This window comes from Hyperolius riggenbachi, chromosome 4 (genome assembly GCF_040937935.1).
Source record: "Hyperolius riggenbachi isolate aHypRig1 chromosome 4, aHypRig1.pri, whole genome shotgun sequence".
Classification (NCBI taxonomy): Eukaryota; Metazoa; Chordata; class Amphibia; order Anura; family Hyperoliidae; genus Hyperolius; species Hyperolius riggenbachi.
Genome location: NC_090649.1, coordinates 12,759,714 through 12,831,802, shown reverse-complemented (window position 1 = coordinate 12,831,802; position 72,089 = coordinate 12,759,714). Strand labels below are relative to the sequence as shown.

The 72,089-nt window shown below is 47.3% G+C and overlaps 1 protein-coding gene and 1 non-coding gene across 2 annotated transcripts; one reads left to right on the top strand and one right to left on the bottom strand.

The window, feature by feature from the left end:
• The first annotated feature begins 34,579 nt into the window (after positions 1–34,579).
• Positions 34,580–34,651, top strand: TRNAG-ACC (transfer RNA glycine (anticodon ACC)). Its single transcript has one exon. It is a non-coding gene; the product is annotated as a tRNA-Gly (tRNA).
• Positions 34,652–40,755: 6,104 nt separating this feature from the next.
• Positions 40,756–58,068, bottom strand: LOC137571094 (vomeronasal type-2 receptor 26-like). Its single transcript, XM_068279775.1, has 3 exons — positions 57,844–58,068; positions 47,438–47,564; positions 40,756–41,675 (listed from the first exon to the last, which is right to left on the bottom strand). Exons 1-3 carry the CDS (start codon positions 58,066–58,068, stop codon positions 40,756–40,758), a joined length of 1,272 nt encoding a protein of 423 aa, XP_068135876.1.
• Positions 58,069–72,089: the final 14,021 nt, after the last annotated feature.

Here is a 72,089-nt window from a genome sequence, read left to right as displayed (position 1 = left end):
TGGTTTTTGCCACCTTCGGGAGAGACTGCTCAGAATGGAGTGTGTGCTGGTTTACTGCCACCCCCGCCCGACCTGCCTGATAACCTCAATTTGGCTGCAGACTCTAACTGCAGTGAAGTCTGCACACTGAAGCGTCAATCGTGAGTGACTGACCCGGTGAACAGTGCAGGCCAGCCCTGCCATGTGACGTGCTGCCTGCGGCCCACCCACCATGCCGGACTCCAAGTCCAAGCTCTGCCGCCTACTAGGCCTCTGTGAGGCTGCACCTGCACGCTTCCTCCGCCTGCTTAATGGTGGGTGCCAGGCAGAATACAGAACCGGAAGCCCGCCTTGATAGTAGTCACGGTCACTGCCCGTGACAATGAGCCAGCCTTTGCCCCCCAGCCCCGGCGAGATGGAGTAGCAAGCTCGCCGCCTGCAGCTGCCCGCCAGCGCAAGATGATGGATGCTGGGCCTGGATCATGCCCGACGCCTGCCCTCCGCTATCGCCGCCGCTGGACCCCACCATCGCCGGTGAGTCAGTTTGCTGCCCCAGGCTCAGGCCGCTCTGTCAGTGGCGGCGCTACACTGGGGCTTGCCGGAGCTCAAGCCCCAGCTGGCAAGTTGTAAGCCCCCCCCCCCCCCCCCAACCACCACAGAGGGCCCGGAGGCGCTGAGAGGACTTTTTTTTTTTAAAACCCTTATCCCCGTCCTGCGACTGCTGCCTGTAATGTGCATGTTTACAGCCCTCCCATGGGGGAGAAGGAGGGAGAACATTAGAGACATGGGGAGAAGGAGGAGGGGCATTAGAGACATGGGGGGGAAGGAGGAGGGGCATTAGAGACATGGGTAGAAGGAGGGGGGACATTAGAGGCATGGGGAGGAGGGAGGGGGGACATTAGTGACATGGAGGAGGGGGGACATTAGAGACATGGGGGAGGAGGGGGGCATTAGAGACATGGGTAGAAGGAGGGGGGACATTAGAGACATGGGGAGGAGGGAGGGGGGACATTAGCGACATGGAGGAGAAAGAGGGGGACATTAGCGACATGGGGGAGAAGGAGGGGATATTATTAGTGGCATGGGGGAGAAGGAGGGGGGACATTAATGGCATGGGAAGGAGAGGGGCATTAGTTTAATGGGGTGTGTGCAGTGTGCGCCGATCTTTGCTACCTCCAGTTAGTGTTGGGCGAACAGTGTTCGCCACTGTTCGGGTTCTGCAGAACATCACCCTGTTCAGGTGATGTTCGAGTTCGGCCGAACACCTGACGGTGCTCGGCCAAACCGTTCGGCCACATGGCCGAACTAAGAGCGCATGGCCGAACGTTCCCCGAACGTTCGGCTAGCGCTGTGATTGGCCGAACGGGTCACGTGGTTCGGACCCGAACGCGCTCTGATTGGCCGAACTGTCACGTGGTTCGGGTAAATAAATACCCGAACCACGTCATATCTCCGCCATTTGTCTGTGGGTTTAGCTTTGGGTAGGCAGGCAGGGAAGTTCGCGCTCCAGCCACGCTAGCCAGGGTCCCCCCAGTCATTGTGTCGCTGCTGGGAATAGTAGTACACCGCTCGCTCAGCATTCTGTTTACTGCCACTCTGTGTACCTCGCTCAGCCACACTATATAGCATTCTGTTTACTGTTCTGTGTCTGCTGGGAATAGTAGTACACCGCTCGCTCAGCCACACTATATAGCATTCTGTTTACTGTTCTGTGTCTGCTGGGAATAGTAGTACACCGCTCACCCGCCACTGTATAGCATTGTGCTCTGTGTCGCTGCTGGGAATAGTGGTACACCGCTCACCCGTCACTGTATAGCATTGTGCTCTGTGTCGCTGCTGGGAATAGTGGTACTGTATAGCATTTCTGTACTGCCACTGTACTGCTGCCAGTCAGCGTGTACTGTAAGGATAAGTGAAATGAGGAAGAAATCCGGTGAAAGAGGGAGGGGCAAGGGAAGAGGTGTTTCCCCTGACGGTTCACGTACAGGCCACAGGGGAGCACCCAAGAAAACCCACTCAATACCGCCCATGTTGTCCAGGACAACAACCCTCACAAATCCAAAAGAACAGGACCAGATAATTACTTGGATGACCTCTCAAGCGTCCAGCAGTGGGTTAAGCAGCACCAGCACATCACGCACGAGGTCCGAGTCCTCAGCCAGTTACAAGGAGCCAGTGGGCACAAAGCTGACACAACCGGCAGCGACACCACGCACACAACTGCCAGATAACCAGTCCGATGAATTACCTCAGGACACAATGGGGTATTCGCAGGAGCTATTCCCAGCCCAACAAACTTCCACCTTTCAAAGGTCAATGGAGGAACAGCCAGAAATGTTGTGCCTGGATTCACAACCGTTAACTGTGGGAAATGCACTGCGCACTGAAATACAAGGCGAGTCCGAGGAGGACTCGGAAACCCAAATCCCAGAGCAATTTGGGCAGGAGGGGTTGCAATTGCAGGAGGTCGGCCGACAAGATCTGGAAGACGACGTTGGAGTGTGCTGCGCAGAGGTTGTTGTGGGGAGCTCTACTCCACGGCGGCGGCCCACAATGACATATGACGAGTTTGAGGAGATGGAAGAGGAGGGTATGGACAATGTGGACAGAGACCCAGATTTTGTTTGTGAACGAGAACATCGCCGTCGTAGCAGCAGCACAGATGAGTCTGTTGAAGAACCCACTGCTGCACGAGTTCGCCTTGTGCCACAAGGTAGGCGGCGCGCAATTTCAGGCACCACAAGCGTGGAAGTTCAAGTGAGAGGCAAAAGAGGAGCAAACAGAAATCGCCAGCAAGGAGGCAGGTGCTCCAAAGTCTGGGCTTTCTTTGAAGACTGCACTGAGGATGTTACCATGGCGATTTGCAAGGTGTGCAAGACCCGCCTGAGCAGGGGGAAAAGTATTAACAACCTCTCCACCACCAGCATGAGCCGTCACATGCTATCCAAACATCCCACTCTGTGGGCAAACGCGTCAGGACAGGGTACCAGCAACAACACTGCCTCCCTTGGGTTCACCAGACTCACCACCAGACCCGCCTCAGCAGCAGCAGTAGCCCAGCCATTGCGTGGTTCACAACATTCACAAACATCAGACGACGCTGACACTGTCACTTTCCGGAGGAGTGCTCTTGAGGTCTCCCAGTGTTCATCAAACACAACAACCAACAGCCCTTCCGTGTGCAGCGCTACGGTTCAGTTGTCTGTGTCGGAGATGTTTGAGCGCAAGAGGAAATTGCCAGCAAATGACCCCCGGGCCGTGGCAGTAAAAGCCAGCATAGCCAAGCTTCTGGCCTGCGAAATGCTGCCATATCGAGTGGTGGAGACAAACAGCTTCAAGGGCATGATGTCAGTGGCCATCCCACGTTACGTGGTTCCCAGCCCCTACCACTTTGCGCGCTCTGCAGTGCCTGAGTTGCATGAGCACGTGGTCAGCAAAATAACCCGAAGCTTGAAGAATGCCGTTGCCTGCAAGGTTCACCTCACCACTGACACCTGGACGAGTGCGTTCGGCCAGGGTCGATACATCTCCCTTACCGCGCACTGGGTGAACCTTGTGGAGCCTGGCAGCGATTCCTCACCTGCTACGGCACGGGTGTTGCCCACGCCACAAACAGCTGCACCGCCGTCCCTCCCACTGGATAACAACAGCAGCATCTACCTCTCTGACTCCTTCTCCTCCAACGCATCTCAAAGCTGTACCTCATCCGGAAACGCTAACCCAGCAGCAGTAGGATCGTGGAAGCAGTGCAGCACAGCTGTTGGCATGCGTCAGCAAGCGTTGCTGAAGCTAATCTGCCTTGGGGATAAGCAGCACACAGGGGAGGAAATTTGGAGGGGAATAAAGGAACAGACGGATTTGTGGCTGGCACCGCTGGACCTGAAACCGGGCATGGTTGTGTGTGATAATGGGAGTAATCTCATTCGCGCTTTAAGGTTGGCTAAGCTGACACACATCCCTTGCCTGGCGCACGTGATGAACCTAGTAGTTCAGCGGTTCCTGAGGACATACCCAGGCGTGGCCGATCTTCTGTTGAAGGCGCGTCGAGTGGCCAAACATTGTAGAAATTCCAGTACTGCTTCGGGGGCACTCGCCAAGATGCAGGAGCGCTTCAATCTCCCACACCATCGCTTGCTGTGTGATGTCCCTACGCGCTGGAATTCTACGCTGCACATGCTAGCCCGCTTTTGCGAGCAGAAGAGTGCAGTGGTCCAGTACATGACGGCGCAGTACCGAGGCGCATCCGGCCAGCTGCCAAGCTTCTGTGGATCCGATTGGGCCAACATGTTGGACCTCTGCCAAGTCCTCCAAAATTTTGAGCAATCCACGTTGCTTGTGAGCAGTGACAACTCTTCAGTCAGCATTACCATACCACTGCTGTGTTTACTGAAGAGGTCGATGTTAAAAATCAAGGAAACAGCTGTCATGATGCAACTGGGGGAATCTGAAGGAGAAAACGATCAGCGTGATGGTACCAACATCAGGCCATCCGCCTCAGGGAACGCTGGCCCCAGCAGCTATGACGAAGAAGAGGAGGAGGAACAGCTGGAGTTGGAGCAGGAATTTCATGCCACCACTGACGAGGGCCAGAGCGGTGCACGTTGGACTTCCACAATTCAACGCGAATGGTCAGCAGAAGCAGACCAGGAGGAAGGTGACGACTATGATGCATCACAACAACTATCACAACACTCACAAGAGGATGATGAGGATTCTGGTAGGACTCTGGCACACATGGCTCAATTCATGCTAGACTGCATTGAACGTGACCCACGCATTGTGCGCATTCTGGACAACACCAATTACTGGGTTTATACCCTTCTGGATCCACGGTACAAACACAATGTTCCAAAACTGCTTGAAGAAAGAGTCAGACAGGTCAAAATGGAAGAATACCAGCAGGCCCTTGTGGAGACTTTAGAGAGGAGATTGACATCCTCCCCCTCCTCTAGCCAGTTGTACGCAGACAGACTGACTTCCGCAAACCCAGGACGACCAGGAGGGCAGCAAACAACGCAAGCCGCAGCTAGTACCCAAAAGGGAACGGTATCGGCAGTGTCCTTGGAGTGGGAAAATTTTCTGACACCCATGCAGCAGCAGCCCACTGAACAGGAAGCGTGCAGATCCACCTCCAACACCGATCGCCTGGAGAAGATGGTCAAGGACTACATGTCAGATGACGTAGCTGTGTCGAACAATCCATCTGCACCCTTCAACTATTGGGTATCGAAGCTAGATACCTGGCACGAACTGGCAATGTACGCAATAGAGGTGCTGGCTTGCCCGGCAGCCAGCGTTATGTCGGAACGCTGTTTCAGTGCTGCCGGAGGCATCGTCACAGATCGGCGTATCCGCCTCTCTACAGAAAATGCAGACCGTCTGACTCAAATTAAAATGAATCAATCCTGGATTGGAAATGACTATGCAACACTCCAGGACCCCAACCAAGTAACATGACCAATGAACATCTGGGATGGTGTAGCGTTTCCGGTCCCTGTTTATTGAACCTCTCATCTGTATTACATTTATGACTGCATGGCGGCAAAAAGCATTGCTGCTATATCCGCACGCTTTTTGTCCTCATGCAAGGCCTGGGTTGTTGTGTCTCAAAAACCGTGGCCTTCTCCTCCTGCGCCTGCTCCTGTTCCATCACGTCTGCTGCTGCTGGGTTAGCGTTGCCGCGTGGTCCCTGTTTATTGAACCACTTATCTTTATTACATTTATGACTGCATGGCGGTACAAAGCATGCTATCTGCACGCTTCTTGCCCTCATGCAAGGCCTGGGTTGTTGTGTCTCACAAAGCGTGGCCTTCTCCTCCTGCGCCTCCTCCTGTTCCATCACGTCTGCTGCTGCTGGGTTAGCGTTGCCGCGTGGTCCCTGTTTATTGAACCACTTATCTTTATTACATTTATGACTGCATGGCGGTACAAAGCATGCTATCCGCACGCTTCTTGCCCTCATGCAAGGCCTGGGTTGTTGTGTCTCACAAAGCGTGGCCTTCTCCTCCTGCGCCTCCTCCTGTTCCATCACGTCTGCTGCTGCTGGGTTAGCATTGCCGCGTGGTCCCTGTTTGTTGAACCACTTATCTTTATTACATTTATGACTGCATGGCGGTACAAAGCATGCTATCCGCACGCTTCTTGCCCTCATGCAAGGCCTGGGTTGTTGTGTCTCACAAAGCGTGGCCTTCTCCTCCTGCGCCTCCTCCTGTTCCATCACGTCTGCTGCTGCTGGGTTAGCGTTGCCGCGTGGTCCCTGTTTATTGAACCACTTATCTTTATTACATTTATGACTGCATGGCGGTAAAAAGCATGCTATCCGCACGCTTCTTGTCCTCATGCAAGGCCTGGGTTGTTGTGTCTCACAAAGCGTGGCCTTCTCCTCCTGCGCCTCCTCCTGTTCCATCACGTGTGCTGCTGCTGCTGCTGCTGGGTTAGCGTTGCCGGTCCCTGTTTATGGAACCTCTTATCTTTATTACATTTATGACTGCATGGCGGTACAAAGCATGCTATCCGCACGCTTCTTGCCCTCATGCAAGGCCGGGGTTGTTGTGTCTCACAAAGCGTGGCCTTCTCCTCCTGCGCCTCCTCCTGTTCCATCACGTGTGCTGCTGCTGGGTTAGCGTTACCGGTCCCTTTTCCTGGAACCTCTTATATGTATTACATTTATGACTGCATGCCGACAAAAAACATGTTACCTGTGCAAAGAAAACAGACATTTCCCGCATTTAAAAGACAGTTTTCCCTTTGAAACTTTAAAATCGATTTTCTCAAAAACTATAAGCTCTTTTTGCTAATTTTTTTTCCTCTTGTACCCACTCCCAAGGTGCACATACCCTGTAAATTTGGGGTATGTAGCATGTAAGGAGGCTTTACAAACCACAAAAGTTCGGGTCCCCATTGACTTCCATTATGTTCGGAGTTCGGGTCGAACACCCGAACATCGCGGCCATGTTCGGCCTGTTCGTCCCGAACCCGAACATCTAGATGTTCGCCCAACACTACCTCCAGTATAAGCTATTACTCTGTGTCTGTACTGATAGTAATCCAGCTGCAGTGTATGCTGATATCTGCTACCTCCAATATGTATAGTATAAGCTCTGACTCTTTGCCTGTACTGATAGTAAACCAGCTGCAGGGGTGTGCTGATCTCTGCTGCTACCAGTATGTACTGTATTAGCTGTTACTCTGTGCCTGAACGGATAGTAAACCAGCTGCAGTGTGTGCTGATATCTGCAACCTCCAATATGTACAGTATCAGCTGTGATTTTGTACCTGTACTGATAGTAATCCAGCTGCAGTGTATGCTGATATCTGCTACCTCCAATATGTATAGTATAAGCTCTGACACTGTGCCTGTACTGATAGTAAACCAGCTGCAGGGTGTGCTGATCTCTGCTGCTTCCAGTATGTACTGTATTAGCTATTACTCTGTGCCTGAACGGATAGTAATCCAGCTGCAGTGTGTGCTGATATCTGCTACCCTCAATATGTATAGTATAAGCTGTGACTCTGTGGCTGTACTGATAGTAAACCAGCTGCAGGGTGTGCTGATCTCTGCTGCTTCCAGTATGTACAGTATAAGCTATTACTCTGTGCCTGTACTGATAGTAAACCAGCTGCAGTGTGCGCCGATCTTTGCTACCTCCAATATGTACATTTTAAGCGGTTTGCCATATTATCTGTATTTTGGAGGAACCTCTGCCAAATTACGTGTATTTTTGGTGAAATGCTGTCATATTACATGTATTTTGGGGGTAAACACTAAGGCAGAGCTCAAACTCATGACCATGCCCACATTCTGTTGTGTGCCCATGCCCATTTTTGGGCGTGAGCCCTGCCTGCCAGCCATTGAGCCCCTCCAAAAATCGGAAGCTGGAACCGCCACTGCACTCTGCTCTGCCTTTCACGGTCCGTTGGATTCATTTTTTTGTATTTTGTAATGTGACGTCATCATAATGATGATATATAAATGTGGTAGTCAGACTTACTGGTATTTATTTTGGAATGTGTGTTAGACAGACTGGTAGTGTCTAGTGGGTGTGGTATTGGTATATGCAGGCCAGGCTGCATATACAGGCTGGGGCCCTGTCATCCTGGTTGGTACACCAGGCTGGTGTATATGTCATCCTGTTGTGTCTAGTGTGGTACTGTATTGGTATATGCAGCCAAGCACTACCCCCTGCAATGCAGGCCCTAGCCTGTATATGCAGGGCCTGCACATCACAATGTATGTGATAGTTCACTGTAGATCAGAAACTGAAGCTGTCTTCTTTAATCTTGTTTTAAGGAAAAGGGGGGGAGGGGAGAGGGGGTCGGCGGGGGCGGGGGGGGGGGGGGGGCGCCTTCATGATCTTTGCCTCAGGCAGCAGAAAGTCCAGGACTGGCCCTGGACGTGCACTGCGCACACAAAGACCCTAGCTGACGCTGACTGACAGTGTCCCTATACACAGGCCCGGCCCTAGACTTTTTGCCGCCTGAGGCGATCTTAAAAAAAAATGCCGCCCCTCCCCCCCCCCCCGGTGTGTGTGGGGGGCCGCCCGAGCTGGAGGGGATAGCGGGCAGGAAGGGGGTATTGGGCCTAGCGGCGGGGAGGGGGGTCGGACCCCCCCCTCCCTCGCCTGGGTCCCCCGTCCTCCGCTCCCCTCCAGCTTTAAAAGCGACGTCCCTGGCTGCAGCTAGCTACATTGTAAGAGGCAACGGGCGGGGATCACTCACCTCTTCCTCGTTCCAGCCCGAGCCTGCGCTCCACTGACGTCACTTCCTGCGGCGTAGCAGGAAGTGACGTCAATGGAGCGCAGGCTCGGGCTGGAACGAGAAAGAGGTGAGTGATCCCCGCCCGTTGCCTCTTACAATGTAGCTAGCTGCAGCCAGCGACGTCACTTTTAAAGCTGGAGGGGAGCAGAGGACGGGGGACCCAGGCGAGGGAGGGGGGGGTCCGACCCCCCTCCCCGCCGCTAGGCCCAATACCTTCTTCCTGCCCGCTATCCCCTCCAGCTCGGGCGGCCCCCCACACACACGGACGGGCGGGTGCCGCCCCCCCAGAAGTGCCGCCTGAGGCAAAAGTTTCACCCCGCCTCATGGGCGGGCCGGCCCTGTGCACGTCTGCGCTATCCGCACCCTCTCGTTAGTGCTACACCCGTCCTATTTTTTTATATTACTTCTATTGTGTATTTGCTGACTTGTACTGTAGTCTGTGTATAGGGACACCGTCAGTCAGCATTAGCTAGGGTCTTTGTGTGCGCAGTGCACGTCTGCGCTGTCCGCACCCTCTCGTTAGTGCTACACCCATTCGATTGTTTATATTACTTGTATTGTGTATTCGCTGAATTGTACTGTAGTCTGTGTATAGGGACATCGTCAGTCAGCGTCAGCTAGGGTCTTTGTGTGCGCAGTGCACGTCTGCGCTGTCCGCACCCTCTCGTTAGTGCTACACCCGTCCTATTTTTTTATATTACTTCTATTGTGTATTTGCTGACTTGTACTGTAGTCTGTGTATAGGGACACCGTCAGTCAGCGTTAGCTAGGGTCTTTGTGTGCGCAGTGCACGTCTGCGCTGTCCGCACCCTCTCGTTAGTGCTACACCCATCCTATTGTTTATATTACTTGTATTGTGTATTCGCTGAATTGTACTGTAGTCTGTGTATAGGGACATCATCAGTCAGCGTCAGCTAGGGTCTTTGTGTGTGCAGTGCACATCTGCGCTGTCCGCACCCTCTCGTTAGTGCTACACCCGTCCTATTGTTTATATTACTTGTATTGTGTATTCGCTGACTATACTGTACTGTAGTCTGTGTATAGGGACACTGTCAGTCAGCGTCAGCTAGGGTCTTTGTGTGCGCAGTGCACGTCTGCGCTGTCCGCACCCTCTCGTTAGTGCTACACCCGTCCTATTTTTTTATATTACTTCTATTGTGTATTTGCTGACTTGTACTGTAGTCTGTGTATAGGGACACCGTCAGTCAGCGTTAGCTAGGGTCTTTGTGTGCGCAGTGCACGTCTGCGCTGTCCGCACCCTCTCGTTAGTGCTACACCCATCCTATTGTTTATATTACTTGTATTGTGTATTCGCTGAATTGTACTGTAGTCTGTGTATAGGGACATCATCAGTCAGCGTCAGCTAGGGTCTTTGTGTGCGCAGTGCACATCTGCACTGTCCGCACCCTCTCGTTAGTGCTACACCCGTCCTATTGTTTATATTACTCGTATTGTGTATTCGCTGAATTGTACTGTAGTCTGTGTATAGGGACACTGTCAGTCAGCGTCAGCTAGGGTCTTTGTGTGCGCAGTGCACGTCTGCGCTGTCCGCACCCTCTCGTTAGTGCTACACCCGTCCTATTGTTTATATTACTTGTATTGTGTATTCGCTGACTATACTGTACTATAGTCTGTGTATAGGGACACCGTCAGTCAGCGTCAGCTAGGGTCTTTGTGTGCGCACTGCACGTCTGCGCTGTCCGCACCCTCTCGTTAGTGCTACACCCGTCCTATTGTTTATATTACTTGTATTGTGTATTCGCTGACTATACTGTACTATAGTCTGTGTATAGGGACACCGTCAGTCAGCGTCAGCTAGGGTCTTTGTGTGTGCAGTGCACGTCTGCGCTTTCCGTACCCTCTCGTTAGTGCTACACCCGTCCTATTGTTTATATTACTTGTATTGTGTATTCGCTGACTATACTGTACTATAGTCTGTGTATAGGGACACCGTCAGTCAGCGTCAGCTAGGGTCTTTGTGTGTGCAGTGCACGTCTGCGCTTTCCGCACCCTCTCGTTAGTGCTACACCCGTCCTATTGTTTATATTACTTGTATTGTGTATTCGCTGACTATACTGTACTGTAGTCTGTGTATAGGGACACCGTCAGTCAGCGTCAGCTAGGGTCTTTGTGTGCGCAGTGCACGTCTGCGCTGTCCGCACCCTCTCGTTAGTGCTACACCCGTCCTATTGTTTATATTATTATAGCACGGTGGCGTAGTGGTTAGCTCTCTCGCCTTGCAGTGCTGGGTCCCTGGTTCGAATCCCAGCCAGGGCACTATCTGCAAAGAGTTTGTATGGTTTCTCCGTGTCTGCGTGGGTTTCCTCCGGGCACTCCGGTTTCCTCCCACATTCCAAAAACATATGGATAAGTTAATTGGCTCCCCCTAAAAAAAAAATTGGCCCTAGACTACAGTACTTACACTACATAATATAGACATATGGCAATGGTAGGGATTAGATTGTGAGCTCCTTTGAGGGACAGGTAGTGACAAGATATATATATATATATACTGTACAGCGCTGCTTAATATGTCAGCGCTATATAAATACTAAATAATAATAATAATATAAAAATTACTTGTATTGTGTATTCGCTGAATTGTACTGTAGTCTGTGTATAGGGACATCGTCAGTCAGCGTCAGCTAGGGTCTTTGTGTGCGCACTGCACACTCTCTCGTTAGCGCTACACCGATCTCTGCTGTAGAGTACACCTGTCCGTCACCTCACACACCCACCACCACCAGTCTCACCCCATTAAAGTACCCCACTTGTCCCACCGGCCTTTACATACATATACGTTTTTTTTTTTCATTTGTATAATATTAAAAATATACGATGTCTGGCACTGGCAGCCGCGGTTTGGGCAGGGGCAGCAAGGGCATCGCCAAGAGAGGAGGTCCTGGGCGTGGCAGCCACGCCACCACCACCACCATGCACAGTTCTGCGTCTGCACCAGTGGCTATTCCGCCATTAGCCACTGGCCGTGGACGCCTTGGCCGCCCAACAGCTGGGAGTCACGCTGCAGGGACACAGCAGCAGCAGCGTGTGGCGCAGATGTTCCTCCCACCACCAGGTCGTAGCCGTACTATTGAGGAGAAGGACGCAGACTCTGTGGTGGAACTGATGGTGGATGAGCAGGTCACCATTAGCTCTGGAACCGAGTCCTCCACCCCCGCTACCACTCCTGTTCGCAAGAGCAGCAGCAGCCGACCAGCACTGCCTGGGGAGGAGGAGTGCAGTTTTCCAGCCCCAGCAGGCGACACCAGCACCCTGTCACTCAGCACCTTCTTATCCCCAAGCACAGTGGGGTTACAGAATGCTGTTGCGGCAGAATTGGAGGAGGAAGGAATGCTCATGGGCACTTTGGGGGATGATGCTTTGGACAGTCAGACAGTGGTGACTGTCCATCCGCCCATGCATGCAGAAGGGGAGTTTGTGGGATCCCAGCAGGACATGTTTGCGGAGGGGGAGGATGATGATGACAGGGTGAAGGACAGAGACTGGGTGCCAGGTCCTGGGAGTGGGGATGTCATCAGCTCTGAGGAGGAGGAGGAGGATGCATCTGTGGGCCTTGCTAGAAGGATCAGCATCGCAGGCATGGGCAGGATTACAAGTGGGCGTGGTATGCAGGCCACACAGCGTGCTGATCCGGAGACGAGTTCTACCAGTGCCACCACCAGCCGCACCAAGAACCCCCCCCCCCCCCCCCCAACCACGACAGGGAGACCAGCGGCAGCAGCACCTTCCAGCCTAAGAGGCAACTTCACCTCCCCAATATGGAATTTTTTCACCCTGCCATATGTGGAGTGCAAGTATGCCACCTGCAACCAGCGCTGCAAGCAGCTCAGCAGAGGGAAGGAGCCATCTGCGTTTGGCACCACCTCTCTGGTCAACCATCTTGCAGGGAAACACTTTCATGAGCATGAGGAGTTCGTGAAATTAAAGGAAGCTGGCAGTGGCAGTGGCAGACCCGCCACCACTGCGAAGCCGTCGGCAGCAGCCACCCGCCCTCCTCCACCTCCTTCAGCAGCACCAGCGGGAGTGCGTCAGCAACGCACTGCTCCTACTCCCTCTGCAACTCCTGCCACCGACACTGAGGCCTGTTCTGGCAGCCAGTCCTCAGTTGCCTCCTCTGCTCCCTCTAGTGATTCCCGAGCCGACAAAAGGCGTCGCCAGACCCTGCTCAGCGACACCTTCCAGGGGGTGGTCAGGGTTCTGCCTCCCAGCAGCCGTCGCGTTCGTCAGCTGAACGGCTTGCTGGCATGGGCCATGTGCTCCCAACTCCTGCCTTATTCCCTTGTGCAGGAGGGGAGCGACATGCGTGCGCTCCTGATGTGTGCAGCCCCCGATTAGCCAATCCCCAGCCCACATTATTTCGCACGCACGGCCATTAGGGATGCTCATTCGGATTCCACGGAAATGCAATTTTCGAAATTGCGATCGGAAATTGCATTTCCGCATCGGAATGCGGAAATCGGTAATGCAAGTGCGTTAGGCGGATTTCCGCCAGAAATCGCGGAAATTCCGCCCGAATTTAACATTGATTTTCTCAAAATCTATAAGGTCTTTTTGAAAACTTTTTTTTGCATCTTGTTCACAAGATTCAGTTTAATAACCCCTGAAAATTTGGTGTTTTTAGGACTTACGGGGGCTTTTCTATTAACCGCTAAAGTCGGCAGATTTTTACTGTAATGTAAAATGCAGAAAATCTGCTTCTGCCTATTTTCTGCATTTACATTACAGGAAAAATCCGCCGACTTTAACGGTTAATAGCAAAGCCCCCGTACGTCTTAGAAACACCAAATTTAGGGGTTATTAAACAGAATCTTCTGAACAAGATGCAAAAAAAAGTTTTCAAAAAGACCTTATAGTTTTTGAGAAAATCGATGTTAAAGTCGGGCGGAATTTCCGCGGTTTCCGACGGAAATTCCGCATTGGAATGCGGAAATTGGTAGCGGAAAGCGGAATCGGTATTTGGCAAAGGCGGAATGCGGAATTACCATGGAATCGGAAATTGGCATTTCTGACCATCCCTAATGGCCATCCCTGCACTTCACAGCTCTGTGATGGCCAATGTCGGGAGAGAGCTGGAGCACACGGTGGGTCAACGGGTCCACGTCACCATGGACTCGTGGAGCAGCCGGTTTGGGACAGGCCGCTATCTGTCCTTCACCGCGCATTGGGTCAGCTTGGTGGATGGGGGTGAGGAGGGGGGAGCAGCATCGGGCACTGTCAGAGCAGCAGCAGCAGCAACAATGCAGTGGGTGGTGCCACCATGCAGGGTCAGCGGAATTGCAGCAGGTCCCTCTGATCCGCTTCCATCCTCCAGCACACCAGCCCAAACCCCCCACCTCAGCAGCAGCGTGAAGCCCCGCCACTGCCAAGCGCTGCTGGAATTGGTCAGCCTGGGGAAGACCAAATTGACGGCGAACCATGTCCTGGCCAAACTCCGAGAGCAGGAGAGGAATTGGCTGACCCCCAGAGGCCTCAGAGTCGGAGAGGTGGTGTCCGACAATGGGGCAAACCTGGTTGCTGCAATCAGCAGGGGAGACCTGACCCACATCCCCTGCCTGGCGCACGTCCTGAACCTGGTAGTCCAAAAGTTCCTGCGGACCTACCAGGGGATGGACCGACTCCTTGAGGCAGCAAGGAAGGTTGTGCGTCATTTCTGGCACTCGGCTGCAGCCGTAGCGAGCCTGGAAGAGGTGCAGAAGGAGCTGCACCTGGCACAGCACCGGCTCACGATCGATGTTCCAACTCGCTGGAACTCCACCCTGGCGATGTTGGAGTGTCTGGTTGAACAGAGGCAGGCTGTCAGCCAGTACCTTGCACGAGCAACAGTTGCCTCCATCACTGCAACTGGGCGTGCTGCCACCAACCTCCCGTCCATCATCTCCACGGAGGACTGGGGGCACATGCAGCAGGTGTGCTCAGTCCTGGCACCCTTCCTGCAGGCCACCAACATGGTAAGCAGGGACCATGCAATGGTGTGCGAGTGGGTCCCCTTGGTGTGTGTGCTGGACAGGGCCCTGTATGCACTGCTGGAAGAGGGAGCAGCAGCCTTTGACCAGCAGGAGCTGCAGGCAGCTTCACAGGCCACCTCTGAGGAGGAGGGCTTGGAGTTGGTGGAGGTCCCTGACCTTGCTGCTGATGAGGGGGAGCAGCAGAGCACAGCTGGACTGGTGCGGGGGTGGAGAGAGGATGAGGTGGAGGAGGCAGAGGAAGAGGAGGACAGCACTGTCAGCTCTGGGGCTGCCGATGATGTGCCAGCAGACGTGGCCAGACTTCTCCCAATGGCAGCACACATGCTGAGGTGCCTGCGCAAGGACCCAAGGGTCATCCAGATGAAGCAGAGGGAGGACATCTGGATCTGCATGATGCTGGACCCACGTCTGAAGGGGAAGCTCAGCCAGTTCCTGCCTGCAGGAGGAGACCATGCGCAACAAATGAGGGATTTGCAGCTGTCCCTTGTTGAGCGCTTGGAGGAAGCCTTCCCTCAGCCATCCACCCCCACTGTCCAGCCAGCACAGAGGCAGCAGCAGGTGCCTGCATCCACCAGCAGCACGCGCACCACAGACCTGCTGTCTCTGGCTAATGAGCTCTACATGAGTGTAGAGCTGCCAGGGACTAGAGAGGAGGTGCCTGCAGCAGCATCCTATTCCAGTCACAGACAGCGCTTGACCCGCATGGTGGCTGACTACATGGGGTCCTTCAGCGGGCTTGACAGCGTTGCCCCTGTTGATCCCATGGAGTATTGGGTCAAGCACCTGTCCGTTTGGAGCGAGCTTGTGCAGTACGCCCTGGAAGTGCTCTCCTGCCCCCCTTCCAGCGTACTGTCAGAGCGTTGCTTCAGTGCAGCCGGTGGAGTCGTCACTGAGAAGCGATCTCGTCTGTCTCAAAAGTCTGTGGACAGACTGACGTTTCTCAAAATGAACCAGGCTTGGGTGGAAGGCGAATTCCTGGCCCCTGTTGTCGGCGAGAGGGGGACATGAAGTGGCACACACACACATTACACCTGCTGCTGCTGCTGTATTTCCTCCTGCTGTCTGTGTCTCCACTGCCAGGGAACACATTAAAAAGTGCTGCTGCCTATGCGTCACCAGCTATTTACGCTCAAAAATAGCTGCATTATTTTGAAAAAAAAAATTTAAATTATTTTAGAGGTGTCCGGGTTGAAAACTGTGCTGTCCCAATTGTGTATTGGACACAATGTGGGCTTCACGACCGCTATCTGGAACCTCATGGTGTTTATTTACGGCCCTGGAACCACCGCTAGGACCCAGGGCCTATTATGTCACGCTGCCTGCCCTCCTGCCTGCTGCCTGCTGCCAGTCTGCCACGCACTCAACCTCCTCACGCTGCCTGCTGCTGTATTTCCTCCTGCTGTCTGTATGTTTCCACTGCCAGGGAACACATTAAAAGGTGCTGCTGCCCATGCGCCACTAGCTATTTACGCTCACAAATAGCTGCATTATTTTGAAAAAAAAATGTAAATTATTTTAGAGGTGTCCGGGTTGAAAACTGTGCTGTCCCAATTGTGTATTGGACACAATGTGGGCTTCACGGCCGCTGTCTGGAACCTCATGATGTTCATTTGCGGCCCTGGTACCACCGCAGGAACCAGGGCCTATTATGTCAGTCACATCACACTGCCTGACACACACTACTCCTCCTCCTGTAGCTGCATTGAGCTTCTGCTGTCTGTGTGCTGCTACCACTGCCAGGGAGAACAGAAGAAGAACTATTTTCTGCTGCCACCCACTCTCCTACTAGCTATTACCACACTACAATAGCTGCAACTACTTCCTCCTCCTGCTGATGTCTGTGTTTTACCACTGCCAGGGTACACAGAAAAAGGCACTGTGACTTGCAATGTACCACTAGTACCTATTATGCCATCAACACAAATATGACTATGGTGTTATTAAAATAAAATATTTCCACAAATGAAGTAAAAAAGATATTACAAAAGAAAGGAAAACCAAGACACATAATATAATGATAGAGAAGAAGAGGAAGAAGAAGAAGAAGAAGAAGAAGAAGAAAGAAGAAGAAAATATAGAAGAAGAAGATATAGTAGAAGAAGATATAGAAGAAGAAGATATAGAAGAAGAAGAAGATATAGAAGAAGAAGATATAGAAGAAGAAGATAAAGAAGAAGAAGAAGAAGAAGAAGAAGAAGAAGAAGAAGAAGAAGCTATAGTAGAAGAAGACGAAGAAGAAGAAGATATAGAAGAAGAAGAGGAAGATATAGAAGAAGAAGAAGATATAGAAGAAGAAGAAGACGAAGAAGAAGAAGATATAGAAGAAGAAGAAAAAGATACAGACGAAGAAGAACAAGATATAGAAGAAGAATAAGATATAGAAGAAAAAGAAGAAGATATAGAAGAAGAAAAAGATAATTGAAGAAGATACAAGAAGTAGAAGATGAAGAAGATTCGAGTAGAAGAAGATATAGAAGAAGAAGAAGAAGATATAGAAGAAGAAGAAGATATAGAAGAAGAAGATGAAGACGACGTAAATGAAGACTTCCAACTTACAACCATTTTGGACACACCTTCTCATGCAAACACTTTTCATGAAGTTAATTTACTATTTTTGATACCTTTTTTATAACTACTACATCACCGCATAATCACTTGATGTTTTTCTTCATAAAAAAGGTGGTTTCATGCATCATTGACCTCCAATACAAGTTTTAAAAGCTATTTAAGGCCAGCTTGAATATTTTACTTGAATACAGACTCGGATAGTGACGTCGGATATCCGAGTTCGAATCGGATATTCGATTAACTCGAATATCGAACTTCGAGTGAATTCGGATAGTTTACTATCCGAATTCGACCAAACTCGAATATGATAATGAGGTATCCGATCAACACTGTTGGATCGTAGTGATCACTTTGACAGTGGCGGCGGCAGGGGGGAAATGAAGAGGATCCACTCACCTCCCTGCTGTTCCAGTGAGGATCGGCGCCACCCTCTGCTCTGGCCGGCATCTCTGCTCCATCTGACGTCAGCGCCGGGTCCCGGCTTGATGACGTCATCAAGCCGCGACCCGACCTGAGCGTCATTTGGAGCGGAGATGTCGGCTGGAGAAAAGGTGGCTACTGCGGCTCATCACTGGAGCCTGGAAGGTGAGTGATGGCTGCCAGCTACAGGGGGGGCACCTGCCTCCATGGGGAACACCATGCCCATCCAGCCACAGACGGGATCCGGCCGCTCGACCCCCGCAAACGCGCCCACCTCCATGCAAATTGCCCTGGTCCTTAAGGTGGGGTTAGGCAACCGGTTCTAAAGTGGTTAATTACAGATGTGAGGAAAGGACCGTGGTGGACAAAGATCAGGTAAAAACAAAAATAAAACATTCCAATTTAGTGTATTGCTTTTCCCCTAAACAGAATCTTCTTTAAGCATATGTAGATAATTGTACTTATGCTTGCAAGTGATAGAAGGTGCAGGGCCGTACAGCACACAAGTTATCCCCCCCCACTTTCTCCCCACAAATAGAGCTTTCTGCTGGTGGGGTCTGATCGCTCCCCCAATGTTTATTTTTTATATACATATTTATTTCATTATTTTGTAAATACATTGCCTTTTTTTTTATTACTTTAGTATCCCTACCTCCCCCCCCCCCCCGCCAGCCAATCAGCGTGTGATTAGATGTCATAGCGGATCACCATTCTGCCTCCCAGGGGGATAGCCGTGTTACACGGCTGTCCCCAGTACAGCACTGCCTTAGCGCTGTACATGATTATTACACTAGGGATGGTCGCTGGATTCCGAGGAATTAAGAATTCCGCGATTCCGTACGGAATTTGGTGATTCCGTTCCGTTGTGAACGGAAAAATGTGAATTTCCGCAGAATTGTACGGAATACACATTTTTTCCCAACCAAACTGATTTCTGCTCGATAGACTTCCTCCTCCCTTTTACTCCGGAGGAGGAGGGTCTTGTCTTCCAGGGAATTGTAGGATTTCAAAAGCCAGCTTAAATACATTGGCCAGGAATCAAACCCAGGTCTAGTGCTCGGTAGGCAGCTCTCCTTACCGCTATACCACCACCAACACTACATGCTGAAGCCAGCCTAGAATGTACCATTATGATATATCCAAGAGAAAAATGAGCTTACTTAGGGATTTGTAGAATGTCAAAAGCCAACTCACATACATTGGCCAGGAATCGAACCAAGGCCTACCACTTGGTAGGCTGCTATCCTAAACATTAATTATACCACCAACACAACACACAACAGTGTTACATGCTGAAGCCAGCCTAGCATGTACCATTGTGATATATCCAAGAGAAAAATTAGCTTGCTTAGAGATTTGTAGGTTGTCAAAAGCCAACTCACATACATTGGCCAGGAATCAAACACAGGCCTACCGCTCTTGTTATCCTAACCATTATACCACCAACACAACACACTACAATGCTACATGCTGAAGCCAGCCCTAGCATGTACCATTATGATATATCCAAGAGAAAAATGAGCTTGCATAGGGATTTGTAGGATGTCAAAAGCCAACTCACATACATTGGCCAGGAATCGAGCCCAGGCCTATCGCTTGGTAAGCTGTTATCCTAACCATTATACCACCAACACAATACACTACAATGCTACATGCTGAAGCCAGCCTAGCATATACCATTGGGATATATGCAAGAGAAAAATGAGCTTGCTTAGGGATTTGTAGGATGTCAAAAGCCAACTCAAATACATTGGTCAGGAATCAAACCCAGGCCTACCGCTTGGTAGGCTGCTATCCTAACCATTATACCACCAACACAACACAATACAATACAATGCTACATGCTGAAGCCAGCCTAGCATGTACCATTGTGATATATCCAAGAGAAAAATGAGCTTGCTTAGGGATTTGTATGATGTCAACAGCCAACTCACATACATTGGCCAGGAACTGACCCCAGGCCTACCACTTGGTAGGCAGCTATCCACTCCATTATACCACCAACACTACATGCTGGAACTTCGTGGAGCAGATTTCCTTCTTCCTCCAAAAGACACACATACATCCCCATAAAATCATTCAACAGCAACTGCATACACAGTCTTCGTGGTACACAGTCTCTGTGGCACAATTGGTTAGCACGTTTGGCTGTTAACTGAAAGGTTGGTGCCATTCAAGCCCCCCCAGGCATGGCCTTGCCTTTTGTGTTCAACAGTTGTCCGAATAGAACCCCAGATAGCCATGTAGACTCATCTCTCTCTCTCTCTCTCTCTCTCTCTCTCTCTCTCTCTCTCGCTCTCTCTCTCTCTCTCTCGTAGGGATGGTCACCACTTTCTGCGGAATTGTATTTTCCCCAATTTTTCAGCGGAAATTGGTCATTCCATTCCATTTGGTCAGAACAGAATTGCTTTTTCAATCCGGCGGAATTCCGAAATTGCCTGTGAAATTCTGCCGCTATCCGTTGATGGTTTTAAGCTGAACATTCAGTTCAATGGCATCAAGTCCTAGAGAGAGAGAGAGAGAGAGAGAGAGAGAGAGAGAGTGCTCATTTTACTCTTGGGTATATCACAAGGTTACATGCTAGGCTGGCTTCAGCATGTAGCATTGTAGTGTGTTGTGTTGGTGGTATAATGGTTAGAGATGGGCCGAATCTCCGATTTTTGGTTTGTGAACTTTCGCAGAAGGTTCGGCTCGTGCAAACTTTCGTGAACCGCAATAGATTTCAATAGGGAGGCGAAATTGGAAAACTAGAAACACTTATGCTGGCCACAAAAGTGATGGAAAAGATGTTTCGAAGGGTCTAACACCTGGAGGGGGGAATGGCGGAGTGGCATACACACCAAAAGTCCCAGGGAAAAATCTGGATTTGATGCAAAGCAGCGTTTTAAGGGCAAAAATCACATTGAATGCTAAATTGCAGGCCTAAAGTGCTTTAAAACATCTTGCATGTGTATACATCAATCAGGGAGTGTAATTAGTGTACTGCTTCACACTGACACACCAAACTCACTGTGTAACGCACTGCAAACAGCTGATTGCATAGTGACGGCCGTGCTGGACTGGTGCGCAGCATGGCGAGATTGCTCTTTCTCAGTGATATCAGGTAATGTCTGACTGCCTTATCTTATTTCGATGTTTCTTTTTCTACCATTGTTAAAGCTTACATCTATTTTTTTAAATTATATTTTCTACTTGCTGTTCAGTACCTGCAACGAGAATCTGTTATGGAGGGAAAGTCTGCCATTGTCATCACAGGTAATGGCCGGGGAATCAAGGTTCGATTCCGGTCCGAAGTGGGAGCCTGAGACCCATGCTGTACCTGCCCTGACCGTGCTTTGCAGACCCTTGACCCAGCTAGTGTTGGGCGAACAGTGTTCGCCACTGTTCGGGTTCTGCAGAACATCACCCTGTTCGGGTGATGTTCGCGTTCGGCCGAACACCTGATGGTGTTCGGCCTTTTAAGTTCGGGTTCGCCCCGAACTTCTAATGGCCGCCGAACAGGGCCGAACAGGGCCCCTGTTCGGCCGAACAGGGCCCTGTTCGGCCGAATACTGCCCCCCTATGGGGTCGCAGGCATAAGGGGGGAGCATGCCCCGATCGCGGGGGGGGTCGGAAATTCCCCCCACCCCCTCCGCTAGCGCTCCCCCCTCTGCCCGCTTCCCCATACAAAAGTTTAAGCAAAGTACCTGTAGTGGATGGCCTGGCAGTGGGCGGCACTGTGGAGTGAGGAGGAGGAGTCCGGAGAGTGACGAGTTGAGGGAGGCCGGGCAGCGGGCGTGAGGTCAGAGAAAGGGCGGAAGTACCACAAGGGTACTTCCGCTGAACCGCCCGCTGCCCGGCCTCCCTCAACTCGTCACTCTCCGGACTCCTCCTCCTCACTCCACAGTGCCGCCCACTGCCAGGCCATCCACTACAGGTACTTTGCTTAAACTTTTGTATGGGGAAGCGGGCAGAGGGGGGAGCGCTAGCGGAGGGGGTGGGGGGAATTTCCGACCCCCCCCGCGATCGGGGCATGCTCCCCCCTTATGCCTGCGACCCCATATGGCCCCCAAAAGCTGGATGTTCGGAAAGTTCGGGGTTCGGCCCGAACATGCCGAACATCTCGGCCATGTTCGGCGAACTTTCCCGAACCCGAACATCCAGGTGTTCGCCCATCACTAGACCCAGCGGTAGACAAACCAACTCGAAAGCATTTGCCAATAATGTTTTAGGGAGGGCAAGTCTGCCATTCATTTAACTGTGTGAAACTTTTGATGGTATTAGTTTCTCATTGCCATGGTGACTGACCGTGGATAATGGCCGGGGAATCCGGTTTCTATTCCGTTCCGGAGTTGGAGCCTAAGAAACGGCTACCACTACACATCCAGGCAAGGAAGGCAGCAGGCATGGCATGCTCGCCCCAAGGTAGTGACCAAAAATAACAATACGGGAGAACTTTTGAGGCCCTGTTGTGTATGTGAAATGAATAAACTTTAAATCCTTTAATGAGAATCTGTTATGGAGGGCAAGTCTGATGGTCCTTCACTGCGATTCAGCAGGTTGGTCTCCTCCTCAAGGAGGCAAGAATATTTTATGGAGGGCAAGTCTGCCATTGTAAGTGACCACAGGTAATAGCCGGGGAATCCTGGTTGTATTCTGGTCCGGAGTTGGAGCCTAAGAAATGGCTACCACCACACATCCAGGCAAGGAAGGCAGCAGGCATGGCATGCCCGCCCCGAAGTAGTGACCAAAAATAACAATACGGGAGCACTTTCGAGGGCTTGCTGTATTTGAAATGAATTATGTAAAAGATAGCTGTAACGATTGTGGAACTTCCATGGCCTCAAACGGGGGTGACAGCGCTGGAACGAGGGAACTGTAAGAGAAACAGGGAGGCTCTATAGGTCCCAGAGCCTTCCCTCACCATAGGTAAGTATCTGTTTTTTTTATTCACTTCAAGGGCAACTGAAGTGAGAGAGATGTGGAGGCTGCCATATTTATTTACTTTTAAGCAGTTGCCTGGCTGTCTTGCTGATCCTCTGCCTCTAATACTTTTAGCTATAGACCCCGAACAAGCATGCAGCAGATCAGATGTTTCTGACATTATTGTCAGATCTGACAACTTTAGCTGCATGCTTGTTTCTGGTGTGATTCAGACACTGTTGTAGCCAAATAGATCAGCAGGACAGCCGGGCAACTGGTATTGTTTAAAAGGAGAGAAATATGGCAGCCACCATATACCTCTCACTTCAGTTCCCTTTTTCAGTATTGCTTGAAGGAAATATTAATGTGTCCACTTACTTACCTGATGCTTCTTTTAGCCCTTGAAGTCCTCCTGCTCCCTCGCCACCATTCCACACTGCTTTATTCCTCCGCTGTCCCGCTCTGAAATCTGGGTGACTCAGCCAGTCGCTGTCTACGTGGCCGTACACCCCTTTCATCCTCCCCTTGTTGCCGGGACCGTTCTGAGCATGTGCAGTTGCAATTTTTTACTTGCGTAAAAGCAGAATACCCCTGGCCAAGGGGGCCAGGCATGCGACAGTTGGAGGGGGACAACAAGGGAATAGAGCAGAGCAGAATGACAGTGTGGGCCCAGGAGGACTTCAGGGGGCAGGAAGAAGCCCCAGGTAAGTAACTGGCCACAACAATATTCCCGTAATATTTCCTGTAATGTGTTTGTGTTGGGGGAGGGAGAATTTACCCGGGGGGTGAGGGGGGCCCATGAAAAAAAATTGCTATGGGGCCCAGTGATTTCTAGCTACGCCCCTGGACTGAACTTCATCATAATTAGCGGGATGTACAGGAATATTTACTGGAACACACACTGACTCCCTAACTTCATTCTCACTGTACCCAGAATTCTGTGTGGCAGTCAAACTAGCTTGTAACTCCAAAACTGCAGAAAAACAGGTGAGTATAGTGGCAATACCTAGACGAGCCTCTAGGGACACTGCAGGGGATTCTAAGCAAGGCCACATTGACTCATCCAGAGTACAGGGTGCAGAATCAGCATTTCCCTCAGAGCAAGAAAGGGGCTCACAAACGTCAGTGTGAAAGGAAAACATGTTTTCATTCATGGTACAGGGCAGGTTCAGAGAAAGCGTCTCTGAATAAGGCAAAGAAGGTTCAGCATCAGATTCGCAAAACCGAAGCGCTGTCTCACTCTTAGATTCGGCTAACAATGTCGAATCCGAGGAGTCAGAATGCAAAACCTACGAATCAAAATTCACTTTAGGTTGTGAAACTGGCGCTTCCATAGCGCAAACCTCCGCGATCTGCGGAGCAGACTGCAAGGCATCTAGGACTGAAACACTGGAGCAACTGTCCCCAGGCAACGGGCCCTTACAGGTGTGAACAGGGTGAGACAGAGACTCATTTGCAGAAGAAATAGCGACATCAACAGGATAAACTTTATTAGGCATATTAATTTTACTTTTGACGCTGCATAGTCGAGAAATTTTCCCCATAGCAGGGTTACAGACGGAAGATCTCAAAGATCTGTTTCTAATGAAAAAGGATCCCACACATCTTTGAGGAAACCGGCAGACTCATGCCGATCACAATCTGCAGGAACATCCGAGAAACAGGCATCAGATCGCACAGATTCAAACTGCACACTGTCAGGAGCGAATCCTTCAGGATTCGCACAGGAATCAACCACAGCGGCACACTCATTCATTTCAGATTGCACAAAGTCAAGACTCACATGCTTTACCCCAGAAAGGCAGGAACAATCATCCGACAACGATGTCTCTTTATTGGAATCAATTGGTTGGTGTGTGTGTGCAACTCATCCGAAATCGTCTGCCACACATAAATCACCAGATCCACCTCATCCTTGTCACATTCATCGGAATCAATCAGAAGGTACATAGAATCGAGACAAGCATTCAAGACATCTTCGCTTTTTGCGATGTAAAAATCGCAAAAGGCTTTCCAATCAAAATCAAATTCCTCCAATAAGGCCCCGACATCCCATGAGGCAAATGGAGGTTCAAACAAGCCAGTATCTAGATAATCTCCATATGAGTGGAGATCATAAACAAGAACAGATTTTTTAACTGCTGTAATATAGTGTGCGATCCTACCTATAATAGGATCCGCATAAGCTTTGGATTGGGGCAACGAAACCTGAGACTGAGAAGTCTCTCTGAAATCATCACATTCAAGTGCTTTCCCTACTTCAGAGTTTACAAAACTAATTTCTTTATTTGTAGTTGCTATGGGCAACGGATTTCTCCGCTGGGAAGTCTTCCTAGATCTTTTACATTTAGACTTAGCAGCTCTGGATGGCTGCTTTTTGGATGCAAGAGTAGATGGAACAGCTGATTGAGCTGCTGACAACAACTCATTAAGGGGGTATGGTAATTGAGGTAATCTTAGCCAATTGTGAATTATAAAGGCCAAGAATTCCAGGGGTCTTTGACTCAGGGTGGTATGATCTAACACATCATAAGCCCACATTGACATTTCGCCCCCCAACAGAATGTAGACCATTTGGGGGGCCCAGGTAGACACTGGGGTGCATTGGAATTCAGGGTTTGCTAACAGTTTAGTGCACTCAGACAAAAACTCGTCTGCTGATTCAGGTTCAAGATTTTTAAATCTCTTAAAGGTACAAGAGCCATATTCGACAAAATCGTCAAATCGGAAATTCCGTCTACACTGGGGTTTTGGGTTGGGCTGGTCATACTGTAACAATTGTGGAACTTCCTCCGTGATCAGCGCACAACGCGTGCGCAGATACGGCGGAAATCCTCCACAAGCGTATGATTGCAGGAACCCAGCAAAAGGTGCTACGCGCCCGTAGAGGGAAATTCCTGTCGGCAGATGGCGTTGTGGAGCGCAGAGGAACCAATCCTCTGTACCTCCACAAATGCCAGACAGGAATTGTACGAAGCGCAGAACGCACTCGCAAGAGAAGCGATTGCGAATGAGAACGAGCAAAGGGACAGGTTGTATGTGTGTGCACCAAACTAGTCGTCAACCCGCGACGGTGCACACACCACAGCAGATAAGAAGTAGGAACGCGATCGCGAGAGGTGCGATCGCCAGATGTGACACAAGGTTATAGCAAGGCAGAGCACGAGAGTAGCAAAGGCACAGCAAATCATACAATGAGGAGATACGGAAAATAACAAACGCTAGCTAAACGCGAACACCGCACTCATTCGCAACAGTGCACGCGTTTATGCGCAGCCTCCACGTGATAAGCACAATAGAGACAAGCACGCCTAACTAACCATCGACAGACAAACATGAAACAGAGGACGCGAACGCTTGCTTAACGGTTACCTCACCGAGCCTCCAGCAAGCGTTCGTAGCAGACAAGACAGACACACGAAAACAGGGACAAGCGAGAGATAGGATCCACAGCACTAGCGAAAGTGGCTAGCGCGATCCAGGAGGACAGAACAGAAGGATCCACAGCACTAGCGCAGGATGCCAGTGCGATCCAGGTAGACAGAACAGAGTAGCAGACCAGAAGGATCCACAGCACTAGCGCAAGGCGAGTGCGATCCAGGAAGGCAGAACAGAAGGATCCACAGCACTAGCACAAGGCGAGTGCGATCCAGGAAGACAGAACAGAAGGATTCACAGCACTAGCACAAGGCGAGTGCGATCCAGGAAGACAGAACAGAAGGATCCACAGCACTAGCGCAGGATGCTAGTGCGATCCAGGTACAGATCAGAAGGGGCTACCAGTAACAACCGCTGTTCCGGTTAGCACCCAGACACACAGAACGATTTCCTGTCGACCACCGCTGGGACAGGACAATCGCAACAGACAAACAAAACAGATAAGCAATCCTAACTGCACAAAGGAAACATGCCCAGTGCAGTTTCCAGGGATAACTCTAAGCTGATCTTCAAACAAAGAGCAAGGCTGACACTCCTCCAGGAGTGTTACACAGGACTAAATCCTTATGACCAGCCAAGCATTGTGGGAAACACATAGTACTTATAGTACACGCCTCCAATGAATGTGGCCAGGCAATTTGCATGACAACGTATGCAAATTCCTCAGCAAGCACAAGCTGCAAAACTGACAGAAGCTCTCCTTTCCAGAGTCCTGCAGCATGCAAACCCAAACAATGGTCAAAAAGCTGCCTGCCTGCACAGGCAGCTGAGCAAATCATTACAATAGCGGAGATGCCGCCGCATGGGCAAGTGGCAGGGCGGCCATCTCCGCGTTCCAGCCGGCGGGTTCTGCCGCGCAGCTACATGCTGCTGGTTCACCTGGTCCTTCTAGTGCACACAGATTAAGAGCTACGCGCGTGCCAGGCGACAGGACCTTTATGCAAGTAGAAGGGGAGTCAGCTGATCAGGCCGATCAGCTGACTCCAGCTATGCTCCGGATTGGCTGAGTGACTGGGGTTGTGCTGTGGAGCACTCTGGGTATTTATAGGGCTTGCCTGTCAGTTGCAAGTTGTCTGCTGTTGCGAATGCTAACGTGTGGGTGCTCAGACCCTAGTCAGATCTTACAGTGTGTTAGAACCAGCCGGAGCTGGGAATTCACACTTAGTCAGATTCTGTAGATAGCTTTAAGTACTATTATATTGTTAGACTTGTGTACCATTCTTTAGTCTAGTTCCCAGGTGTAGAAACCAAGAATTTCACACCTAGACTAGGTTATTGCTATATCGCTATTGTACATCTGTTAGTCTAGTTCCCAGGTGTTGAAACCAAGGACTTCACACCTAGACTAGGATTGCTATATTACTACTGTATTATCTGTTATGATCTCTCACTCTCCTGACTACTCTCTTGGTTGCTCGGTACTTCTACCTATCTGTATACTGTTGCGAACTCTGCCTGTACCTGGATACTGAATCAGTCTTCCGCCTCTGTACTGTATCTGTCCGTTCGTTGCTGACCTTGCTTGTCTGACCTTTCTATCCCCACTAGTGGGTCTACCACTAGTAAGGGAAATCTTAAGCGCTGTCACCTAACCCTTAGGTGATCAATCTTACTGTACTATCTGTGACACTTGTTCCTCAGGTGTCTCATAGTTGCAAATAGTGTCTGTTGATCACCTGCCCCTCAAGAGATCATCTTGCAGCACAGTCAGTGGTCCCTGCTCCTCTGGGGTCCACTGGCTGCAGTACAGTCTGGTTCCCTGCGCCTCAGGGAATCCTTGGCTGCAGTACAGTCTTAATCACTCATTCCACCTGTGACCTCACTTGCAGCACAGTCAGTAGTCCCTGCTCCTCAGGTGTCCACTGGCTGCAGTACTATCTGAATTCCCTGCTCCTCAGGGAATTCTTGGCTGCAGTATAGTCTGTATTCCCTGCTCCTCAGGGAATCCTAGGCTATTGTTTAGTCTTGGTCACCTGCCCTTCAGGTGATCATACTCTCTATCACCGCCAGTGGTCCCTGCTGCTCAGGCGTCCACTGGCTGCAGTGCAGTCTGGATCCCCTGCCCCTCAGGGGATCCTTGGCTGCAATATTGTCTGTGTCTCCCGCTCCTCGGGAGATAACTTCTCTTATTACTGTTGCACCAAACACAATACCACATTAGGTGTCCTGTGTCTAGCTATACTTGTATTATTGGTGATTCTGCAGATCACCACATAACCAGGTATAGCATCTGTATTATTGGTGATACTGCAGATCACCAATAATCAGAAAAATCTGTGTTGCTGACACCAATCGTTACAAATTAACTTTAAATCCTTTAACGAGAATCTGTTATGGAGGACAAGTCTGATGGTGGCGCCTTCATTGCGATTCACCAGGTTGGTCTCCTCCTCAAGGAGGCGAGTATCTTTTATGGAGAGCAAGTCTGCCATTGTGAGTGACCACAGGTAATGGCTGGGGAATCCTGGTTGTATTCCGGTCCGGAGTTGGAGCCTAAGAAATGGCTACCACCACACATCCAGGCAAGGAAGGCAGCAGGCATGGCATGTCCACCCCGAGATAGTGACTAGTGTTGGGCGAACACCTAGATGTTCGGGTTCGCGAACGTTCGCCGAACATCGCCGCGATGTTCGGGTGTTCGCGCCGAACTCCGAACATAATGGAAGTCAATGGGGACCCGAACTTTCGTGCTTTGTAAAGCTTCCTTACATGCTACATACCCCAAATTTACAGGGTATGTGCACCTTGGGAGTGGGTACAAGAGGAAAAAAAATATTTGAAAAAGAGTTTATAGTTTTTGAGAAAATTGATTGTAAAGTTTCAAAGGAAAAACTGTCTTTTAAATGTGGAAAATGTCATGTTTCTTTGCACAGGTAACATGCTTTTTGCCGCCATGCAGTCATAAATGTAATACAGAGAAGAGGTTCCAGGAAAAGGGACCGGTAACGCTAACCCAACACCAGCAGCAGCACACGTGATGGAACAGGAGGAGGCGCAGGAGGAGAAGGCCACGCTTTCAGGCGCAACTCAGGCCTTGCATGAGGACAAAAAAAATGCATGCGCAAAGCAATGCAATGAGTAGTTTTCAGGACACAATGGGCTATTCGGAGGAGCTATTCCCACCCCCACAATCTTCTACCTTTGAAAGGTCAATGGAACAGCCACAAATGTTGTGCCCGGATTCACAACCTTTTTCTGTGGAAAATGCACCTCGCACTGAAATGCAAGGCGAGGCCGAGGATGAACATGACGTCAACAACTCAACATGACGCAAAATGGGGGCGGAACAGAAAGCTGCTTTCAATGTTTTGAAGGCCTTAATTGCCTCCGGTGGCCAGTTAGATGCATCATTCATCACACCCAAATCCCAGAGCAATGTGTGCAGGAATTTGAATCGCAGGAGGTGTACCGAGATCATCTGGACAAGTGACCAAGTGACCAAGTGACAAGTGACCAAGTAACAAGTGACAAAGTGAAAAGTGACAAAGTGAAAAGTGACAAAGTGACCAGTGACAAAGTGACAAAGTGACAAAGTGACTGACAAAGTGACAAAATGACAAAGTGACAAGTGACAAAGTGACAAGTGACAAGTGACAAAGTGACAAGTGACAAAGTGACAAAATGACAAAGTGACAAAGTGACCAGTGACAAAGTGACAAGTGAGAGGTTGTTCTGGGGAGCTCTACTCCACTGCACACAGTCACATATGAGGAGAGGTCTCGTCGGGACTGCTGATCCTCCTCAGCTTGCTCAAAGCCTTGAGGGTACCTGAAGATCCTCTGCTTGGAGTTCGCCGGGGTTCAGCTTGGTGTCGGGGTCGGCGGCGTCCTCCTCACTCCAACGTGGCAGATCTTCTGTTGAAGGAAAAAAAACAAAACATTTTTTAAAGTCCAGTACCGCTTCTGAAGGACTCACCAAGCTCAATCACTCGCTTCAATCTAGCGCACCATCGCTCGCTGGGTGATGTCCCTCCCTACGCCCTGGAATTCTACGCTGCACATGCTAGCACGCTTTTGCGCAGTGCCGAGGCGCATTCCAGCAGCTAGCTACCAAGCTTCTGTGGATCTGATTGGGCCACCATGTTGGATCTCTGCCAAGTCCTCCAAAATTTTGAGCAATCCACGTTGCTTGTGACTGAGCAGTGACAATTCTACAGTCAGCATTACAATACCACTGCTGTGTTTACTGAAGAAATCAATGTTGAAGATGGAAACCGCTGGCATGATGCAAGTGGGGGAATCTGAAGATGAAAACGATCAGCGTGATGATACCAACATCAGGCAACCTGCCTCAGGAAACGCTGGTCCCAGCTATGACAAAGAACAGGACGAGGAACAGCTGGAGTTGGAGCAGGAATTGGATGCCCCCACTGCCGAGGGACAGAGCGGTGCACGTTGGACTTCCACAATTTAGCGGGAATGGACAGCAGAAGAGGAAGAAAGTGATGCTGGTGACGAATATGGTGCATCACAACAATCACAACGCTCACAAGAACATGAAGACAGAGGAGTCTGGCAGGACTCTCTGGCACACATGGCTCAATTCATGCTAGACTGCATTGAACGCGGCCCGCGCATTATTCACTATTCATTATTATTCATTATTCTGGACAACACCAATTACTGGGTTTATACCCAGTTTATACCAACACAATGTTAAAAAACTGATTAAAGAAAGTGTCAGACAGGTCAAAAATGGAACAATTCCAGCAGGCCCTTGAGGATGGAGACTTTAGAGAGGAGATTGACATCCTCCTCCTTCTCTAGCCAGTTGTACGCCGACAGACTGACTTCAGCAAACCCAGGAGGACCAGGAGGGCAGCAAAGAACACAAGCTGCTGCTAGTGCCGAAAAGGGAATGGTATTGGCAGTGTCCTTGGAGTGGGAACATTTTCTGACACCCATGCAGCAGCCCACAGAACAGCAATCGGGCAGTTCCACGTCCTCCAACACCAATCGCCTGGAGAAGATGGTCAAGGACTACATGTCACATGGCGTAGCTGTGTTGAACAATCCATCTGCAGACAGACGGTGAGTGTGACAGCACAGAAGGACCATGGCAACTCACTCATAGTACCACAGTTTGATAGTGCTGCCCAAAAAATTATATGGATCCGTGGACCCGGGCAGTACTGGGAAGTGGGAACGCAGATTTTAGTACCTAAACACACGATACAACATGTTTTCCGGGGTCGGACTCTGAGGCACATACAGATGGTCCCGGTCATCATCCTCATCATACAACTCTTCTCCTGAGTCTGACCCACCCACCACCTCTGCCACCCCAACAGCCCCAGACACAGACCCCTCATCGTCCTCAACATTAACTTGGGATGCTGGCCTGAGCCCGACCTCCTCCTCCACATCAGGCCCCATCATCTCCTCAATGGCAGCCCTCAATAATCGCTCTGGCGCCGGACCGATGGACACAACGTTCTCCTCCGGGGAGGGCTGCTGTTGACCACTGGCTGCTGGGGTGGATGTTATAGCTTGCGTGGGGCGTTGGCTGTTGCTGTTGTTGGGAGTGCTGCTCACAGCGGAGGTCTCTGAGGAACTCATGGTGAGCTCATATAGTGGTTGACGTTGAGTGGAGTATTACTGATCCCAGCAATATACACACTGACTGGCAGAGTACACAATGCTATATAGTGTGCTGGGTGAGCGGTGTACACAGAGTGGCAGTAAACACAATGCTATATTGTGTGGCTGAGCGAGCGGTGTACTACTGTTCCCAGCAGACACAGATTTGCAGTAAACACAATGCTATATAGTGTGCTGGGTGAGCGGTGTACACAGAGTGGCAGTAAACACAATGCTATATAGTGTGGCTGAGCGAGCGGTGTACTACTGTTCCCAGCAGACACAGAGTGGCAGTAAACACAATGCTATATAGTGTGCTGGGTGAGCAGTGTACACAGAGTGGCAGTAAACACAATGCTATATAGTGTGGCTGAGCGAGCGGTGTACTACTGTTCCCAGCAGACACAGAGTGGCAGTAAACACAATGCTATATAGTGTGCTGGGTGAGCGGTGTACACAGAGTGGCAGTAAACACAATGCTATATAGTGTGGCTGAGCGAGCGGTGTACTACTGTCCTCAGCAGACACAGAGTGGCAGTAAACAGAATGCTATATAGTGTGGCTGAGCGAGCGGTGTACTACTATTCCCAGCAGACACAGAGTGGCAGTAAACACAATAATGCTATATAGTGTGGCTGAGCGAGGTACACAGAGTGGCAGTAAACAGAATGCTATATAGTGTGGCTGAGCGAGCGGTGTACTACTATTCCCAGCAGACACAGAGTGGCAGTAAACACAATAATGCTATATAGTGTGGCTGAGCGAGGTACACAGAGTGGCAGTAAACAGAATGCTATATAGTGTGGCTGAGCGAGCGGTGTACTACTATTCCCAGCAGACACAGAGTGGCAGTAAACAGAATGCTATATAGTGTGGCTGAGCGAGCGGTGTACTACTATTCCCAGCAGACACAGAGTGGCAGTAAACACAATAATGCTATATAGTGTGGCTGAGCGAGGTACACAGAGTGGCAGTAAACAGAATGCTATATAGTGTGGCTGAGCGAGCGGTGTACTACTATTCCCAGCAGACACAGAGTGGCAGTAAACAGAATGCTATATAGTGTGGCTGAGCGAGGTACACAGAGTGGCAGTAAACAGAATGCTATATAGTGTGGCTGAGCGAGCGGTGTACTACTATTCCCAGCAGCGACACAATGACTGGGGGGACCCTGGCTAGCGTGGCTGGAGCGCGAACTACCCTGCCTGCCTATCCAAAGCTAAACCCACAGACAAATGGCGGAGATATGACGTGGTTCGGGTATTTATTTACCCGAACCACGTGACAGTTCGGCCAATCAGAGCGCGTTCGGGTCCGAACCACGTGACCCGTTCGGCCAATCACAGCGCTAGCTGAACGTTCGGGGAACGTTCGGCCATGCGCTCTTAGTTCGGCCATGTGGCCGAACGGTTTGGCCGAACACCATCAGGTGTTCGGCCGAACTCGAACATCAACCGAACAGGGTGATGTTCTGCAGAACCCGAACAGTGGTGAACACTGTTCGCCCAACACTAGTAGTGACCAAAAATAACAATACGGGAGGACTTTCGAGATCCTGCTGCTTTTTAAATGAATTCACTTTAAATCCTTTAACGAGAATCTGTTATGGCGGACAAAGATGACACCACTTGCCTTTCACGAGAATCTGTTCTGGAGGGCAAGTCTGCCATCCATTCAAGTGAAAGGTATGCACTGACTGTCAGGTATAATACAATGTGCAGTCACAGATGCAGTGACACTGCACACTGTATGAATTAAAAAAGCTGTCACCGCAACACAAGTGCAGTAATAATGGGTATTACACAATGTGCAGCTGATACAGTTAGTCACTGAATGTGCTGAGCCTGGCTGGCAGTGACACTGCACACAATATGAATTACAAAATCTGCCGCCGCAACCCAAGTGCAGTAATAATGGGTATTGCACAATGTGCAGCTGACACAGGTGTGTGATTGTGATTGGCCAGGGCTGGCACTGGCAGTGGCACACAGTATGAATTATAAAAGCTGTCTATACAACACAAGTGTAGTGACACGCTGTTGCTGGGTGCTATTATAGCAATAAGATTCAGCCAGGAGCAAGCTAACAAGCCAAGAGCCTAACTAATCTTTCCCTAGGAGAAACAGTCTGCAGCAGCTCGTCCTAGTCTCACTATTGCAGGCACACGAGTGAGTGTAATGGCCGGCGGAGCCTGCCTTATATACAGGGGAGGGAGTGGCTCCAGGAGAGAGTATAGCCTAATTGGCTACAATGTGCCTGCTGACTGTGATGTAAAGGGTCAAAGTTGACCCTAATGGAGCATTATGGGGCAAATTGAACTTCCGGGAAAGTCCGCCTTCGCTTGCGAAGGCGAACCAGCCAAAGTTCGCCTGGAACCGTTCGCTGGTGAACCGTTCGGCCCATCTCTAATAATGGTTAGGATAGCAGCCTACCAAACAGTAGGCTTGGCTTTGATTCCTGGCCAATATATGTGAGTTGGCTTTTGACATCCTACAAATCCCTAAGCAAGCTCATTTTTCTCTTGGATATATCATAATGGTACATGCTAGGCTGGCTTCAGCATGTAGCATCGTAGTGTGTTGTGTTGGTGGTATAATGGTTAGGATAGCAACCTACCAAGCGATAGGCCTGGTTTCGATTCCCGGCCAATATAAGTGAGTTGGCTTTTGACATCCTACAAATCCCTAAGGAAGCTAATTTTTCTCTTGGATATATCATAATGGTACATGCTAGGCTGGCTTCAGCATGCAGCATTGTAGTGTGTTGTGTTGGTGGTATAATGGTTAGGATAGCAGCCTTCCAAGCGATAGGCCTGGGTTCGATTCCTGTCCAATGTATGTGAGTTGGCTTTTGACATCCTACAAATCCCTAAGGAAGCTATTTTTTCTCTTGGATATATCATAATGGTACATGCTAGGCTGGCTTCAGCATGTAGCATTGTAGTAATTTGTGTTGGTGGTATAATGGTTAGGATAGCAGCCTACCAAGCTGTAGGCCTGGGTTCGATTCCTAGCCAATGTATGTGAGTTGGCTTTTGACATCCTACAAATTCCTAAGCAAGCTCATTTTTCTCTTGGATATATCATAATGGTACATGCTAGGCTGGCTTCAGCATGTAGCATCGTAGTGTGTTGTGTTGGTGGTATAATGGTTAGGCTAGCAGCCTACCAAACAGTAGGCCTGGTTTCGATTCCTGGCCAATGTATGTGAGTTGGCTTTTGACATCCTACAAATCCCTAAGCAAGCTCATTTTTCTCTTGGATATATCATAATGGTACATGCTAGGCTGGCTTCAGCATGTAGCATTGTAGTGTGTAGTGTTGGTGGTATAATGGTTAGGATAGCAGCCTACAGAGCGGTAAGCCTGGGTTCGATTCCTGGGCAATGTATGTGAGTTGGCTTTTGACAGCCTACAAATCCCTAAGCAAGCTCAGTTTTCTCTTGGATATATCATAATGGTACATGCTAGGCTGGCTTCAGCATGTAGTGTTGCTGGTGGTATAGCAGTGAGGAGAGCTGTCTAAGTACCAAGCACAAGACTTGGGTTCGATTCCCAGCCAATGTATGCAAGATGTCTTTTGAAATCCTACAATTCCTTGGAAGACAAGACCCTCCTCCTCTGGAGAAGGAGGAAGAGAAAAAGGACCGAGGGAACAGTCAATAGGCTCTATGGGCTACCATTTAGCATAAAGAAGGTTCCATTTGTGGTTAGTTTATTTTTTCCGCTAGAATCTGGAATTCTGCGGAATTTCTCAAAAATCCAGCGGAATTTTCATAGCGACAGAATTATGCGCTGGCGGAATCCACAAATTCCGGTGGAACGGAATTTGCTCTTTCCGATCATCCCTATATTAGACGGTGGTTTTGCCATCGAATAGTCCCTAGTGGCGATCACCGCCGTGAGACTGATGACGGAGTTACGCTCTGTCATTCAAGCGGGGATGCGCGCGCATTGGTGCGCGGTCCCTTTCTATCCCTATTCCCAGCCACTCTCGCCAATCGGCGTGGAGCAGTCGTTAGGCAGTTAAAAGGTAAGAATCACCTACCTCAAATATGACACAAAAATAATTCATTTGGAATAAAAAATATATTTTTTTTTGTCATACTGTTTGTGAGGTAAGTGATTTTTACCCTTTAGACTGATTTTAATATTTGTATAAATTTTGGGGAGCCCCCTCTAACTTCAGTTTACCATGGACTCCCAAGGGTTATTGTGTACTACTTTCTAAATCTCCAACTTTTTCTTGATAATCGCAAATTTACGATGACACAAAAATTTGCATACATTCTCGCAATTATGGCCATATATAATTACGATTTAGACATCAAATGATTTAGTGCAATCCATTTGTAATTCTGTGTAATTTTTGTGTAATTTTGTGCAATTTTGTACCAATTTAAGCAGTTAACAACAATGCCCCCATACACGCTATTGCCACCAAAATTGCTATGTTAAGGAGAGTGGTGGGAATAAATGAAAAAAAATAACTAAATAAAAAAGGCTTTGTAGTTTTGTACTTTTTAAAAAAATCGATTATAAAAATGCAAAGGAAAAAGGAGTTTTAAAAGCATTTTTCCTTTGCATTTTTAAAATTGATTTTCTCAAAAACTACAAGGTCTTTTTGACTCGTTCCCACTCTTCTCCATAACAAACGTAGTAATTTTCGGAACAATTGCATATATGGGGGGTTTTGCTATTAACCGCTAAAGTCAGCCCAAAATGACATGAAATTGCAAAATTACGGTTCCTGTTTACATTTACAAACCAAATTAATGACGATTTACCCAAATTTTGCATTCGAATTTTGCATCGAAATTGTGAGTTACGATGCAAAAATTGCAAAATTACCATTACGCTAAATTTGTGCTCATCACTATTGGAAAGCGGCAGAACCAGAGGAAACCTGCACACTCCAGAAGGTGGTTGGACCTGCCACACTGAAAGCTTTTTACTATGGATGCCATTCTACAACCCGGGTGTGGAAGTTTCACACTCATCTGTTAATACACCCTTTCCATGGACTTATTGTACCATGAGTAGAGATGGCCCGAACGGTGCGCTGGCGAACGGTTCCAGGCGAACTTTGGGTGGTCCACGATCGCATGCGAATGCGAACTTTCCCAGAAGTTTAGTTCGCCCCCATAGTGCACCATTATGGTCAACTTTTACCCTCTACATCACAGGCAGCAGGCCCATTGTAGCCAATCAGGCGGCACTATCTCCTGGAGCCACCCCACCCCTTATATAAGGCAGGCAGCACCGGCCATTATAGTCGTTCGTGTCCCTGTAGTAATTAGTGAAGGGAAAGCTGCTGGCAGACTCTCATAGGGAAAGATTAGTTGTGCTCTTGTAAGCTTGTTAGCTGGCTGAGTCTTATTCCTAAAATAGCACCCCACAACAGCTCTTTTGAGAGCTAATCTTGTTCTTATGGGTTTTTTTTCCCCTGCACCTTCCTCCTCCTCCCTCCTCGTCTTTTCTTCCAGGGATTTGTAGGATGTGAAAAGCCAGCTTACATACATTGGCCAGGAATCTGACCCAGGTCAACTGCTTTAAAGGCAGCTATGCTCACCACTATACCACCAACACTACCTGCTGAAGCCAGTCTAGCATGTACCATTGTGATATACCCAAGAGAAAAATGAGCTTGCTTAGAAATTTGTAGGATGTCAAAAGCAACCTCACATACATTGGCCAGGAATCAAACACAGGTCAACTGCTTTGAAGGCAGCTATGTTCACCACTATACCACCAACACTACATGCTGAAGCTAGCCTAGCATGTACCATTGTGATATACCCAAGAGAAAAATGAGCTTGCTTAGGGATTTGTAGGATGTCAAAAGCAACCTCACATACATTGGCCAGGAATCAAGCCCGGGTCAACTGCTTTTAAGGCAGCTATGCTCACCACTATACCACCAACTCTACATGCTGAGACTTCTTGGAGCAGACTTACTTCCTCCCTCCAAAAGACGCACATACATCCCCATAAAATAATTCAACAGCATCTGCATGCACAGTCTCTGTGGCACAATCGGTTAGCACATTCAGCTGTTAACTGAAAGGTTGGTAACTCAAGCCCACCCAGGGACAGCCTCGCCTTTTGCATTCAACAGTTGTCCAAAGAGAACCACAAATAGCCATGCAGAATCATCTCTTTATCTCTCTGGGCTTGAACCACCAACCTTTTGGTTAACAGCTGAACACGCTAACTGATTGCACCACAGGGACTGTGCACACAGTTGTTGCTAAATGATTTTATGTGGATGCATGTGTGTCTTGTGGAGGGAGGTAAAAAGTCTGCTCCAAGAAGTATAACGACACTTTAAACAAAAACCATATATATCAAATTTCTACGGTTTCCACAGCCCTGTAAGAGAAAATGTAATAAGGGCCCTGCCGTAACATAGATATTACGGTAGCTAATGTATGTGAGGTTGCTTTTGACATCCTACAAATCCCTAATCAAGCTCACTTTTCTCTTGGGTATATCACAATGGTACATGCTAGGCTGGCTTCAGCATGTAGTGTTGGTGGTATAGTGGTGAGCATAGCTGCCTTCAAAGCAGTTGACCTGGGTTTTATTCCCGGCCAATGTATGTGAGGTTGCTTTTGGCACCCTACAATTCCATGGAAGACAAGACAAGAGGAGGAGGAGGGATTATACTGCCTGATTGATGTATACACATGCAAGATGTGTGAAAGCACTTAAGGCCTGCAATTTAGCATTCAATGTGATTTCTGCCCTTAAAACGCTGCTTTGCTTTGAATTTTCACCAGGACTTTTAGCATGTATTCCACTCCGCCATGCCCCCCTCCAGGTGTTAGACCCCTTGATACATCTTTTCCATCACTTTTGTGGCTAGTATAATTTTTTCTAGTTTTCCAAGTTTGCCTCCCCATTGAAGTCTATTGCGGCTCTCGACAGTTCGCGCGAACCAAGTTCGCAAACCGAAAATCGGAGGTTCGGGCCATATCTAACCATGGGGGCTTCCTGTTCCCTTCTGCATTTTTACATATTCTGAAGAATCTGTTGACTTTCCAGACCTCCGTGGGGGGGCTTATGCATATGATTCTGTCGGCGTACTCTGCCGCAGTGTCACATGATGGGGATTTTGGGCAGTGCAATGCTGTGGGGGCGGGGCATCAGACTGCCAATAGACATCTCAAGTGTAAAACTGGTTGCATCTGAAAGAAGCCAATAGGAGCCAGACTTGAGTCAGAACACCTGATCTGCAATATTGTTCTGGGTCTGTGTTTCACACAGAGGATCAACATAGTAGATAGTCCAACAGCCTTTTTACAGGATTTATGATGGCTGCCTGCAGTTCCCTCTAATTACATTCCCTCAACACTTTGTGAAGGCATTTACCAGCCTGCTAATTGTCTACTTTCCTGCACATAGTCTGGTCAAGTACTTAAAGGATACCCGAAGTGACATGTAACATAATGAGATAGACTTGTGTATGTACAGTGCCTAGCACACAAATAACTATGCTGTGTTCCTTTTTTCTTTCTCTGCATGAAAGAGTTAAATATCAGGTATGTATTCACAATTACAAAAAAGATGGCTCCAAATACTCTTGTTTTGAAAAGTGGAAGAAACAGTGCCAAAAAGGGGAGGGGTAGGGAGAGGGGTGGGAATGGTTTTAGGGTTAAACGGGAGGGGGTTAAAGGGGTGCTGTTAAGGTGGGAGGGTAGGGATGTTTTTCGTAGATTACAACTGGCAAAGTAACCTGTTTTATGTGTGCAGCGGATGTGATTTTCAAATAACCTCTGTAACTATTTTATATCGTTAAGAATATTGTACCACACATAATTTTGATCTCAAGCAAAAACAAGTGAGCTGTACGTCATGTAAAATTGAAAATGCTGTAATCGTATGAAAACTTTTAAAACCAAATAAAACATTTAAAAAAAATATATATCAGGTATGTAAGTGGCTGACTCAGTCCTGACTCAGACAGGAAGTGACTACAGTGTGACCCTCATTGATAGAAAATTCCAACTATAAATCACTTTCCTAGCAGAAAATGGCTTCTGAGAGCAAAAAAGAGGTAAAAAGAGGAATTTCTTATCAGTGAGGGTCACACTGCAGTGTTGCTTGCAAAAATTTGCCTAAGTCATTTTCGCATCGAAAATTCCGTTTTCGAATTCGGTGAATTTTTGCAAAAATCTTTAGAAATATTTGCGTTTTCAACCAGCATCAAAAATTGTATGCGGACGCTTATGCGGAAAAATGTCTGCAATAATCCGCATGTAAATTCATTCTATGCGGACGCTTATGCCTTTATGCGGAAAAATGTCCACAATAATACGCAAGAAACTTCTCTGTATGCGGACGCTAATGCCCTTATGTGGAAAAAAATGTCCGCAATAATACACAAGTAGTGCGAAAATAACGGGCATTAGGCGAAAATTAACGCAAAAAAATTCAAAGGAAAATTTGCCTGTCGAAACGAAATTAGGCGAAAATTCAGCAAAAATTCAGCAAAAAAAATTTTTTGCATTTTCGCTCATCACTGTCACACTGTAGTCACTTCCTGTCTGAGTCAGGACTGAGACAGCCACTTACATACCTGATATTTAACTCTTTCAGGCAGAAAAAAAAAGGAACACAGCATAGCTATTTGTGTGCTTGGCACTGTACATACCATTGTCTATCTCATCATATCACATGTCACCTCAGGTATCCTTTAAATTCAACCAGCTGAAGGTAGAGGTAGTAGAGGAGCCATCCTTGAAATGACAATATTTATCCGGCTAAAACATTAATACAAATTGTACGTTTCTATCCGAAGCAGAAAAGCACACTCACATTGGTGATAGTGAGGGAGAAGTCAGTGCGGACTCGGAGGTTGATCACCGTTTCGCTCAGTCAAGCATTTCATCAGGACATTGGACCAGACTATGTGAACTAAATAAGGTACTGCAATGTCTGACGAGCACTAACTCTAGTAAAGACTAGTTAGAGTCAGAACAAACCATCTGTTGGTTTCAACCTCGATTTCCTGTCTCATTCTAACCTATTATTTTGTTGAACATGCTGCAATTACTTGTTACAAAGATGTACTTTTTAATTTAAAAGTCTATGTAAACTAGCATGGGATTGTGCATTTTGTTTTTTACTTTAGAGTTTGCTTCACCTGTTCTTGCGTCATCAAATTAGACTTAATGTTCAGTTCTGGTCTCAGGAGAATGATGTAACATTTGGGGATGAAGATGCAGCCCAGGAGTCCAGCACTGGAGGCCAAGATGGAGAAGACCTCCACAGCCACCATGTACTTCCCTTTGGTGCTGAGGTAGGCTGGGATGAAGGAGATCCAAACACTGCAGAAGACCAGCATGCCGAAGGTGATGTACTGAGCTTCATTGAAGGCGTCCGGAAGTTTCCTGGCCAAATATGCTACAATAAAGCTCAACACAGCTAAACATCCCATGTAGCCGATCACAGCATAGAAAGCAGTAACAGAGGCCTCGTTACACTGAAATATCATCTTTCCAATTTCTACCTTGGTGTTATATTCCAGATACGGTGGAGAGATGGTCAACCAGAAGATGCAGATCATAACCTCCCCAGAAGAACACACCATCAGAAGAGATACAGAAAAATGTCTACCCAGGCATCTCCTTAGTGTCCAGCCTGGTCTGGTAGCTCTAAAAGCCAAGACAACAGTGACTGTTTTAGAGAAAACCGAAGACACTGAAATGGTACAAAGAACCCCCATAGCCACTTGTCGTAAAAGACAAGACTCCTTGGTGGGAAGTCCAATGAACAGCAGAGGACACAAGAAGGACAAGATCAGTGAGAGGAGAAGGACCATACTGACATTTCGATTATTGGCTTTTACAACAGCTGTCTCTTTGTGTTTGGCAAACAGACCAACCACAACACAAGTCAAGAAACATAGAAAAAGTGCAGCAAGAACAAAACACGATCCAAGTGTATCTCCATAAGATAGGAACACAATAGTCCTTGGAACACACGTGTCTCTTCTCTCATTAGACCAGCTGTACTCCGGGCACTTCAAGCATCTCTCCATATCTACAAAACAAAAACTATCAGTAAAAAATAAAGAAAAAATATTCTTGAGAATTAAAGAAGATCAAAGCAGTGTCATGAGAATATTACATGATGTGCTCCTGCTTCCTCATGCATGCCTGAATGTGCTGCTGCAGTGTCTGATGCAACTACTAGCATATTCCTGTATCCACTCTTACCTGTCTGGACTTTACTTCAGTGTCTCCTACTCCCATACTAACTCCTCTCCAGGCCTGCTGTGTGTTGTATTGTGTACCTCAAGGCTCTGTCCTTGGACCTTTCATCTCCATTTACATTCATGGTCTGGGAAAGTTAGTAAGCTCTTTTGGTTTTCAATATCACCCCAAGCTGATGACACCCAAATCTATTTATCAGCTTCTGACCTATCTACAATCAGGGATGCTCATCCGGATTTAGGGTATCTGAACTACCCAGAAAATCCGAACTTTTTCCGCTATCCGAACTCGGATTCGGATCCTGGATAGCTGTGTAAATACGAATAGCACTATCCGAGTTAACTCAGACATCTATCTGAATTCCGGAATCCGGTCGGATACTTAGGTTGGATATCCAAATCCGGATACGGTAACCATGGAGATGACTCCATGACTTAATTGAGCCAATCAGAGGGCTCCCAGCCTAAGCCCTAGCAACCAATCACAGAAGAGAACCCCGCAAGCCCCTCCTGTACAGTATATAAGGAGGGGTGCTACGATGATAAATCTCATCCTTGCTTGTGACTGCTCACTGAGAGACATCTCCAGTGCTGCTGGCCTAGCAAGTGCTGTATACAGAAATAAACCTAACGTTTTGAGTGCTAAACACCTTCACTAGACTATTGTTCTATTGATTTTTAGTTAGCTAGCTTGTGTAATTGTTTGATTTTATTCAGTGACAGTCAGACTCTGTGCAGCAGCAGCTGCTAGTTAGGTCCTGTGTCTGTGTGTGTGCTGCGCACAGGCCAGGCCTGCTGCTGGCCTGATATTAGCCTTAGCTACAGTATAGGTTAGGGAATTGGATTACTGTGTTATTGTGTAGTTAGTACTGCAGTGCTAGTTAGTTGTTAGAATAGTACTGTGTTAGCTTACTACAGAGTACTGCAGTGCTGCTGTGCTGAGCAGTGTCAGTGTGACAGTTAGACAGTTAGTGTGCACTGTCTTCTACTCTGCTGTCTGTCACTCCGTGCTGATTTTCTTTAAAGTCCAACCCCGATTTTAATAAAGTACAAGTACCCCACATCATCTGGTGACATCATCACATATAAGTTGTACTATGTTTACTGGCACAGGCAGCTGAAGGAGGGGCAGCAAGGCCAAGAGGAGAGGGAGCAACATTGTGGTCACCATCAGCAGTTCTGCCACGTCAGTGTCCATTCTGCCGCTACCCACTGGCCGTCCAGCTGTTAGGGGGAGTCACGCTGCAGAGACGCAGCAGCGTGTAGTGGCCATTTTCCAGCTGATGGTGGATGAGCAGGCCACCATCAGCTCTACAACTGAGACCTCCACCCCCACCAGCACTCATGTTCGCAGCAAGCTGGCAGTGGTCAGACTCGGAGCACCAGAACCCCCTCTGCCACTCCTGCCGACAATGAGGCCTGTTCAGCCAGCCAGTCCTCAGTGGCCTCCTCTGCTCCCTCCGCCGCTTTCCTTGCAAGGAAAAAACGCTGCCAGAGACTGTTGGGCAAGTCTTTCCCTGTTGTTGGCAAGAGGGGAACATGAAGTGGCTGGGAATCACTATGCCTGCCTTTCCACCCTTTACCACCACCACAACCTCCTGGCTCCTCCTGATTGTTAACTATTACTAACTAAGCCGCCTGGTTCAAAAAATTTTTACAGCCGTGGTACCAACGGTAGGTGCCACAGACTTAGTACAATCTCTGGCATGCTCATGGCACATGTTACACCTGCTGCTGCTGCATTGCCCTGCTCCTGCTGCCTGTGCTGCTCCCACCACTGCTGCTGTGCTAATACCACCTATATTTAACCCAAAACACAATTGCTGTGTAATTTTTTTGAGGTGTCTGGGCTGAAAACTGTCATGTCCCAGTTGTGTGGTTGGACTTTGGACACAATGTGAGCTGCATGACCGCTGTCTGGAACCTAGTCCTGATGTTAATTTACAGCCATTTTTTGTTGTATTTTACCTCCCCACATAATCAATTGGTGTTTCTCTTAAAAAAAAAAAAAAAAAAAAAAAAAACATGATGCTTCATGCATCATTTACTTTAAAAAAACGTTTTGGAAGCAATTTAAAGGCCACTTCCGGTTTTCTATACAGATATCCAAATTAATTTGGGTTTACCCGGATAATGGGTTCGGATATCCGATTCTATTTGGATACCAGAACGTTCAGATTCGGATATCCGATTCAGATCTGGATTTCTAGCTATCCGGATCCGAATCAATTCGGATTTTAAAAAGGGGTATCCGAGCATCCCTGTGTAAAGAATAGCGGAGATGCCGCCGCATGGGCAAGCGGCATCGTGGCCATCTCCACGTTCCAGCCGGCGGCTTCTGCCGCACAGCAACATGCTGCTGGTTCGCCTGGTCCTTCTAGTGCACACAGATTGAGAGCTACGCGCGCGTTAGGCGACAGGACCTTTATGCAAGTAAAAGGGGAGCTAATCAAACCGGTCAGCTGACTCCAGCTATGCTCCGGATTGGCTGAGTGACTGGGGCGGCACTGTGGAGCGCTCTGGGTATTTATAGGACTTGCCTGTCTGTTGCAAGTTGTCTGCTGTTGTGAATGCTTACGTGTGAGCGCTCAGACCCTAGTCAGATCTTACAGTGTGTTAGAACCAGCCGGAGCTGGGAATTCACACTGAGTCAGATTCCGTTGATAGCTTTAAGTACTATTGTATTGTAAGACTTGTGTACAATTCTTTAGTCTAGTTCCCAGGTGTTGAAACCAAGGACTTCACACCTAGACTAGGATATTGCTATATTGCTACTGTTCATCTGTTAGTCTAGTTCCCAGGTGTTGAAACCAAGGACTTCACACGTAGACTAGGATATTGCTATATTGCTACTGTTCATCTGTTTGTCTAGTTCCCAGGTGTTGAAACCAAGGACTTCACACCTAGACTAGGATATTGCTATATTACTACTGTTTATCTGCTATGATATCTCACCTTTCTGACTACTCTCTTGCTTACTGATTCGGTACTTCTGCCTATCTGATAACTGTTGCCGACACTGCCTGTAACTGGATACTGAATCAGTCTTCTGCCTCTGTACTATATCTGTCCGTTCGTTGCTGACCTTGCTTGTCTAACCTTTCTGCCCTCACTAGTGGGTCTTGCCACTAGTGAGGGAATACTTTAGGGCTGTCACCTCACCCTTAGGTGATCAGCCTTGCTGTACTGTCTGCGACACTTGCTCCTCAGGTGCCTGTTAGCTGCAAGCAAAGTCTGTTGATCACCTGCTCCTCAGGAGATCATCTTGCAGCACAGTCAGTGGCTCCTGCTCCTCCGGAGTCCACTGGCTGCAGTACAGTCCGATTCCCTTGCTCCTCAGGGAATCCTTGCCTGTAGTACAGTCATAATCACTCATTCTATCTGTGACCACCCTTGCAGCACAGTCAGTGGGCCCTGCTCCTCAGGTGTCCACTGGCTGCAGTACAATCTGAATTCCCTGCTCCTCAGGGAATTCTTGGCTGCAGTACAGTCTGTATTCCCTGCTCCTCAGGGGATCCTAGGCTATAGCCTAGTCTTGATCACCTGCTCTTCAGGTGATCATACTCTCAAGCACCGTCAGTGTTCCCTGCTTCTCAGGTGTCCACTGGCTGTAGTGCAGTCTGAATACCCTGCCCCTCAGGGGATCCTTGGCTGCAGTATTGTCTGTATCTCCCGCTCCTCGGGAGATAAGTTCTCCAATTACTGTTGCATCAAACAGAATACCACATTAGGTGTCCTGTGTCTAGCTATACTAGTATTATTGGTGATTCTGCAGATCACCACATAATCAGGTATAGCATCTGTATTATTGGTGATGCTGCAGATCACCAATAATCAGAAAAATCTGACACCAATTGTTACACCCAGTCTACAAAATTAGCTTGAGTCCCTGACTGTCTATCTGCTGTCTCTACATTCATATCATATTGTTTTCTTAAACTTAAAATGGAGATTTTGTGATATTTCCAACTTCTCTCTCTGCTCTCCCACCCATAGTGACAATTAATATAGAAACCACCCCAACCTCAACTCCTAAACATATCTGTTTGTGTGTAATTCTGGACGCTGGGCTCTCATTTAGACCACATATTAACACATTAACTACCTCCTGCTACTTCCATCTCAAGAACAATTCCAGAATCTATCCCTTCCTTTCACAGGAGGCATCTAAATTCTTGTACATGTTCCAATCATACAGTATCCCTCTGGACTATTGTAGCACCCTACTCTGCAGTATACTAAAACCAGACTGGCCCCTCTCCAGTCCCTACAGTACTCTGCTGCCCTTCTTATCCACTTCTCCTCTCATCCTCTGACGCAGTTCCTTCCTGTAAATCTCTCTCGCTACATATTACCAAAGGATCCAGTTTAATCTCCTCATCCTATCATACAAAACTCTACATAAGTGGTCACCTCCTTACATTTCCACACTAACCTCCAGATACCTCATGCCTGAAACCTTTACTCGTCCCAGGAGACTCTCTTGTCTGCTACTAGCTGCATCACTCATGTCCTCTCACTCCTGCATCTGGTGGGAATCACCTCTCAGGAGCATCAGAGAGGGATCTATCTGTTGGTCGATCTGATGGCAAATCGACCAGTGTATGGCTACCTTAAAAGGGACATCAGTGAGCCGTAGGCACTGAGTTACTGTTTATTTCTGTATTTTTGAGGCACCATGTTTAGCTAACCCAACTTTTAGCCTTCTTATCCAAGGTGGCACTGCACCCTCCCCCCTCTCTTGAAAAATTTTAACCATAAGGTTATGGATCTAATATTGCCAAGAGCTATATTCAATGTTCTGTTGGAGGTTCCCCAAGATCTGGCAGTCAGCAGTTTATCAGAGATGGAGAAATCACGTAGATGTTCATCTCGTTTTTTTTTTTGTCAAGATTCTGTCAAGAGACATCAGACGATCAAACTTGTTTTTGTTTTAAATTGGATTATTCCCTGCCTTGTGTAAGCCTTGAGAAAATGGGACATTTCCTCAAAAGGTGGATTTCATTCATCACCTAGCATCTGCTTTAGACACTAAAGGTCAGGCCCTGATTCATATTACAGGATCCTATAGGCACAAATGTCCTTGCTCCCTAGACTTCACCTTCCATGAACCTACAAACTCCCACCGCATCGCATGTGTGCTGGCTGTCCCAGCTGTCACTTTTCCCTTACTTCTCTTCCCCAACATAGGTAGCTACAGGTGCCCCTTAATATTAGGTAGCCGGAGGTACCCTCAGTATAAAGTAGCTAGTGGTGCCCCCTACTGAAGGGAGATCTTGTCAGTGAAATCCCAAGAGCTGGGTGAGTAAGCTTTCATTCACTCTCTCATAAGGAGTCTACATAGATAAGGCCGGAGGGAGGCACTTGGGGAGGAGAGTGAGCCGCCTTAACATCATCATACGTCTTTAGGTTCATGCCTACAGTGCCTTACGGTAAGGTTTATCTCCACCCTTGCTGCTTCCCTGCCAGAGGATTGTGGACACTAAAAGGTCTAAGCAGTATGAAGAATGCAGGTACGATATTCCATCTTTCTGAAGCGTTATGAATGAGGTAGACCCGTAGGATTATACAGTGATATTTACGCTCTCACCAGTGGCGTTAGTGATCTCTCCTTCTGGGCACGGGGCACAGTCATAGCAGCACCTGTTGAATCCTTCCTTAGGATTTCTGTGATATCCCGGGAGGCAGCTCACACTGCACACAGAGCTGGGCGGAGTCTGGGAGGGAATAAAGAACTCGTCATTTATCATTGAAAGCAGCATAACACGGGATCCGTTGAAAAGGGAGCCTGAGCTGCCTGTATGAAAAGGGCACCTCCATAGACATCAATGTTATTTCTGCAAATTTGGGCTACAAGGTGGTGAAAAGGGCACCAAAGTTTCGTCATAGGTTAGAAGTGGGCGCCCCTTTGTAGCCCTTATTTTTTATTCAGCTACAAGGTTTTCGGCAACAAGGTTTTTTATTCTGCTACAAAAGGGCACCCTTTTACAGGCAAGATTTTTGATTTGGTGGTGCAGGGGGGGTTAGCAATAGGCATCACAAATGGTGGTGGTGGGGGGGGGGGGTCTTAGGGTTAGGCACCACTAGGGGGGTAAGGGTTAGGCACCACCGGGGGGACATAGGGTTAGGTACCACCAGGGAAGTCTTAGGGTAAGTCACCACCTGGGTGGTCTTAGGGTTAGGCACCACCTGGGGGGTCTTAGGGTTAGGCACCACCAGGGGAGTCTTAGGGTTGGCACCACCAGGGGAGTCTTAGGGTTAGGCACCACCTGGGGGGTCTTAGGGTTAGGCACCACCTGGGGGTCTTAGGGTTAGGCACCACCTGGGGGGGGTCTTAGGGTTAGGCACCACCTGGGGGGTCTTAGGGTTAGACACCACCAGCAGAGTGTCAGGAACCTGCCCCGTGGCAAGCCTGCAGATACGGTTCCCAACTTCGGGTTTGACCAGATCGAGAGGGGAGCAGCCTTATTTAACCTACAACAAGTCTGTCTCCCCTCAAAGCACTTCTCACTGCCACCACTAGCTGCCGCTAGACACTTCCACTCTGCTGTCAAGTGATCTGCACGCAATCCGTGTTTTCGTAGTCGGGTCAGCTTTGCGCTTTAGGCCGAATATGGGAACACCACGCACACACACACAGTACAATCGTACAGTAGCACGGCACAATCAGGCACGGACTTTGCAACGTAAATTACACTTAGTGATGGGCCGAACCTCCGATTTTCGGTTTGCAAACCCTGTTCGCGAACTTCCACGGAAGGTTCGGTTTGCACGAACTTCCGCAAACCGCAATAGACTTCAATGGGGAGGCAAACTTTGAAAACTAGAAACATTTATGCTGGCCAGAAAAGTGATGGAAAAGCTGTTTCAAGGTGTCTAACACCTGAGATCTTTCAGTGACTACAAGAGAGGAAAAACATTTTTCAAAAAGACCTTATAGTTTTTGAGAAAATCATTTTAAAATAACTCCTTCTGACCGTTGGAAAATTAACCACTTCACCACTGAGGGGTTTTACCCCCTGACCACCAGAGCAATTTTCACCTTTCAGCGCTCCTTCCATTCATTTGTCTATAACTTTATTATTACTTATCCCAATGAAATGAACTATATCTTGTTTTTTTTTGCCACCAATTAGGCTTTCTTTAGGTGGGACATTATGCCAAGAATTATTTTATTCTAAATGTGTTTTAATGGGGAAATAGGAAAAAATGTGGGAAAAAATTATTATTTTTCAGTTTTTGGCCATGATAGTTTTTAAATAAAGCATGCTACTGTAATTAAAACCCATGAAATGTATTAACCCATATGTCCCGGTTATAAAACCATTTAAATTATGTCCCTATCACAATGTTTGGCGACAATATTTTATTTGGAAATAAAGGTGCATTTTTTTCAGTTTTGCATCCATCCCTAATTACAAGCCCGCAGTTTATAAAGTAACAGTGTTATACCCTCTTGACATAAATATTTAAAAAGTTCAGTCCCTAAGGTAACTATTTATGTTTTTTTTTTATTGTATTTTTTTTTTTTTTTATTACAAAAAAAAAATAAAAATTGGGGAGTGTGGGAGGTAATGAGTTAATTTATTGTGTAAATGTAATGTTTGTATATGTAAAATGCTTTTAGGGTGTAGTTTACTATTTGGCCACAAGATGGCCACAGAGTGTTTGTTTACATGCGACCTGTAAGCGTCCGGAAGGACGCTTACAGGAAGCAGTAGGAGGCTGGGAGACGCACAATGATCTCGCTGTTTCTGAAAGAAGCAGCAGATCATTGCGGGGGCTAGATCAATGAACGGGAATGGATTTTCCCGTTCATTGATCTCCGGGCGAGCGGGCGGCGGCGCGCACGAGCGGCGGGAGCGCGGACAGCGGCGGTAGCGCGGAAGGTACGGATTTCTCCGTCCCTGGTTTTTTAGGAGGGAAAAAAGGGGCGGAGAAATTCGTACCGCTGGGGGTAAAGTGGTTAAACGCCCGCCGACTTTAGCAGTTAATAGCAAAGCCCCTTTGAAAGCTAGAAACACCAAACTTGTAGGAAATGTTAAAGGGAAACTATGGCGGAAAATTGTACAATTTAAAATATGTGCAAACATATACAAATAAGAAGTCTGTTTTTTTTCCAGAGTAAAATGAGCCACAAATTACTTTTCTCCTATGTTGCTGTAACAGTAGCTAGTAGAAATCTGACAGAAGCGACAGGTTTTGGACTAGTTCATCTCTTCATGGGGGGATTTTCAGGGATTTATTTATTTTCAAAAGCACTTAGTGAATGGCAGTTGCTCTGTCTAACTGCCAAAAAACTGTGTAGCGAGCAGGGAGGCTGGCCAGCATCATTGTTTAAATCCTTTTTCTGGAATATCTTTATAAAGAATAAAAGCCATGCTGAGAATCCCCTATGAAGAAATCGACTAGTCCAAAACATGTTTTTGTGACCCTAGGCTATGACCTCTTTGGCCTAGGGGCCCCACCAGTTATGATCCCCCTAACAGTTCCTACACTGCTAGAAAATGTGCCACTGCTGAGCCATTGCCCTTTGAAATGGTGTGAGATTTCCCACGCCAATATCCACGGTAAACGATCCAACGAACAATGTATCCTCTTATGTTGCATTCTTCAATTAAGTTGATTGAAGATCTCCGACGCTTCCCACATAGTAGAAAATGCTATAGCTGCCGGCTCCTGCTGTCTCTCCCCACCTCCTCACCTGTCACCCTCACCTAGCCTGGCACCCGGTGCACCCATGAGTGCCAGGCTAGGTGAGGGTGACAGGTGCAGGCAGGTGGGGAGGGACAGCTGTGGAACCGGCAGCTTCACGTCCTGCTCAGGACACATTCTCTGCTATACTAACAGTTCATGAATCATTTGGTTCTATTTAATGAATCGGTTCTTTTTTTTATGAATCGGCTAATTTTACTTTGAAACTTTAAAATAGATTTTCTCAAAAAGTATAAGGTCTTTTTGAAAAAAATTGTTTCCTCTTGTTCCCACTATTCCACTTAACATTTCCAACAATTTTGGTGCTTTTACTATGTAAGGGGACTTTGCTATTAACCGCTAAAGTCGGGGGCCATTAAAGTCTATGGGCGAACCGAACTTTGAAAAAAGGTTCCCGGTTCTCTGCGAAGGCGAACCACCCTAAGTTCGCCTGGAACCGTTCGCCAGCGAACCGTTCGGCCCATCTCTAATTACACTGCAGTCTCTCTAGGCTATGAGCGTTAGCTTGGTACAGCAGGAGTCACACTTATTAAATAACAATTTAATATTCCAGAAAAAAAAGTGGAACAATGCAGAAAATAATATATACAAAAGATTTACAAAAACAAAGTAAAAATTACAAAATAAAAATTACAAAGATACACACAAGACAGTTTGCATAAAATAACAGGGAAATAAATGTTACCAGCATATACAGAGCGTTGTTTGCGGGAGAACGCAGTTAACGGCCATGGCTGCAATTTATGTTCGTCAGAATCTCCACCATTGAAATTGCCCAAATAAACAGGTTTTTGTGACCCTAGGCTATGACCTCTTTGGCCTAGGGTCCTGCAACTCACCAGTTATGATCCCCCTAACAGTTCCTACAATGCTAGAAAATGTGCCACTGCTGAGTCATTGCCCTTTGAAATGGTGTGAGATTTCCCACGCCAATATCCACGGTAAACGATCCAACGAACAATGTATCCTCTTATGTTGCGATCTTCAATTAAGTTGATTGAAGATCTCTGATGCTTCCCACATAGTAGAGAATGCGTCCTTTCAGACGCATAGCTGCCGGCTCCTGCTGTCTCTCCCCACCTCCTCACTTGTCACCCTCACCTAGCCTGGCACTCAGTGCACCCATGGGTGCCAGGCTAGGTGAGGGTGACAGGTGCAGACAGGTGGGGAGATACAGCAGCTGAGCCGGCAGCTTCACGTTCTGCTCAGGACGTATTCTCTGCTATACTAACAGTTCATGAATCATCCGGTTCTTTTCAATGAATCGGTTCTTTTTTTATGAATCGGATCATTTTACTTTGAAACTTTAAAATTGATTTTCTCAAAAAGTATAAGGTCTTTTTGAAAAAAAAATGTTCCTCTTGTTCCCACTATTCCACTTAACATTTCCAACAATTTTGGTGCTTTTACTATGTAAGGGGACTTTGCTATTAACCGCTAAAGTTGGCGGCCATTAAAGTCTATGGGCGAACCAAACTTTGAAAAAAGGTTCCCGGTTCTCTGCGAAGGCGAACCACCCTAAGTTCGCCTGGAACCGTTCGCCGACGAACCGTTCGGCCCATCTCTAATCACACTGCAGTCTCTCTAGGCTATGAGCGTTAGCTTAGTACAGCAGAAGTCACACTTATTAAATAACAATTTAATATTCCAGAAAAAAAAGTGGAACAATGCAGAAAATAATATATACAAAAGATTTACAAAAACAAAGTAAAAATTACAAAATAAAAATTACAAAGATACACACAAGACAGTTTGCATAAAATAACAGGCACATAAATGTTACCAGCATATACAGAGCGTTGTTTGCGGGAGAACGCAGCTTCTGACCAGTAGTCGGGGCAGCTCTAGCGTCTTTGCTATCTCCAAGGAGCTACCCGCTGTGACTATCCTAGGCCACTTATATAGTCCGCAGTGTGGCCCGGGGGTATTTAATGTTCAGTCCCAAAACTAATGCAATCTCTCAGATTGTCATATCCTTTCTGTGATATGCAACCTTCAAAGCTTTCCTGTTTTTACACATAGACTTCAAACCACCTCACACACTTCCATTAGGCTGTCATATGTAAACTTCAAACGTTCCTGTGTTAGCTTCCACTGTCCAGACTCATTTTAGTCTGGATTGTATTTTGGCTTGTTTACATATACACAAAGTTCAAAGCAATGCAACACCTTTGCAGGATGCAGGACAAAAGAGGGGCTCATTATCTAATTACCTCTTTCCTTGCTGGGAGGACAGGTTACAGGTGACAAAGCAAAGTATACATATGAGACAGTATTCGGACCAAAGGGTAGCTATTCAGACCAAAGGGTAGCCGATCACCTGTATATGCTTCAAAGCAACTGTCTGATTAAGTGTTTCCTAATTAGAAGCAGACAATGGTAGCTTCTCCTGCTGGACAATGAATGCAGAGTTAATTTACATTTACATACAGGAACTCACATGAAGCCCACTGGCAGACTAGTATACATACGCACATCTGACAGAATACACAGCGGACATAAAAATGGAAAATATGGCTTCTGTATTATCCCAACATCAGAACTAGCTGCGATATCATGACACAGAGTCTTAGGGTTAGGCACCACCTGGGGGTCTTAGGGTTAGGCACCACCAGTGGGGGTTAGGGATAGGGGAGGGTTCTGTGGGAGAGTAGGGAGAAGGTAGGTCATAATAATCACCAGGTGGTGTCTTAGGGTTAGGCACCTCCAGGGAGGTGTTAGGGTTAGGCTCCACCAGGGAGGGTATGGTTAGGCAATATCAGGGGAGGGTTCTGTGTGAGAGTAGGGAGCAGTTAGGTCATAGTAATCACTTTTCTTAGCTATATCTAGAGCCCTTTTACAGCCCAACAAATTTTGCCTATAACAGCATCCTTTTTATAAACTAAAATTAGATTTTTCGGCTACACCAGGCACCCTTTGTAGTCGAATTTAGCATATATGGGCTACACAGGACACCCTTTGTAGCTGAATTTGGCATATGGGCTACACCTGGTGCCCTTTGTAGCCAAATTTGGCATATGTGGGCTACATCAGGTGTCTATTGTAGCCGGATTTGACATATATGGGCTACACCAGGCACCCTTTGTAGCCAAAATTGGCATATATGGGCTACACCAGGCACCCTTTTTGTAGCCGAATTTGACATATATGGGCTACACCGGGAACCCTTTGTAGCTGAATTTGGCACTTGAAGATCACAGGAGCTATAGGTTTTAAACATTATATCCTTTGGATTTTTTAGAGACTAGCCCTGTTTGTGCAAGTCATTACATAGTTTCATAGTTACATAGTTATTTTGGTTGAAAAAAGACATACGTCCGTCGAGTTCAACCAGTATAAAGTACAACTCCAGCCTGCTCCCTCACATATCCCTGTTGATCCAGAGGAAGGCGAAAAAAACCCTTACAAGGCATGGTCCAATTAGCGCCTAAAGGGAAAAATTCCTTCCCGACTCCAGATGGCAATCAGATAAAATCTGAATTCGCGCCACGCCAAATTCAAAGTTATATCTTTATTAAGTCACTTTAAAAATGTACAGGATAGGTCAAGTGTATGTATATATGTATACATCACTCTCAATTGAACACTAATATGTCAAAAGTAAGTAAATCAGTTTTTCTACAGGGGTTGGGGGCTTACTGTGGGCTTCCTCCAGGTCCATGAGGACTGTGGTCTCCCTCGCCAACCTCCCCAGCCGCTCTGTTCTCCCAGGATCACCTCCGGTATTTTCCAAATTTGGACCAGTTGTGCTGTTTTGTGCCTGTGCGGTAGTACTGCACTGGTGCAGAATTATCCCAGCCAAGGGAACATGATGGGGGAGTGGTGCAGCTGGGCAGTGCAATGCAAAATGATCCCAGCCACAGGAGCATGACGGGGGTGTGGTGCAGAAGGGCAGCACAGGTGCAGAATGACCCCAGCCACAGGAGCATGACAGGGGCGTGGTGCAGCTGGGCAGTGCAATACAAAATGATCCCAGCCACAGGAGCATGACAGGGGTGTGGTGCAGAAGGGCAGCGCAGGTGCAGAATGATCCCAGCCACGGGAACATGACGGGGGCGTGGTGCTGCTGGACAGCGCAGGTGCAGAATGATTCCTGCCATGGGAATATGACGGGGCGTGGCGCGGTTGGGCAGCACAGGTGCAGAATGATTCCTGCCATGGGAATATGACGGGGGCGTGGTGCTGCTGGACAGCGCAGGTGCAGAATGATTCCTGCCATGGGAATATGACGGGGCGTGGCGCAGTTGGGCAGCACGGGTGCAGAATGATTCCTGCCACGGGAACATGACGGGGGCGTGGCGCAGTTGGGCAGCAAAGGTGCAGAATGATCCCAGCCACGGGAACATGACGGGGGCGTGGTGCGGTTGGGCAGCAAAGGTGCAGAATGATCCTAGGCTAGCCACGGGAACATGACGGGGGCATAGCGCGGTTGGGCAGCACAGGTGCAGAATGATTCCAGCCACAGGGACATGACGGGGGCGTGGCGCGGTTGTGCAGCATATGTGCAGAACACCACCACTGGAGAAGATACCAGAGGAAATCCTGGGACAATAGAGCAGCTGGGGAGCCACAAGGGTTTGCACGCAGCAGATCGCGTGATAATTGCTGTGATAGCAGTTATCACGCTTTAGTCAATCAAGCCCTATATGCGTTTTTGGCAAATTTTAAGCGTGAGCATTTTTTTCAAAAACGCCCTGAAAGCACTTACACCAATAATCTCTATGAGACAGTTCACATCTGAGTGGTTTGTTTCCGATCTGCTCAGAAAAGCGGTACCTGGGCCATTTTTGAGGTGATTTTGCTTCAATGGAGGGTACAGGAAAAACGCAAATGCTCACAAAATCGCTTTGACCACAGCATCTTATTGATGCTATTGGTCATTGATTGCAGGTACTTAGATTGGTTAATGGAAACTGTGTGCCAATACACTGATCTGTGTACTAACGGGTGGCGATGTGAACACACGTGAGAGCGCGCATAGAACGATTGTGGCAAGATATGCATATCTACACTCCTGAAGCTAAGATACAGTTTCCAGGGGTGTAGATATACTGTAACATTGTCACTAAGTGGTTAACCCATTCAGGTTCTGTGGTTTTCATGAGAGAAATGTTCACCTCCCATTCATTAGCCTATAACTTTATCACTACTTATCACAATGAACTGATCTATATCTTGTTTTTTCCGCCACCAATTAGGCTTTCTTCGGGGGGTACATTTTGCTAAGAGCCACTTTACTGTAAACACATTTTAACAGGAAGAATAAGAAAAAAAATGGAACAATTCATTATTTCTCAGTTTTCAGCCATTATAGTTTTAAAATAATACATGCCTCCATAATTAAAACTCACGTATTGTATTTGCCCATATGTCTTGGTTATAAGACCGTTAAAATTATGTCCCTATCACAATGTATGGCGACAATATTTTATTTGGAAATAAAGGTGCATTTTTTCCATTTTGCATCTATCATTATTAACAAGTTTAAAATAAAAAAATATATAGAAATATTTCATCTTTACATTGATATTTAAAAAGTTTAGACCCTTAGGTAAATATTTACATGTTTTTTTTATTATTGTAATGTTTTTTTTTATAGTAAACATTTTATTTGGGTAGTTTTGGGAGGGTGGGGGGTAAACAATAGATTTATAATGTAAATGTGTGTTCATTTTAATGTATTTTTATTTTCAGTTGTAGTATTACTTTTTGGCCACAAGATGGCGGCCATGAGTTTGTTTACATGACGTCACTCTAAGCGTAACACACGCTTAGAGTGACGCATTGGGGAGGGAACGGCCAGAAAAGGCGCAGCTTCCGAGAGAAGCTGTCACTTTTTCAGCGGGGGAGAGGAATCAGTGATCGGGCACCATAGCCCGATACATTGATTCCCTGGCTACCGAATCCGTGGCCGGGAGTGCGCGTGCATGCGCGCGATCGGCCGCGGGGGCGCGCAGTAGCGCACATGGTTCCTGGATGTAGTTTCTACGTCCAGGAACCAAAATAGGTTAAATAAGTGATTTGGCAGGGGCAGCGGTGTACAGAGTTCAGCCGGCCCATAGGTGAAGTTGCAGGCTGAGCTACTGACTGTCACAAGCAGTGAGCGCCGCCCACAAAATGGCAGCTGTTGTATTAAGCATCCAGAGGCCGCAGCTAGACAAGATTTGGGGCACTTATGCTGGGCATCTGGGGCATCCCAAAACATATCCGTGGCACGAGCCCTGGCTATAAGAGACGCGCCTGATTCCTAATCTAAAAATGAAGGTATATATTATCCAGGAATTATTCATTCCACAAAAAGGGGATAAAATAACAATTCCCTAGGTGAAAATCTTTCAGTATCACAAAAAATTCCTCTCCCTGATTTACATTCTGAAATGTATCACTGGTGGTGACCTCTTTAGTTCTGCCAGGTGATCTGTACGGAATGTTTGTTACTGAGAGTTCTATGCACAGAGGAAGATGCTGCTTGCCTGGCAGTTGGAAACTACTGTTATTTCCCACAATACAACAGACAGCAAACTGTCAGGGGCCATGGTTATGACATCACCTGGTGGGAGGGGTTTCACCACAATATCAGTCACACAGACCCTTGATGCTCTAGTTGAAAAAACGATAAAGATTTCTCATAGGAAAAGGGGTATCGGCTACTGACTGAGAGGTACAGACTAACCAGCAAGCTCATGGTGACCCAGAACTCATTGGAGTGTGTAAGGGACTACAATAGTCCTAAAAGCCCCCTTACTAAGATGTTAAGAAAAACAAAAGTTTGCTTTCCTAAAACAGAAAGAATTTGCGATAATTCAGGTTGGAGTGAGCTTGAGATGTCTCCCACAATGCATCACTGCTGGATATATGCAAATTACCCATTGTTACCCTTAGAAGCTAAACACACCTCCAGAACCGCTGGAATGCAATGACGTGTCAGCTTGTTAATATGTACAGAGCCATAATAATCCAACATGCATACAGACTGTTTCGGATTGTTTGACCCTCATCAGTGCATGGCATGGATTAATTTGGCTCTATGGAGTAGGGCTTGTAACACCGAGAGGTACAGACTAACCAGCAAGCTCATGGTGACCCAGAACTCATTGGGGTGTGTAGAGGACTACAATGGTCCTAAAAGGCTACTGACTGAGATGGAGTTCAGTCCTTGGATAAAGTTCCTCTTTAAACCATGGCAGCTTTTTCCTGGTCCTCTCTTTCCTGCTTCGGTTTGGACATGAAGTGCATCAGCTTCTGTAGAGATAATATTTGTTGTTTGCAGGCAGAACATACCTGAGTGAAAGCTGGATTCCACAATACCGCGCTGTCATCAATCTGTATCTGGGAAGCTCCGCCCCTCTGGGAATAATATCCAGCTGTCTTTGTCTCTTTTGTTGAATTTGGCCACATCACTAAGTTTAAAATGTCAAACTTTGCTAGATAATTCCCCTCCTCATCAAAGGTCACCTCTTCTCCCCCGAGGGTCATCATCTGCATGTTCTTCAGATAATAATTCATCTGGAGGTAAGAATAGCAATAATACTTTCACCATTCATTCACCTGTTTAGACTTTTTCATATGACTAATTCACAGATGCGTCATTTAGTGTCCAATAAGTAATTTTGCCAAAAGGCATTTGTGATAATTCAGCTGTAATTGAGCAACTGTGGTTTCCCATAATGCACCACTCCTGAATGTGCAAATCATCTCTTTATGCCAGGCTTACATGCAGACCCGCTGGGGTATAGCAGGAAGCGGGAAAAAAGGACGCCGCCATTCACTCTCATAATAAATAACGTTTAATGGGCGCCGAGCAGGAAAAAAGGGCGCCGGAGTTAAATAAAGTTTACAAACGGCGCCCGGAGATTTTTAATGATTTATAACTGTGCTTGTGGTGGTTTAAGTTTATAAAATGCACCCGTGCCGAATAACGTTTATAAAATACTAAACATATTTATCTTATTTAACTAGTTAAAACATTATTTAAAGTTTTATCCCTTACTGTTTGTAAAACATTATTATTCACAAAATAAAGCAATCAGTACGTGACGTAAATTACAATATATTTTTTGTAGCCACAATTAGTAAAATATTATTATCCACATAATAAAGCGATCAGTAAGGGGGATGTTTAGGGTTAGGCACCACCAGGGGGGTCTTAGGGTTAGGCACCACCAGGGGGGTCTTAGGTTTAGGCACCACCAGGTGGGTCTTAGGGTTGGGCACCACCAGGGGGGTGTTAGGGTTAGGCACCACCAGGGGGGTCTTAGGTTTAGGCACCAACAGGGGGGTCTAGGGGTTAGGGATAGGTACAGGGAGGGTTCTGTGTGAGAGTAGGGTTAGGTATAGCTTTAGTAAAATTATTATTAATGTTTTGTAAAACGTTATTATAAATTTCAATTTTTAAACAGGGAAGATTAACGTTTTTAAAATTGCCGATTTTATACACATTATTTAATGATTTATAACTTTATAAAACATTATTTTTAAACGAAATATAACACAAATTTTTTTAAACTTTATTCATGATTATCTTTTAAAACCCTGCGCCCTTTTTTCCCGGCGCCCTTTTTTAACGTACGCGAACGGGAATGGATTTTCCCGTTTATCGATCTCCGGGCGAGCGGGTGGCGGCGTGTTTACTAGCGGCGGGCGGCGTGTTTACGAGCGGGAGCGCGGACAGCGGCGGGAGTGCACAAAGTACGGATTTCTCCGTCCCTGGGGGTTAAAGGATGGAAAAAGGGATGGAGAAATTCGTACGGGTGGGGGGGAAGTGGTTAATTATTAATTAGCGTTTACACCCCGCGCCCTTATTGTCCAGGCGCCCTTTTTGTACGTACGCGGTATAGCAAGCCTATAGCTTATATATTGATGCATCACTCCCGAATATGCAGATCACATAACACCTTCTCGTTTACAAGCTTACATTTAGCATTGCTTTTTAATAAAGGGCTTTTTAGTCTCTTTTAGCGATTTATACTTTCTTAGTGGAAAGCAATCTGGGTATTACTTAGTATAATTTGCCTTCCTCAAACAGAAGGTATTTGAGTGAGCAACTGTGGGCTCCCACAATGCACTGCTATTTAATATGCAAATGATCTCTTTATGCCCCCGAAGCCAGGCTTACATCCAGAACCACTGATGTATAGCAAACCTACAGCTTATAAAATGTATACAGCCAGAGAGGGCGTGTCCTGCGCGTCTAGCTGGATGGATGCATAGCGCTGCAGCTCTGCTCTTCAGCTCTCCCATAAGCGGCACACAACGAAAGATAGCCATGCCTCTGGACCTTACTGCAGGCGAAACGGTGGGGGAAGCCATGATGGACACAGACAGCAGTCGGAAGCGCAAAAAACATACCCAGAAGCTTCAGAAGCTACCGGACTTCTCTACCGCCATTCACCGCCGCACCTCCACCAAAGATGGCGCCGGCCGCGTGCTCTCCGGAACATCTAGCGGAAATCAGCTCTCCAACACATCTACACCAGAACAAACAGCCGAACCCGGCCTATCAGACGATGACTCCCAGAGCCCAGTCTCACCCTCTTCCAGGAGCCCGCTTAAGTCAAGACAGAAGACATCGGATACCTCATGCACGGTAGGCCCTAATCCCTCCTCCCCCTCTAACTTCACCTCATTAGAAACTTATCCAGCAACAGATCAGACAGCCTCACAGGCCTTCATCAAAGACATGTTTATGACATTTAAAACAGCTTTTATGTCAGAAATGCTTACTGCTACACACCAGCTGCAATTCTCAATAGACTCATTAGGCGATAGGATATCTCTCACAGAAGACAGAGTCTCTGCACTAACAGAGGGCCACAACAACATGATTGACACTGTAGAAGCAGCAGAGAACTGTTTGGGAGTGAGTTTCTCCATTTGTGTGTTTGGTAAGTTTTAGAGCAGTAGGAGACAGGCCTTGGGGGTGGCAGCTCCAAGGGTTTGGCTGCGCTCACATATGGTGTTAGATGCTGGTTCTGGGGCCCCGGGCAGTGAGAGTTCCCGGGGCCCCAGGCTGGCTCATGCACCATTGTTTTTAATTTTATGACACTGTAGAAGATCATTCCAATGATCTAGCATGGCTCAAAGCAAAAGCCACTGATCTTGAAGATAGGAACAGAAGATGCAACATAAAGCTGAGGGGGATAGGAGAGGAGATTGCAGCCCAGGATTTGAGGAACTATATTTTCTCCTTATTAAAAGCTACACTACCACGGTTCTCAGACGTGGAACTGATCATAGCCAGAGCCCACAGGCTACTGAAACCTAAACATCTCCCTGACTCGATTCCTAGAGATGTAATCATATGCTTTCAATTTTATCACGTCAAAGAGGAACTAATGCGCTACCTAAGAAACAAGGGAAAACTCCCAGAGCCCTTTGACAAAATTCAAATTTTCTTCGACCTTTACCAAGCTACACTGGCTTTGCGCAAATCACTGAGTCCTGTTACTAAGATCCTACGTGAGAATCACATCATATACAAGTGGGGATTCCCGACTAAGTTAATCCTTTCTAAAAGTGGGAAATCTTATGTCATCCAATCTGCTGAGGATGGAGAACGTTTACTACGTGTTTGAAACCTCCTACAGAAGGGCGTACCGTTACGGAAGCAGGAAATTTGGGCGCATGAGGCAGGTGGACAAAAAGGGCGCCGCCATTCACTCCCATAATAAATATCGTTTAATGGGCGCCCAACAGGAAAAAAGGGCGCCGGAGAAAAATAACGTTTTAAAAGCGGCGCCCGGAGACTTTTAATGTTTTATAACTGCTTCTCATGATTACCCATTATTTAATGATTTATAATTTTTTAAACATTATTTTTAAACGAAAAACAGTACATAATTTTTTAAAACATTACTTTTAAACGAAAAACCGTACAATTTTTTTTTTTTAAACGAAAAACCACACCATATTTTTTTTAAAATGTTATTAATGCTTATCACTGGGTGGTCTTAGGTTTAGGCATCACAAGGAGGGTCTTAGGTTTAGGCACCACCAGGGGGGTCTTCGGTTTAGGCACCACCAGGGGGGTCTTAGGTTTAGGCACCACCAGGGGGTCTTAGGTTTAGGCACCAACAGGGGGGTCTTAGGTTTAGGCACCAACAGGGGGGTCTTAGGTTTAGGTACCACCAGGGGGGTCTTAGGTTTAGGCACCACCAGGGGGGTCTTAGGTTTAGGCACCAACAGGGGGGTCTTGGGTTTAGGCACCAACAGGGGGGTCTTAGGTTTAGGCACCAACAGGGGGGTCTTAGGTTTAGGCACCAAAAGGGGGGTCTTAGGTTTAGGCACCACCAGGGGGGTCTTAGGTTTAGGCACCACCAGGGGGGTCTTAGGTTTAGGCACTAACAGGGGGTCTTAGGTTTAGGCACCACCAGGGAGGTCTTAGGTTTAGGCACCACCAGGGGGGTCTTAGGTTTAGGCACCACCAGGGGGGGTCTTAGGTTTAGGCACCATCAGGGGGGTCTTAGGTTTAGGCACCACCAGGGGGTCTTAGGTTTAGGCACCACCAGGATGGTCTTAGGTTTAGGCGCCAACAGGGGGGTCTTAGGTTTAGGCACCAACAGGGGGGTCTTAGGTTTAGGCACCACCAGGGGGTCTTAGGTTTAGGCACCATCAGGGGGGTCTTAGGTTTAGGCACCACCAGGGGGTCTTAGGTGTAGGCACCACCAGGGTGGTCTTAGGTTTAGGCACCACCAGGGGGTCTTAGGTTTAGGCACCACCAGGGGGGTCTTAGGTTTAGGCACCACCAGGGGGGTCTTAGGTTTAGGCACCACCAGGGGGGTCTTAGGTTTAGGCACCACCAGGGAGGTCTTAGGTTTAGGCACCAACAGGGGGTCTTAGGTTTAGGCACCACCAGGGGGGTCTTAGGTTTAGGCACCACCAGGGGGGTCTTAGGTTTAGGCACCACCAGGGGGGTCTTAGGTTTAGGCACCATCAGGGGGTCTTAGGTTTAGGCACCACCAGGGGGTCTTAGGTTTAGGCACCACCAGGGTGGTCTTAGGTTTAGGCACCACCAGGGGGTCTTAGGTTTAGGCACCAACAGGGGGGTCTTAGGTTTAGGCACCAACAGGGGGGTCTAGGGGTTAGGGATAGGTACAGGGAGGGTTCTGTGTGAGAGTAGGGTTAGGTATAGCTTTAGTAAAATTCTTATTAATGTTTTATAAAACGTTATTATAAATTTCACTTTTTAAACAGGGAAGATTAACGTTTTTAAAATTGCCGATTTCATACACATTATTTAATGATTTATAATTTCATGAAACATTATTTTTAAACGAAATATAGCACAAATTTTTTTAAACGTTATTCATGATTATCGTTTAAAACCCTGCGCCCTTTTTTCCCGGCGCCCTTTTTTAACATATGCGTACCGTTACCCCTACCAACCCCGCCAAATAAATAACTATGCTATTCCACAGCAATCTAAACTTCACCAGCATACCGAGCTGAAGAGCCCAGACTGCCTTTAAAATCCTATTACTTGGTGGACCCACCTATCACTTCAACTGAGCTTAGCTCTGACTCTGTCAGGGCCACTTGCTCGTGCCTCCACAACCTGAACTGACTTTAAGTGAAGTCATCTTCATTTACCTATTATAGGACATGTTAAAGTTTCTATACAGGTTTTTTCTTGTTTACCTTTATGTAGTTACCTTTTTATTGTATATAAGCATGAAGAATCTGCATCTACAGGGGATACTTTCTTTTTTTCTCTCACTTTTCTACAATGCTGATCGTATGTGGATGAATATTGGTGATTTTATTCATAACCAAGCTGGTATACTGTTGAATTATGACTATAGACCTTAAGCTTCTATGGGTTAAACTCTCCATATAAAAGGAGATCTCTATGGAAGGAGACGCTAGACAATAAAGCAAATGTACTATTTGCACAGGAGACGCATTTCGCTGAGGGGAGGGCTCCTAAGTGCTCCCATCCTTCATTTTCTAAAATTTTCTATGCAAATTGCAGAAAAAAGAAGAGGGGAGTACTTATAGCTTTCCACAATTCTATCCAAATGGAAATCCACAAGGTAATAAGAGACCCTCAAGGTCGTTATCTGGTTTTGGTCTGCTCCCTGAACAGTGAACTTTTCACTCTAGTCAACCTATATGCCCCTAATTCAGGTCAACTCAACGTCCTTCGATCTCTATTTAACAAAATCCAAGATATTAAAAAAGGAGCATTAATTGCAGGAGGAGATTATAATTCTATTGTGGACTCAAAGTTAGACACATCATGTCTAGACTCCATACGCAAAAACTCCATTGCTAAAATCCTTGCCTCAGAAAATCTATATGACCCATGGAGATCATTGCATGCAGAAGAAAAAGATTTTTCATTCTTCTAGCAAGTTCACAAATCATACTCACATATTGACAAGCTAACACTTCAAAAAATCTCTGAGGCAAAGATAAACACCATTTCCTGGTCTGATCATGCTTCTATAACATTAACAATCAAGGTATCAGGGACCAGACCAGACCGCCCCTTATGGAGGCTAAATAACTCCCTACTAAACTCCACTACCAACCGAAGACATATTTTGCAAAAAAACGATGAATACTTTGATCTTAACTTAAGCTCTGAAGTCAGAGTGTCTGTGGAATGCCCGTCAAGCATATGTTAGAGGTTTCTTAATCCAACTAGGAGCACGCGTCAAAAAACAGAGAACAAAGCAAATAGATTCCATATTACTCAAGATTAGAACCTTAGAAACACAAAATAAAGCCAAGGCCTTCGATATAGCTAACAAGGAACTATCCTCGCTAAGACATGACCTAAGATTACTCCTATGCGCAGACATGGACCACCAAATCTATAAAATGAAGCTTTTACGCTACTCCAGTAGTAATAAAGCAGGAAAATGTCTAGCTAGAAAACTCAAACATATACAAGCAAAGACTAGAATCCCCAAATTAGTCCATCCATTTACCAAATCTACCCTTTATAACCCAAAAGACATAGCTAACGCTTTCTGTGACTACTATAAAACTCTATACAACTTAAAAGATGACCCTAGCACCCCTCAACCTGCTCCTGAAAAGATTAAACAATTCTTAGATCAAATTAAACTCCCGTCCCTCACCCCTCAACAGTTAACTACGCATAACGCCCAATCTGTCCTCAGGAGATTCTTAACAATATAAAAACCCTCAAGAGTAATAAATCACCAGGCCCTGATGGCTTCACAAACGAATATTATAAGTACTATGGCACCTCCCTTGCCCCCAAACTAGCAACATTATTCAATCATTTCATCAAAAAAGGCTCTATGCAGGAACAGTTCACGCAAGCAATCATATCCGTTATCCCAAAACCGGGCAAAGCCACGGACACTCCCTCCAACTTCAGACCAATTTCACTTTTAAACTCGGACACCAAGCTATTTGCAAAAATTATAGCCACTAGACTCCTCCACATTCTACCCTCATTAATAAACTGGGATCAAGTGGGGTTCACGAAACATAGACAAGCCACGGATGGCACTCGCAGGGTCCTGAACCTTCTTAGGTTTACGGAGCTCTGTCGAAGGCCTTCCCTGTTTCTAGCTCTTGATGCCGAGAAGGCCTTCGACAGAGTTCACTGGGGATTTCTTGGGGAGATACTACATAGATTTGGGTTTGAGGGTCCTATATACTCTGCAATATTGTCACTATACTCCACTCCATCAGCAATAGTAAATGTTGCAGGCTTTTACTCGCATAAATTCTATATCACTAACAGCACAAGACAGGGGTGCCCTCTTTCCCCCCTGATATTCACCTTAGTTATAGAAGCTCTAGCGGAAACCATCAGAAGCAACAAAGACATCAATGGAATAACAATAAAAGGTGTATCACACAAAATAGGTCTTTTTGCGGACGATGTGTTGATCACTGTTGAGAACCCTTTAAACTCACTTATGCATATAACTAAGACACTCCGAGAATATTCAGAGGTATCATGCTACAAAGTGAACTAGAGTAATTCAGTGATGCTAGGGATCAACACCCCTCCACTTCTCAGGAAACAGATATCAAATTCCTACCCATTTCATTGGGCAAAGACCCACATTCCATACTTGGGAGTCAACATCCCCTCTTCATCTAAGAAAATCTATGAACTAAACTATGTTCCTCTATTAAAAAATCTAACAAGGGAATTGGAAGCCTTAGCCAAATTCAAGCTCTCTTGGGTGGGCAAGATAGCAGCATTCCAAATGAAATCCCTTCCGAAATTGATGTATCTATTTCGCACATTGCAGATTCCACTGCCGAATACTTTCTTCAACCAAGTACAAAGAATTATTGCAAACTACATTTGTAATAAAAAAAGACACAGAATTGCTTATCATAACCTATCCATATTGAAGGAATTTGGAGGGGTAGGGGTCCCATGTATCAAATCATATTATTACGCATGTATACTAGACACCGCCTCAGAGTGGTGGAAAACAGACAGTCCGAAGAAATGGTGCCAGATTGAAAACTCAATCGAGACGTATTCCCCTGTACAATACCTGGCTCTGGCATTATTAGGCTTATCTAAATATAAATCAGAATTCCCAACAATACAGGCAACAAACTCGGCTTGGGCCCATTACCTAACAAAAAATAATAACTATAACCCAACTAGACCACTAAAACTTCCCTTGAACTCTTTACCGTGTAGCACCCCAGATCTAGACCTTAAGACATGGTATGACAAAGGTATCCTCTATATCTCAGATATAGTCTGCCCCATCACCAGAACTGTACATAATTTTCAATTTCTAAAAGAGAAGTTCTCCTTATCCCCTAAGGAGATTTTTAAATATCTTAGAGTTAAACACCTTCTCAGCCTTAGTCATAATCTCATCACCACTGTACCACCCCACATACACACCCTCATTCATTCCCGATTTCTCTTAACCACTTGCCAACGGCTACACGCCGACAGGCGTGGCCGCGGCGGCAGCCCCAGGACCGCCTAACGCCGATTGGCGTAAAGTCCTGGGGCTTGCATTTGCAGGAGATCGCGCGCACGCTGCGCACACATCTCCTACTTGGTGGGCGGAGCTGAGCTCCGCCTTCAGTCTCCGAGCGGCGATTGCCGCTTGGGAGACTGTAACGGCGAAACCGCCGCTTAATTGCATTTTACAGCGCTGCGATCAGCAGCAGCGCTGTACTGGGGACAGCCGTGTGACACGGCTGTCCCCCTGGAGGGCAAGAGAGCGATCGGCTCTCATAGGCTGAAGCCTATGACAGCCGATCGCCGTTATTGGCTGCCTGGGGGTTGGGAGGGATGGAGGGAATAAAATACATTAAAAAATACAGAAATTTAATTAAAAAAAATAACATAAATATTTATATAAAAAAAAACCAAACACTGCAGGGGCGATCAGACCCCACCAATAGAGAGCTCTATTGGTGGGGACAAAAGGGGGGGGGGGGGATCATTTGTGTGCTGTGTTGTGCGGTCCTGCAGCTTGGCCTTAAAGCTGCAGTGGCCAATTTTGAACAAAATTGCCTGGTCACTAGGGGGGTTTAAGCCCACGGTCCTCAAGAGGTTAAAGGAGGAATATCAGTGTGGTACAAAACATTAATGGCAAGGACCCAATCGCTTCTCCATAAATATACCCGTGCATGGTCTGAAGATCTCAACTGCTCTTTTACCCCCTCTGATATCTCGTTAGCATTTCGCAACCTTTACAAATTCTCTGCCTGCACAAATCATAAAGAATCTATACATAAAATACTCCTTAAGTGGTATTATACCCCACAAAAAAATAACTAAATTTGACAACTCGGCCTCGGCTCTATGTTGGAGGCAATGTGGTAACGTTGGTTCACTATCCCACATCTTATGGCACTGCCCAAAAATTAAAGTATTCTGGAACTCAATAGCTAAATTAATAGGCAAAAGACTCTCCAAACCAATAAGGATACCAGCTGAGTTGGCTCTGTTCCACATCGGGCTAGAAAATTACCCACCTAGATTCAGACTAATCATAACCCACATCGTTGCATCAGCTAGATCCCTCATACTACAAAACTGGGGCACCACGGACATTTCTTTCTTGAACCAGTTGAGAAACACAGTAGACTTAAATCTACGCATGGAACGTAACTTGAGAGACCATAAAACCCTACTTATGCCGCCTCCCTCTATACTTGAATTTACAATTGACTGGCCAGCAGATTTCCCCGCAGAGTAAATGATCTCCAACAACATAAATAAATAAATAATCAAGACGCAAAAGTTACCCCATCAATAAATCCAGTAATAAACCACCAATAAATAAATACCCACCAATACCACTAACTCCCCTATCGTTATTTTACATCAATCAACATTGTCTTATCGTCCCCAAGATGCAGATGTTAATGTAGCTAAGTTCTCTCAACTTAGTACTAGTTGATAGCTATTAGTTATCATTTGGATAGTTCTGATAGTTTTGATAGTTTTGATTGTTATTTCTCCCTCCCCTCTCAATTTCAGGGCATGAAGACCACTCTATGATTGCCCTATAACAGACAACCCCTCTCTTGACATGATGTGTTTCGACACCTAGAGAGGCGGCTAGTCTTGGGCAACACAACACCCAACAGGACTATGCCCTGAGTAGAGAAATACTAGATATTATTATTGATATTGATGTTGATCTTGAAACCTTTCAATGTTATCCAGATATCTATGTTGCATTATTTCTCACCATATTTCATAATTTAAGTATGTCATATGCTTATATACTTAATATTTGTACTTATATATCAATGTTCACCCAACTGTACTGACATTGATGTGTTGCATAACCTTGTTATAACTGCTTCAACAAAATATAAAAACGTATTGATATAAAAAAAATGTATACAGCCACATCAACCCCACATGCAGACAGCCTGTTTCCGACTTTTGTTCCTCCTTAGTGCATGGCAGGAATTTATATGGCTGAATGGAATAGGGGCTTGGACCAGAACAACACAGCAACCAAGCAGGTCGGGATGACCCAAAACTACTTGGAAAGTATAGGGGACATTGTGGTATTTTCACTAAGCGCAAATTAAAAACCACTTCCGAGCACCTTGCGTGGTCATGCTGGGTATCGTGCGTTCCTTAGTAGAGATGTCGCAAACCTCAGATTTTTGGTTTGTGAACCCCGTTCGCGAACTTATGCGGAAGGTTTGGTTCGCGCGAACTTTCGCGAACCGCAATAGACTTCAATGGGGAGGCGAACTTTGAAAACTGGAAACACTCATGCTGGCCAGAAAAGTGATGGAAAAGATGTTTCAAGGGGTCTAACACCTGGACCCCAGGTGGCGGAGTGGGATACATGCCAAAAGTCCTGGGGAAAAATCTGGATTTGACGCAAAGCAGCGTTTTAAGGGCAGAAAACACGGTGAATGCTAAATTGCAGGCCTAAAAGACTTTTAAACATCTTGCATGTGTATACATCAATCAGGGAGTGTAATTAGGGTACTGCTTCACACTGACACACCAAACTCACTCTGTAACGCACCGCAAACAGATGTTTGCATAGTGACGGCCATGCTGGACTGGTGCGCAACATGGCCAGAGTGCAGGCCGTGGCGGTTTTCCAGCCCATATGGTCACCGGGCTGTGGTAGCTCAATGATAGAACAACAGTGAATGTCCAGCTGATCAAATTTGGTCTGACCACAATGAAGCAACAACCTTATTATTTTTGGTGTGCCACCCCCACCCAAAACACTCGGCGGTCATTGCTTCATTGTGATACGCAAGCCCCTTCACCGCGGCAAGGTAATGATCACGAAGGGGAATAGGCACATGTACATGCCTTTTGTTTTGTTGTTGCAGCCACCCGCAGTGCAGGCAGAAAAATTAGGCAGGCATGTACAAGCACCAGAAAAATTACTATAGCGGGCGCTGCTAGCAGCGGCCTTAAAAATTCAGGAATCCGCCTGGAGTCCTGGAACCTGTTGGTGGTGGCGGAGAAGGCAAGCAGCCTGCAGGCAGAGATGCTGTGTGTGAGGACTGACTTACTCTTGGGGCAGGCAGTATCCCTCTGGGATCCAGGCCTCATTCATTTTGATAAAGGTCAGGTACTGAACACTTTTGTGACTTAGGCGACTTCTCTTCTCAGTGACAATGCCTCCAGCTGCACTGAAGGTCCTTTCTGACAGGACGCTTGCGGCAGGGCAAGAGAGAAGTTGGATGGCAAATTCAGAAAGCTCAGGCCACAGGTCAAGTCTGCACACCCAGTAGTCCAAGGGTTCATTGTCGCTGCTCGCAGTGTCTACATCCACAGTTAAGACCAGGTAGTCGGATACCTGCCGGTCCAGGCGTTGGTGGAGGGTGGATCCCGAAGGGCTACGGCGAGGCGTTGGACTAAAGAATGTCCGCATGTCCGACATTACCATGAGATCGATGGAGCGTCCTGTCCTTGCCTGGGTGGACATGGGAGAAGGAGGATTACTGGCAGTGGTACCTTTATTGCTTTGTGCTGTCACATCACCCTTAAACGCATTGTAAAGCATCATTGCCAGCGTGTTCTGCAAGTGCTGCATCCTTTCCACCTTCTGTTGAGTTGGTAACAGGTCTGCCACTTTGTGCCTGTACCGAGGGTCTAGTAGCGTGGCCACCCAGTACAGGTCATTCCCCTTAAGTTTTTTTATACGGGGGTCCCTCAACAGGCTGGACAACATGAAGGAGGCCATCTGCACAAAGTTGGATCCAGACGTACTATCCATCTCCTCTTGCTCTTCCTGAGTGATGTTACGTAAGTTCTCTTCCTCCCCCCAGTCACGAACAATACCACGGGAACGTGGAGCAGCACAAGCCCCCTGTGATGGCTGCTGCGGTTGTTTTTCTGCCGCCGCCTCTTCCTCCTCCACAGAAACACCTTCCTCATCATCCGAGTCTGACTCTTCTTCTTCCCCACACGACTCTTCTTCTTCCTCCTCCCCCCCCTCTGTGCAGCTGCAGGTGTTGAGGAAACATCTGGTTTGGATGAAAATTGCTCCCACGACTCCTCCTGCCGTAACTGTTCTTCTTCACACTACTCCACAGCTTGATCCACCACTCTACGCACGGCACGCTCCAGGAAGTAAGCGTAGGTGATCAAGTCGCTGATGGTGCCTTCAGCGTGACTCACCAGGTTGGTCACCTCCTCAAATGGCCACATGATCCTGCATGCATTTTGCATCAGTGTCCAGTTGTTGGGCCACAACATCCCCATCTTCCCAGATTGTGTCCTTCTACTGTAATTGTACAGGTACTGGGTGACGGCTTTCTCCTGGTCTAGCAGGCGAGAGAACATGAGCAGGGTCGAATTCCAGCGAGTCGGGCTATCGCATATCAAGCGTCTCACCGGCAAGTTGTTTCTCTACTGAATGTCCGCAAAACATGCCATGGCCGTGTAAGAGCGCCTGAAATGCCCACACAACTTCCTGGCCTGCTTCAGGACATCCTCTAAGCCTGGGTACTTTGACACAAATCTTTGAACGACCAGATTCAGCACATGTGCCATGCAGGGTACATGTGTCAGCTTTCCCAAATTCAAAGCGGAAAGGAGATTGCTGCCGTTGTCACACACCACGTTGCCGATCTCCAGCTGGTGCGGGGTCAGCCATTGCTCCACCTCTTTGTTAAGAGCAGCCAGGAGAGCTGGTCCAGTGTGACTCTCCACTTTGAGGCAAGACATGTCTAAGATGGCGTGACACCGTCGTACCTGGAATGCAGCGTAGGCTCTGGGGAGATGGGGATGTGTAGCTGGAGAGGAGATGGCAGCACCACTAGAGTTGGACTGTTACTCAGGCAAGGAGGAGGATGACAGTGAAGAGGATGTAGCAGGAGGAGAAGGAGAGGTGGTGGCAGGAGGCCTGCCTGCAAGCCGTGGAGGTGTCACAAGTTGGTCCGCTGCACAGCCACATACTCCCTGCTTGCCATCGTTCACCAGGTTGACCCATTGGGCTGTGTACATAATGTAGCGGCCCTGCCTGTGCTTGGCAGACCAAGCCTCCATGGTCAGGTGGACCCTTGACCCAACGCTCTTCGCCAGAGATGACACCACTTGCCTCTCAACTGCACGGTACAGTTTGGGTATGGCCTTTTTAGAAAAATAGTTGCAGCCTGGTATCTTCCACTGCGGTGTCCCAAATTTATGGAAAGCCTCAGACTCCACCAGCTTGTATGCTAATAGCTGGCAAGCTGATAGTTCCACCACGCCAGCTGTGAGACGCCGGGAAAGAGGGTGACTGGCAGAAATTGGCTTCCTACGCCCAAAGACTTCCTTCACGGACACCTGGCTGCTGTGGGCAGAGAAGCAGGAACCGCTCAAGGGCAGAGGCGGTGTGGAGGAGGGTGGCTGTGAAGGTGCAAGGGAGAAAGTGGCTCAAGATGCTGCACCTGAAGGAGGACGAGGAGGAGGAGGGTGGCTTGTCTTTTGGGTGCTGCTTTTCCTCAGGTGTTCTTTCCATTGCTGTTTGTGCCTTTTCTCCATGTGCCTTCATAAGGCACTTGTCCCTACGTGAGAGTTGGCCTTTCCACGGCTCAATTTTTGGAGGTTTTGTATGCAGTTATTAATA

Bases quoted from the DNA above. Each gene is read 5' to 3' on its own strand.
- LOC137571094 (XM_068279775.1), bottom strand. From the start codon at position 58,068: ATGAATTATTATCTGAAGAACATGCAGATGATGACCCTCGGGGGAGAA. The intron at 47,565-57,843 runs GTATGTTCTGCC...ATTCCCTCCCAG, and splicing joins GGAATCCAGCTTTCACTCAG to ACTCCGCCCAGCTCTGTGTG. The intron at 41,676-47,437 runs GTGAGAGCGTAA...TTTGTTTTGTAG, and splicing joins AGAGATCACTAACGCCACTG to ATATGGAGAGATGCTTGAAG.